Here is a 72,089-nt window from a genome sequence, read left to right on the forward strand (position 1 = left end):
CGCCATCTTGGCCGCCATCTTGGCCGCCATCTTGTCCGCCATCTTGTCCACCATGTTGTCCGCCATCTTGTCCGCCATCTTGTCCGCCATCTTGTCCGCCATCTTGTCCGCCATCTGGTCCGCCATCTTGTCCGCCATCTTGTCCGCCATCTTGTCCGCCATCTTGTCCACCATGTTGTCCGCCATCTTGTCCGCCATCTTGTCCGCCATCTTGTCCGCCATCTTGTCCGCCATCTTGTCCGCCATCTTGTCCGCCATCTTGTCCGCCATCTTGTCCGCCATCTTGTCCGCCATCTTGGCCGCCATCTTGGCCGCCATCTTGTGTCCGCCATCTTGTCCGCCATCTTGTCCGCCATCTTGTCCTCCATCTTGTCCGCCATCTTGGCCGCCATCTTGTCCGCCATCTTGTGTCCGCCATCTTGTGTCCGCCATCTTGTCCGCTATCTTGTGTCCGCCATCTTGTCCGCCATCTTGTCCGCCATCTTGGCCGCCATCTTGTCCGCCATCTTGTCCGCCATCTTGTCCGCCATCTTGTTCGCCATCTTGTCCGCCATCTTGTCCGCCATCTTGTCCGCCATCTTGTCCGCCATCTTGTCCGCCATCTTGGCCGCCATCTTGTCCGCCATCTTGTCCGCCATCTTGGCCGCCATCTTGTTTCCGCCATCTTGTCCGCCATCTTGGCCGCCATCTTGTCCGCCATCTTGGCCGCCATCTTGGCCGCCATCTTGTGTCCGCCATCTTGTCCGCCATCTTGTGTCCGCCATCTTGTCCGCCATCTTGTCCGCCATCTTGTCCGCCATCTTGTCCGCCATCTTGTCCGCCATCTTGGCCGCCATCTTGTCCGCCATCTTGTCCGCCATCTTGGCCGCCATCTTGTGTCCGCCATCTTGTCCGCCATCTTGGCCGCCATCTTGTCCGCCATCTTGGCCGCCATCTTGGCCGCCATCTTGTGTCCGCCATCTTGTGTCCGCCATCTTGTCCGCCATCTTGTCCGCCATCTTATCCGCCATCTTGGCCGCCATCTTATCCGCCATCTTGGCCGCCATCTTGTCCGCCATATTGTCCGCCATCTTGGCCGCCATCTTGTGTCCGCCATCTTGTCCGCCATCTTGGCCGCCATCTTGTCCGCCATCTTGTCCGCCATCTTGTCCACCATCTTATCCGCCATCTTGGCCGCCATCTTGTCCGCCATCTTGTCCGCCATCTTGGCCGCCATCTTGTGTCCGCCATCTTGTCCGCCATCTTGGCCGCCATCTTGGCCGCCATCTTGGCCGCCATCTTGTGTCCGCCATCTTGTGTCCGCCATCTTGGCCGCCATCTTGTGTCCGCCATCTTGTGTCCGCCATCTTGTCCGCCATCTTGTCCGCCATCTTATCCGCCATCTTGGCCGCCATCTTATCCGCCATCTTGGCCGCCATCTTGTCCGCCATCTTGTCCGCCATCTTGGCCGCCATCTTGTGTCCGCCATCTTGTCCGCCATCTTGTCCGCCATCTTGTCCGCCATCTTGTCCGCCATCTTGTCCGCCATCTGGTCCGCCATCTTGTCCGCCATCTTGTCCGCCATCTTGTCCGCCATCTTGTCCACCATGTTGTCCGCCATCTTGTCCGCCATCTTGTCCGCCATCTTGTCCGCCATCTTGTCCGCCATCTTGTCCGCCATCTTGTCCGCCATCTTGGCCGCCATCTTGTCCGCCATCTTGTCCGCCATCTTGGCCGCCATCTTGTGTCCGCCATCTTGTCCGCCATCTTGGCCGCCATCTTGTCCGCCATCTTGTCCGCCATCTTGGCCGCCATCTTGGCCGCCATCTTGTGTCCGCCATCTTGTCCGCCATCTTGTCCGCCATCTTATCCGCCATCTTGGCCGCCATCTTGTCCGCCATCTTGTCCGCCATCTTGGCCGCCATCTTGTGTCCGCCATCTTGTCCGCCATCTTGGCCGCCATCTTGTCCGCCATCTTGGCCGCCATCTTGGCCGCCATCTTGTGTCCGCCATCTTGTCCGCCATCTTGTGTCCGCCATCTTGTCCGCCATCTTGTCCGCCATCTTGTCCGCCATCTTGTCCGCCATCTTGTCCGCCATCTTGGCCGCCATCTTGTCCGCCATCTTGTCCGCCATCTTGGCCGCCATCTTGTGTCCGCCATCTTGTCCGCCATCTTGGCCGCCATCTTGTCCGCCATCTTGGCCGCCATCTTGGCCGCCATCTTGTGTCCGCCATCTTGTCCGCCATCTTGTGTCCGCCATCTTGTCCGCCATCTTGTCCGCCATCTTATCCGCCATCTTGTCCGCCATCTTGTCCGCCATCTTGGCCGCCATCTTGTCCGCCATCTTGTCCGCCATCTTGGCCGCCATCTTGTGTCCGCCATCTTGTCCACCATGTTGTCCGCCATCTTGTCCGCCATCTTGTCCGCCATCTTGTCCGCCATCTTGTCCGCCATCTTGGCCGCCATCTTGACCGCCATCTTGTCCGCCATCTTGTCCGCCATCTTGTCCGCCATCTTGTCCGCCATCTTGGCCGCCATCTTGTGTCCGCCATCTTGTCCGCCATCTTGGTCGCCATCTTGTCCGCCATCATGTCAGCAGTCTTGGCCGCCATCTTGTGTCCGCCATCTTGTCCGCCATCTTGTCCGCCATCTTGTCCGCCATCTTGTCCGCCATCTTGTCCACCATCTTGTCCGCCATCTTGTCCGCCATCTTGTCCGCCATCTTGTCCGCCATCTTGTCCGCCATCTTGTCCGCCATCTTGGCCGCCATCTTGTCCGCCATCTTGTGTCCGCCATCTTGTCCGCCATCTTGGCCACCATCTTGTGTCCGCCATCTTGTCCGCCATCTTGTCCGCCATCTTGTCCGCCATCATGTCAGCCGTCTTGGCCGCCATCTTGTGTCCGCCATCTTGTTCGCCATCTTGTCCGCCATCTTGTCCGCCATCTTGTCCGCCATCTTGTCCACCATGTTGTCCGCCATCTTGTCCGCCATCTTGTCCGCCATCTTGTGTCCGCCATCTTGTCCGCCATCTTGTCCGCCATCTTGTCCGCCATCTTGTCCGCCATCTTGGCCGCCATCTTGGCCGCCATCTTGGCCGCCATCTTGTCCGCCATCTTGTCCGCCATCTTATCCGCCATCTTGTGTCCCCCATCTTGTGTCCGCCATCTTGTCCGCTATCTTGGCCGCCATCTTGTGTCCGCCATCTTGGCCGCCATCTTGGCCGCCATCTTGTGTCCGCCATCTTGGCCGCCATCTTGTCCGCCATCTTGTGTCCCCCATCTTGTGTCCGCCATCTTGTCCGCTATCTTGTGTCCGCCATCTTGTCCGCCATCTTGTCCGCCATCTTGGCCACCATCTTGTCCGCCATCTTGGCCGCCATCTTGTCCGCCATCTTGGCCACCATCTTGTCCGCCATCTTGGCCGCCATCTTGTCTGCCATCTTGGCCGCCATCTTGTCCGCCATCTTGTCCGCCATCTTGGTCGCCATCTTGTCCGCCATCTTGGCCGCCATCTTGTCCGCCATCTTGTGTCGGCCATCTTGGCCGCCATCTTGGCCGCCATCTTGGCCGCCATCTTGTCCGCCATCTTGTCCGCCATCTTGTCCGCCATCTTGTCCGCCATCTTGTCCGCCATCTTGTGTCCGCCATCTTGTCCGCCATCTTGTCCGCCATCTTGTCCGCCATCTTGTCCGCCATCTTGTCCGCCATCTTGGCCGCCATCTTGTCCGCCATCTTGTCCGCCATCTTGTCCGCCATCTTGGCCGCCATCTTGTGTCCGCTATCTTGGCCGCCATCTTGTGTCCGCCATCTTGTCCGCCATCTTGTCCGCCATCTTGTCCGCCATCTTGTCCGCCATCTTGTCCGCCATCTTGTCCGCCATCTTGGCCGCCATCTTGGCCGCCATCTTGTGTCCGCCATCTTGTCCGCCATCTTGTGCGCCATCTTGTCCGCCATCTTGTCCGCCATCTTGTCCGCCATCTTGACCGCCATCTTGTCCGTCATCTTGGCCGCCATCTTGTCCACCATCTTGGCCGCCATTTTGGCCGCCATCTTGTCCACCATCTTGTCCGCCATCTTGTCCGCCATCTTGTCCGCCATCTTGGCCGCCATTTTGTCCGCCATCTTGTGTCCGCCATCTTGTGTTCGCCATCTTGTCCGCCATCTTGGCCGCCATCTTGTCCGCCATCTTGGCCGCCATCTTGTCCGCCATCTTGGCCGCCATCTTGTGTCCGCCATCTTGGCCGCCATCTTGGCCGCCATCTGGTGTCCGCCATCTTGGCCGCCATCTTGGCCGCCATCTTGTGTCCGCCATCTTGTTCACCATCTTGTCCGCCATCTTGGCCGCCATCTTGTCCGCCATCTTATCCGTCATCTTGTCCGCCATCTTGTCCGCCATCTTGGCCGCCATCTTGTCCGCCATTTTGGCCGCCATCTTGTGTCCGCCATCTTGTCCGCCATCTTGGCCGCCATCTTGACCGCCATCTTGTCCGTCATCTTGGCCGCCATCTTGTCCACCATCTTGGCCGCCATCTTGGCCGCCATCTTGTCCACCATCTTGTCCGCCATCTTGTCCGCCATCTTGGCCGCCATTTTGGCCGCCATCTTTGCCGCCTTGGACCGTCGGCGAGGGTAGGGGGGGGGGGGGGTGGGGAAGGAAGATGTCACCTCTTGAGAGACATGCTCTCCTGGTATCGGAAATCTGAAAACAGCTGGTTTGTATGAAAAGTTAATGGATAAACATTGCATACCTTACGGCGGAAAGCTGGTTGCAAAGTTAGTGTATAAGCATTGCATACCTTTCGGCGCATTGCATTGCAAGTTGATTGCATACCTTCCGGCGCAGTACCAGGTGCTACCTTCTCTGTGGATGCTCTCCTGGTACTATACATTCGGAAACTGGTAGTTTTCCAAGAAATTTTTAACGAACAACGGGAAAGTTAGTGTTTAAACATTGCATACCTTTCGGCGGTTTTCGAGCAAAATTGCTGCAAAATTTTGCTCGACCATCGGGAAAGTTAGTTTTTAAATATTGCATACCTTTCGGCGGTTTTCGAACAAAAATGCTGTATAAGGTGCTACCTTTTCCGTGGATACTTTCCTGGTATCGGAAATCGGAAAACAGCTGGTTTTGTATGGAATTTCGTACCAACCGACGGAAAGTTTGAACGAAATGAAGGATGCTTTCCGTTTCATTGATCTTCCTTATTAGCGATCGTTCTCACGTGTTTGATAGTATGCAATAGCAATTGTGATGGGCAAATTTGTCCCAAGTTGCAGATGCCACCTCTGGAAAAACATGCTCTCCTGGTATCGGAAAATTGTGTGCGCTGCAACGGTAAAGTGGTTTTCACAGTTGCCCAGTTTATTTGGTCATTGGACAAATTTGTCAACTCTCGTGGCCTTGCACATATTAATGTGAATTTCGATCGTTCGCTTGATTTTCGCGTATGAAGTTTGATGCTCCAAGTTTAGATCGGTTGTCCGTGCGTCAAGAAATCCATGAATTTCTGGGCCGATCTCGCCGCTCATTGTGAAGACACTTGCGATCATTTCGTCACATTTATACTTGCACATTTACATCAGTATGAAGCACACTACGTGCTCCTCAGGCACAATTTGATAGTCAGTAGCAAATTATAGGGATACAACACCACAATGCACTCACTAATTTTTCTCAAACAAACTGAGTTTTCAATGCAAAAAAAACGAAACCGCTTTCAGCACGCACGACAATGTTTTATCAAGACTACTATGATAGGTTCTTCACTGAATACATCGTTTTCATGGCAATGCATACTTGATTTTTTCAAGTATCTTTTTTCGTGTTCTTTTTTTAATTTAGATCAACGATTTCGCGGCGATGATCTTAAACCGTATGGATTTAGAATTGGTAATTTTAAAACAATTTCAGTCTAACAACGATGCAAATGTTACCGAGAATACAACAATGTAGTTTGAACAGTATTCTACACGGGGATATGATGAAGTGTTTGGACAGTTTGGGATGGGTGGACATAAGCTGGACAGAAATGGTATTCCAAGAACCATGAGGTATGAAATGGCGAATATTACGCAAGTGAAAACAAGCATGGTTTCTATTTTAGCATCTAACGGTAGGATCATTTACGAACAGATGAAAAAAATCCCGTTCAAGAAATAGAATACATGAATAGGTTGAAGTAAAAGGACATATAAGGGTTCACGGGGCGGCCAGATGGTGTATTGGTAGCGCAGCTGGTTTGAACAAGACAGGACCACGGGAAAAAATCGTTTGGACCACCAAACCTCTGTACGCAGCACTGACTATCCTACGGGTAAATAAAGTAAAAAACAAAAATAAAAATGGTAGGCTTAAACATCCTGAAAATGCCGTGCCGATAAAGAAGAAGGAGTTTGAATACACTGCATACTTCTATTGCGTAGCCGTGTAACCAGGCCGATATAGCTAATCAAATAGAAACAAATGTTTTATATAACCAAGGATATATAAAAACCAAAGATATTTTCGATCAACTTTTTACCGTTTCAATTAGATTTTGTGCTATAAATTAACTCTGCCTCTAAATTTCCAAAAATCGCACAATCGGCACAAGTTGTTTGGGGCCCCCAACACGGCGAGGCCCTAGGCGACCGCCTACTCCGCCTACCGTTTGATCCGCCGCTGGTTTTAAACCAATTCCGTTTTGAATGGAGTATATTGTAGTTTGTTGTAATAATTAATAGCTAATCCTTACACTTGTTAATATTTGAGGTGATAATTTTAAGTTACATCAAAGAAATCCAATTAAGTATACTAAATTTATTACCTAATTATTATCTCCACAGTGCACACAAAAGGCTTCAGCCTAAGTGCTTTCGAATCGATTTAAGCCGGAGCGAATTTTAACTACATTGTTTTACAACAAATAATAGTTTTTGTACTTAGATATTACCATTAATATTTAACTATTTATTTACTTCAGCTAAAACACCATCTTTAATTGTGTTGTAGAATAATTCACCATGTAACATGCAATTCAGGTTTTCAATATTCCGACCGAACATGTCACACAATAAATTGATATTTGGTATTGAAATTTATGGCAAGAAACCAATTGCCATAAAATAATATTTCTCTTGCACGCATTGTGCCCCCGTTCGAGGGCTGCGTATACCAAAAATTGTAATTCCTTTCTTCGTATCAGCCCCCCAGCCAGTCTATTCGTTCCCTCATCCCTGTGTGCTGACTGTGCTTTCGATTTCAATGACAATTTTCACATGATGATGCATGTTGAAGCCTACCGTGACAGAGCAGAAGTACGATGCTACGGGGTGGACACACCATACCCACGGTTGGTTTATTGTTTTCAACGGCATTATGGCAAACACTATTGGGTGCACATTATGCCTTAGACACATAATGCCATCATCATCACCATCATCGTCGTCCTACGCGTGTGCTTCATGTGCGCTCCCGTGCCGATGCTATTGGGAAATGAAATTTTGGTAATGTGTCAAACGCATCGGAGCCGAGTTGTGGGCAACGCAGATGGGAAGCTGTGTGGGCCAAATGGAGACTACGAACCGGGTCGATATATTGTTTGCCAGGAATCGTGACTTTTTGCCAGTTTAGGAAAAGCCAGTACGGGAAAAGCCTTTGGATGGAACGGGGGAATGCATGTGAATAAATCAGAAACAGATATTTGTGGCGTATATATATACGACGTACGGTTCGTACGCAAGGCCGAGGTTCGGCAGTGACATGACGTACGAATTTTATCTATTTCTTGTGACTTTAATGTTTCGAGCGTGGTTTATTGCTACATGGGCGAAACAAATTTTGCTGAAATTTAAATATTTTTCAGCATGGAGTGGTTGATTGAGAGGAAGTTTTATTTAAACATAAATGGTATGAATGGTGATGGTGGCGACACACTCCAAATTGCTTTGTTTTAAGATTTATTGAAGCATTATTTTTGGTAACACATTATTTTTATTTTATTTAATTTATATTATGACGGCATTATTTTTAGTAACAAATGATCACGAAATGATTTTATTATATCTTTAAAAATAGAAAATTTTTCTACAACTTGTTAAATAACTGAACAGTTCATTTGAAAGAACGTTCAGCCCCACTCGCTCCACCACGTTCACCTCTTTTTCTGTACTCTCCCTCATTAGTTGTTCTGACCACCGATACTTGCCCATAGGGGGAGGGTTTGCGCCTTCATCAGCGCTGCGCCGTAAACAAACCGGAACTAAATCCTTTTATGCCGCTACATCCGCTTAGCAGGAACGCCTTGCCAGGGACACGGTACCAGCACGCGGAACACAAACTCCAGCGCTCCAGTGGTAATTGCAACCAGTCACGTACGGCCGTACGTGGTAATCCGTTTTAAATCGGATTATTAAAATAATTTTACAAAAGTAAATTAGATACACACACACACACCAGCACACAGCACCTACATACGTGAGTACAAATTGTGTAAGTGGTTGGATGGTAGCACCGTAACGTTTGGGCGATGTTGGTGGTTAAGGGAAGCATAAAGTACACGGCTGAGAATTCATTATCGCAATTAAAATGATCAAACTATCCCAAGTGGAGACTGGCGTCAGTTCCGGTGTGCACCGCTGTTGTGGGTACTCTTTCAGCCATCCTTGCGACCCAGAAGGGAAGATTGCAGAATTACGCGTGCATTTGAACAGTTTCTAGCATTAACCAAAAGTGATTAACAAAGAAAAAATGAAGTTAGATACTTACTGTTCTTTCCCACCCTGTAGTACTATGTAAACAATTAAATAAATTAAAAAAATAAAGTGTACTGTTGTTTAAAAATAGCACCATTAAAAATTGCACAATATAACAAATTTTTATTCCAGTTCCTTATGAAAGCATCAGTCAGTAAAAATACAGCTAAACTCGTTCAAAAATTACTCCACAGTAGCAGCAGCATTTGCAGTTCGCTGCACTATCTATCTTTATTTAATATCAACCTTTTGAAGCAACTTTTTCCATACCCTACATGGGGTGGCTTCGCAATCAGAGATAATGGATGTAAAAATGGACGAAATTAAATAAACTCCACACCAGGGCGACCTGCAAGAGGCCATAGCTGAGCTGTAAAAGTGTGGTTTAGAAGGGCCACATGGAGTGGGGGACCATCGGATACGAGGATATGCTGGCCCAGGCTAATCATTGGCAACAACTTTTACAAGCGAATTCCACTCATGTCCATCATGAAGTGAGGGAAGCTTTATATGGTCGGCAAGGCAAGGCATTTTGCATTTTGTGTGGGTAACTGATGGCGCAAAAACTTTAGTTAATTGTACGCAAAGCGCTTGTTCAGTGCTTGCACTAATAACTCTTCAATAATGGTTTATGAACAATTTATGTGCTGTTAAGTTTTCATTAACTATTTTTTTTAGCTATTTTTCTTTTTGAATAACTGATAGTTTTGATAACATTTTAGCGTAGTTGCTACATTAGGTATTTGTTTGGATTACTGTGTTTAATATTATTGTACCACTTCCTAATTTTTTAAAGTTAATAAGATAATTTTCCAGTTTTTTAAGTTTAAAAACTAAAATAAATGTTTATATTTGATATTTCTAATGTTTCATTTTTCTTGATAGTAAGTTGATTCGTCGCTTAATACTTAAGTTATCGTTTTATTTTGTTTCTTTGTCAAGTTCTGTTATTTTTTGTATAATTCGTAACTACTCAATTCAAGTTTAATAATTTAAAGTAAAAACAACACAATTGTTAGCATAACTTTGATTTTTGATAAATGCGTTCGCGTAGATTGCTTAAAACAAGCAGACAAATATGCACCTACATTAGTATGAAAGTGGAAAGTGCTAAACAATTTCCTGGAATGCATTTTCGTAGTACACTATATGCAACTGTCAGGGCAGCATTGCACCACTAACTCACAAACCCTCACACACACTCACACACACAAAACTCACAACATGAGTCGGTGTCGTGTTGAGCAAATTGGCCAATAAAGTACGTTGGAAGATGAGTTGCCGAGAGCATGAGGTGCCGTGTCAGGGACAGCTAACCACTTTTCCTGTCGGATCAATGTGGATCCTGAAAGCTTGGAGGCTTAGCAATTACTTTCCTCTTTTTTTTTTCTTTGTTCCGTATCTTCTCTCTTTTCCACCTGCCTTTCTGCCGTCCTTGGTGTTGCGTGCGAGTGCATGAATAAATTATTTAGAATAATTCAAAGCACCCGCAGCGAACGGTATGGGAGGGGTTTGCAGAGTTGGAAGATGGCCTCTGGAAGTAAAAACCCAACAAAAAAAAACAGGATAACTCCGCCATAACCATAACGGAGGCAGTGGTAAGGATTCATTCTTTTCACTGGTGCGGTAGCACTCACGCGTTGACTGAATCCTGGGGTAAAAGGGCTGTCGGATGTCATGGATGCACTGTAATGGTTCACACTCTCCCGGTTCCTGGCTGTTCCAGGGCCAAATTGTATGGCCGGTTAGAGTAGCGCAACAACCGGTTAGATAGTTTTTTCCCCTTCTAGCGCGTCCACCCTTCTACCCATCCCGGAAGACGTGACCGAATGGCGACTATTCTCTCTGGCACTTGGAAGTGTGTGGCAGCGGGGCGGGAGCGCGCACTTTCCGGGTGCGATCCATTTTTGCGCAGTTCCAGGCAATTAATGAAACTACAACTTTATATGCCAAGTACATGTTCGTATGTGCATGGTCCGTGTTTTACCAGGTCCCGCAAAACGAGCCAGAGGGTGGCCGAGAAAACAAAAGGTGCATGAAGTGCTTTTAGATATTCCGGTCACTAGCCAGTTTTGAATGTCCCCGAGGGATGGTTGCCCGGATGCCCCGGCGGCTAGTACTACTCTAGCTGCCCTGCACCAGTGAATCTCTGTTTCTAGGGTTTTCACAAACACAAAAAAGGCTTAATTGATCTAACAAATGGCGTTCGAGTGTGAGTGGGGCACCGAACAGCTTTGTTCAGCCGATATTGTTTTAGCATAAACGGGACATGGGACTTGAATTGATCATCAGCACTTGATTGTTTCTGTTGTATTGTTTTGTGATAATCTTCTACAGAAACTATTGTAAGAATTTTAAATTTAGACATGGTAAAATCAATTAGAAACAGGAAGGTTGGAGGAAAATGTGTGCTTAAAAAGTAAGTTGTAATAAAAATTTTGCGGTAAATAATATCACTAACTATGCTACAAAAGCTAAACATATTAAGAAAGAAGATAAATATCGTATTAAAGGAGGTCTACACGAGGCAAACATCAATGGAGCCAAACTTATGCTAAAATCTAAAACAACTTGTATGAGTTGATTTTTGAAGTCAGAAGTCATGTGTCATAAAATATGTAATATTATCTTGAATAATCTCATCGGATGGCGATACTTTTGGGCGCATTTTGTTCGTGAATATCTCGAAGACCTGTTTAGCGATTGGGAGTCCCAAACAGTTTGTGCCGATTGTGCGATTTTTGTAAATTTAGCAGCAGAGTTAATGTATAGCACAAAATCTAATTAAAAAGGTAAAAAAGTGATCGAAGATATCCTCGGATTTTATATATCCTTAAATATATCTTATTATATCGGCCCGGTTACACGGCTACGCAAGAGAAGTATGCAGTGTATTCAAACTCCTTCTTCTTTATCGGCACGACATCTTTAGGATGTTTAAGCCTACCATTCATGTATTCTATTTCTTGAAAGCGTTTTTTTCATATGTTCGTAAATGATCCTATCGTTAGATGCTAGAATAGAAACCATGCTTGTTTTCATTTCCGCAACATTCGCCAGCTATTGCCATTGCGATACTCGTGGTATTGTTTTCTCTCACTGATTGAACCGTGAAAATGTCCAGCCTGCGTGTTTCGAAACAGTATTGTGGTGGAGTATTGTGTTTACTATTTCGATTGTCACAATTTCTGCAAGTTTGCAAACCGGTAATGATGTTATAACTGACACAATCTGTCAATGTACTACGATCATGGCTATGCTATAATTCTATAATTTGTTACTAACTATCAAAATGTGCCTGAGGAGCACATAGTGTGTTTCATACTGATGTAAATGTGACAAAATGATCGCAAGTGTCTTCACAAGACACCTCCAAGGGGATTGAGCCTCCACTGATTGTTTGCACAAATCATATCACTACCTGACCACTTATACGTGCCGTACCGTACATTTTAACACGCCGTCGTGATCAATCGAAGCAGCGCAAGCAGTTAGCAAGTGCACTTGAATACAATTCGCTTCCACAGTTATTTCACTCACCGTTCAATCGTGAAGAAACACAGCAAAGCATCACGCAAAAAATGTGAAACAAAAACGCAGCATGCTGTGGCGTGTTTTCTCACGTTCGCACATCGAATGCCGGTGGCCGCTTGCATGCCACCCATAAATCACGTTTCTCATCTGGAAAATCGAAATCGGAGCATCGTTTGGCTGGTGCGGAAGAATGCTTGCGAAAGTGGCCAACGCACTGCACTCAGGGGCAGCATTTAAATGACACGCGCCCTCTCTCCAGTGGCACATAAATTGTGCGCCTTCCTGTCGAAATCGAACTTGGTTGACCGGGTCCGCTGGCACGCACCATCCGCACACCCGCAGCGGAACTACAGTTACGACACTATGTATGTGAAGCGCTAACGCGGACAAAAATAAAAAGGAGGAATCACCATCCGAATGCGTGCATGTGAAACGATTCTATTCGTCCATTGAGTGCGCTCTCCAAACGCTGAAAGAGCCAAATAAAAAAAAACAATCGCGACAGAAGAAAAAAGGTGAAGCACATTAAACATTTCACACATTGTCTACTTGTTCCGATGAGCAAAATGTGTCTCAGGTTGCTTTTAAATCTAACGTTATTGCACTGATAACAGTCGTTTAGTCCGAAATTGGCTAAAGGGAAGCGCCCAGAATGGGATTCACATTTACTGCAAAAACAAGATGAATGTAACTAAATACGATCAGTTAGGAGCTTGATAATGGAGGGCATCGGCACTTGGGGGTTGGAACTAAGCGTGTGCTTTCGCTGTTTGACGCGATGGATGTTACGCCTAAGGATAATACACATTTATCAGTGCACTATTCGTACATGAATTACATGAGTTACTGGTATCATTATTATGTGAGTGCACTGCTCATTATTTGTTTAATACAATATTAGACAAACATTGTTTATATTTTTGTACACCTTTAAGCTATTTATTGTTAAAATAAAGGGATTTTTTATATTTATTTTAGTTTATTGTTGCTTTTTTGCATTCATCGATATCTTCTTAATTCTTAATAATTGGTTTTTCATTTCTTATTTACTTTTATTGTTATTTATTGTCATTGTCAAGTTTCTAGAACTATATATGTTCATGTTCTTTATATGTTAAACACGGGTTCATTATCAGATACTATGTATCTCGGGGCCACTACTAGCTACTATAAAACATAATTCCAACACCAATGTCTGTACTATGCATTAACAAACATTTTTATCAAAGAAGGATAACCTTACAGGAGGACCTTCTTCGTAACTTGAATCATGCCTATTGCCAACTCCATTTTTCTTCCAAGTGTGGCTTCAATGAAAACGTAATTGATATCGTTAAAAGGAACATTGTGCTAATTAAAAATGATTGCAAACATGTTTATGAAGCATTCGAAATAATTTTATGAACAGAAGAAGCAACCACATGATGGCTACAGTTTTGTTTTCAAAATAGCTTCCTTACTCCCTTTTTTGCGATTTTATGTAGTGCATTGTGCTGTGCTGTATTTTACCTTAACATCTCCAAAAACAATGAAATGTAGTCGACTACTGACAAACAAATTGTTTTATTGTGCGTGGTAACGGCCATTTAATCGGTGAACGGTACTTAAAAACAGCGTACAGACCGTTTTATCTCCCAGCCGGACAAATCCTACCAACCGCGTGACGTTCTGTCCAGCGAGTGAGGCACTCGAGGTCGTAATATTTCATTCCGATCGTTTAGATAATTTCTTTCAACTCGTTCCTGTGCCTCTTGGTCTCTAAGTGGACATGCTTTAGAACGATAATAAAGATGATAATAACAGTTACCTAATGATAATGGTAATGGCAATGTTGATGGCAACGATGGTTAACTGTTATGGGGATGATTATTCTCTAACCCGCGGTGCCCCGAGGGACACAGCTTAGCAGGAAGGTGAAATTAATAAATTTGAATTAATTCCTATCTCGACATCTCGCTTCCCACTTACGGGTGCTTAGCACTACCAGTGCCCGGTCAAGCGGTGGCGATGTGAAATTTAGATAGACCAAAATCGACGATCACAATCGGTGCCGTGTCGCTACCGAGTACGGTACCGCGCGAAGAATCGGTGCACTTTTGATGGATATCGTAAATGCAGAGGGCGTCACCATGCCGGGTGGTGTACGAGCACGGGTCATTGCGGTGCAGACTTTCGACCGTGCATAAATTAATTTATTCTCCCAAACTGGCAAATATTAAACGCCCTGCCAAATATATTTCCATATCGAAAGACCCACCCTCTCGCTTCCTCCCTTATCGTACGGGGCTTTTCCATCACAGCTACAGTGGACGATGACTGTTGGTTCACTTTCGCATCGATGGCATGGAAGAAAATCCGATCGATGTAATCATTTCATCGATGGGAGCTAGCTGCGATTGCCACCAAAACGCACCAGCTAGTCGAATTTCGATAAACGCTAAATCGAGTGATTTTGGCTTCCCGCATACCTCCTGGGACGGAATAAGCATCCTCCTGCATTGCATGCTCTCCTGGTATCAGAGTTTGAAAAATTGGTCATTTTTGGCGCGTTTTCTGACTCGATTGAAACGGAAAAAGCATCCTCCAAAATGCCTTACGCGGTTACCTGTTTCGCGGTGCCAACGCAGCTATTGCCGGAATGGATCGCAAGGGAAAAAAAAACTGACGGGAAAGCGACGGCGGTGAATGATGGGAAAATTAAATTTCGATGAAATTTAATAACGATTTTCATCACATTTATTTTCGATTTTCCAATTCGTTTCAAATGGATTGATTCACGGGGTTTTGAGTTCCGTAGGGAAATGCGGACCGTGCGTGTGGCGGAAGGATAATGCGCTCGTTATCTGGTGTGGAGCCTAGTGAGGTGAAAGGTTTCAAAATTTGAATTCCATTCACGGAATAGTTTAGGAACAAAATATTGATCGAAGTTGCATAAGCAAACATTAGGAAATTGTTTGGTTGCGCGCTTTCGATAGGAAACCATAAATAAACCATCAATAGTGCTTTAATAGGATTGCAATCGGGTCCAATTATGACGTTCTTTCCGATCTTGTATAATTTAGTGAAACATTTGAATCTTCTGCAGTCATACGGGCGAAATGTAAATAATCAATAAAATAGTTTTCTTTATTTTCATAATTGATGGGGACTTAACATACAAATAATACTATATCAATTAACTGTTAGGGTTTGCTGGTGGTACAATATTTTTAAAGTTGGAGAACCAGGATGCTTACCGGATTGTATGACAAAAATGTGAGAGGAGAACGCTCGTTAGCGGTATCAATTATACTGATACTGCTAATTTGCTGATGGATTAAGCAGCATCCTAAAGCTCTAGTAGACGGCGGCGGATCACAGTTCTCAACGTAAGAGGGGTTTTTTACCTGTAGTATTCACCAACTACTTGTAGAGTCTGTGTCAAAATATTTGATTCAATCTGTCATTTTGAACGGTTTCATGGTTTGACAGAAGAGAACGCCACTAAAGAAAACAGGAGAAATATGCATCATCTTAGTGTATTCACGGTTCTCTTTGCGGCCATAAACTTTGGATTTAAACAGTTTTAAATTTTGAAACGTTCCATGCGCTGGATTTTCATTTTTGAATAAATTTCCAGTTACCAGAATGTTTGCAGTGCAAAACAGTTCTGGCAAATGTAATCACAAATGTTCTTGGACATCAAAAACTGGTTCTGGGAAGTCAAAGATATAAGTCGATTCTGAGAAATGCGAATGATCCTCCCGTGTGCTACAGCTATGAATATATTCCCTGCGGCTACAATTTATTAACCTTAGCTGGAGTTATGGACGTTTCGAGGGAACTCTTCGCCACACATATCGCATGAGTATATATGATAAATGGAGTAAAACCCGGCGAGGAAAGTTAAAACTCGCTTCAATAAGCATCATAGTTTTACATATTTAGAGTACATTATAATTACATGATTGGCACGTCTAAGTTAACGGTATATAGTGGTTTAGAAATTGTATGCAATTCTTACAAAGGATACCAAACAATACGCTCAAACATACGCAATAATCGCTGTCCTTAGATACCTTAAAATACAGCAGAACTGTGCTACATCAGCGAAGGTTCGCTTTACAGCGCATTGCTAGCATTTGGCGTCTTCACTGGCAGAAAAACAACAATACCCGGGCCTATAATTCGAACTACAAAATGGAATTCCATCCACCAGCACCATCGGGGGTTCATCGCCATGGTGAGTGTATCTCGTCAAGAGCTCGTTAGCCTTCAGGCCCGGGTGTGTGCACCCTTTCTTACCGGAGTGCTGCTGGTATGTAGAACAACATTCCCCGTTCATGCCACACCCGATCAACGCCGTTGGAATGGTATGCCACATAATCATCTTGGATACTTTCGGCTCCTTTCAGTTCCAGCGTCGGGGTACGATCCCGGACGAAGAAACGAACGCCTTCCGGGTGGGGATATACTGTTCCCAGGGATGGATGTTGAAGCATGCACATTCTACATAACTACGCAACGTATTGTTACTTCGGTGCGCTTTTCTTTTTTTTCCACTGGTTCTACGCATATTTGTAGCAAACATCCAAACCCCTATCAGCATCGTGTCAGTTCCGTGCGTGTGCCCTACTTACGTCTATTAGCTTCCGCAGTACCACAAGCAGTTCCATCCCGAGCGCTGTTAACCTTTTCGAGATTCGAACAGTGAGGTGGAAGGGTAACGAGAGCTAACGAAATAGACATTCCCTGGGCACGGGTTGGTCCCGGTGGGACAAAGTGTTTTCCAGCAGTGTATATAAAACCCGAGGAAAACAATCACATGCAGAAACTTTTTCTTCCTTCCGTTCAATTCCCATTTAGTTCTGCTGTCGCTCTTTGTTTATCGAGTGTCATACGTTTGGAATTGGGTGTTTTTGTTTTGTTTTCCGAAAATTGTATGTTTAGATTGGGGAAATGTTTTTTTTTTCTCTCTCTCTCTCTCTCTCTCTCTCTCTCTCTCTCTCTCTCACTCTCTTTTCTCCCAAGGACAAGATGATGAAAAGGTGGATGGAGGAAAAATGGATTCCCATAACGAAAGGACGAAGTAAGTGGCAAAACAATTTTAATCTGATCCAAGTGTACATCGAAGGGTAGAGATGAAAATCGTCATCTATCTGTCATCTTTTGACACCCGCTGATGGCACTGATGGGGCAATTAAGTACATATTTCGTCTCCTTTTTTTTCTGTAAAAAGGCATAATACTTTACTTACAGGGAAGGTTGTCGAAAGCTGTTAACTGATTGAACTTTCTTTCTTCCATTTGTTACCAACCGTTCGGCAATTGTGACAAATCGACTTACGAACCCGTAGCCTACTTGGCCTCTGCTTATGTAAAGCAAATAAAAAAAAACATATTTGCCCAAAGAGCATTTGAATTTTTCTCAAATAGGATTAGCAGTAGCGGGTGCAAAATTGAATGACAGAAGCCGGCTCACAGCCTCCTTAGCATCCCGGTTCCCGGCAGGAGACCGGTAGAAGCGTAAAAAAAGCCCCCTACAATCGTTTTTTTGTAAGATAAACATTACCGAAGGAAACCAGTCAATCGATGAGTGAGAAATGGAAAGAAAACCCTCGCTCGGCTGATGGGTAAGTACACTGTTGTGCGTGTGGTTGAATGAGGAGGAAATAATCTTCCCTGCCGGGGGGTCGCACCGGGAGCACCAGAAGTGATCGGTGGGACACACCGAAGGGAACCGGAGCGAATGGCGTCTGCTCGGTACGTATTGTATTGACATTCCGGTGAAATATTGCAACGGGTGGGACGCCGGAACCCGGATGGGGATGGGCTGCTTGAGAAAAATGCTTTGTGCTGTGCAGCATTTGGCAACAAAAAGAGGAACGCATTACGTTATGGATGTACACATTCCGTAGTTCATTGTAATACAATTCTTGTGTTCCGCCTTGGATGGAGGGCGGGAGAATGGTTTGCTATTTTGTTGTGCTTGTACAGACAGAGTTTTGCTGGAAAGAAAAGCCCTCCGGTGGATATACAACGCCAAAGAGCAAAAGTTGATATTACGTCAGCAGCAATCTAACGGTGGGTAGCGAATGTACTCACGCAAATGCTTGCCCCGTACCTGCAGTATCATTTTATGATTTTAATCTTTTCAGGACAACATAAGCTGCATCGATTACATGCCAGATGATCGTTGCGAATGTCGTATCGAATGCCTTAAACCTGTACGCCCGCAACTGTAAGCTACCGGGGGTTTTCCTCAGTCCGGGATGGCAACCAGTGTCCGAAAATCCCTGGCTACAATTTATTGTTATCCTCGACTGCAGCAATAGCGAGTACTCGGTATCCAGCCCGTGTATACCGGTGATGGAATCCGCTCAAACAGTTGGCCCGGTAACGCACCGAACACAGTTGATGAAGGGCCCATAGCGTAGAAAAGCTTCCAACACACGGTCGATGCTGGTTGGTCTTACCTTCCTGTCCTTCACTCACCCGAGGTTGGCTCTGGAAGCTGTGGGCTGGCGTCGAAAGGTCGTCTTTTCGATGCAGTCGTGTTAATCGTTTGGTCAGAATCACTTGCTTCAAGTGTTTGCTGTGGTACCACGCTTGCATGGAAGCGCTTCGTGTGTAAAAGGCCTTGACCAAGGCGTACGGTACGACGAAAAACATCGGCTCAACCTGGGAAACCTGTCATGGTCAATTGTTTCATCCAATAGCGACCAATTGTGATACGCTAGTGCTGTGAATATAACCAAGAATTTGCCGTAGGAACAGGATATACGCAGTGTGCCAAACTATGGGTTTTTCTGTACGCTGATGGTGGTCAGAAAAAATCGATATTGATAATAGTAATATAGGAATATTCCGATAAGGTAGTTAATTGATCGCTACCTTACTCTGTAGCTTCTTCTATCTTTTCGTTGATTGATAAATTACAGAGCTATTCTTATTGAAACGATTCCATCGGAAGTATTTCATCCTTCAAATGCACACTGTCCAGATCGTGTCGGGTCACGCAGTACATCCGCTTGGTTGCTTGACACGGGCAACTGTGCGTATTACACTACGCTCAAAATCGATTTGCAGCTGGACGGAGACACCAGGTCAGCCTAATGCCGGTAGCTTCCCGTACGCCGTACGTGGATACAAGATCGTTTTCTGGAGCAGCACCACCGAGTGGAAGGATTCAATTTTCCGACAGCGGCACTGACGATGCGCCTTGCATGTAAACTATCATGAGCCGGAAGTAGCGTGATGTAGCAACATTTGGCCATCGCACATGAATTGAAAGATGTCCCGAAAATGTCCGTCCTGTGTGCGTGGAACTCAACAGAGTTACATCTCTTTGGTTAGACCATCGTTCTACTTTGAAGGTTGGAGTTGATGAGGTTTTGGAAATATGATATATTCCAGGGTTAGTAAATATTTTAATATTTTTGTTTGACTCAAAAGTTTTTTATTCTTTCATTTAAAGTATTTCTAAGAGGAATGCATTAAAAGCAAAGGCAGAAGTTTTATTCGTCTATATTAATATTAAGCGGGAATAGATCTATTTCGGAATTGTCTTGTACCATTTATTTGGGTTATCTGCTTTATTTGTTCAAAAAGAATTGCCCATTTATTAAACCATCCCGCTAATAGTCGATTGTTCTAAAGAATGGAATCCTGGGAGTGGCAACAGCTCATCATTTTATTGTTCTTTGTGGTTCTTGCCCGTTACATGTCAACTCCTTCGTTCTCGATTCGTCACACGCACAACATGGTTTTCGAAGAAATATTGACTCACGTGCATTCCACGCTAGCCTAGCCGCACAGAATGGAATGTGAATTGTTCCCCCCAATAAAAATGGCAAGTTTATTCCGCGCGTTCGCGCCGGATTGATTGAGCGCAAAGCCGCTGCGAATGGTCGTCCTTTTCCTAAAAAAGCCACACAATGGTGGCAAGGTGCCACCGCGTGAATATTTTGTTCCACCCGATCGATGGCCAAACTGTCGCCCGTGTCGGTGTCTGGTGTAATGGTGGTTTGGTTTCCGGTGGCGGGATGTGGGTTGTTGTTGGCGGGACCGCGGGCCTGTACCTCCAATTATATGCGATGGACGAAAAAATGGAATTCCATTCACGTTTCACCGTCAAAGATGGATGATTTTTGGATTACGAGTAAATAATCACATTTACGAGTAACGACGGTAGCGGCCAATCCCTCGATTTCTTCTTAAGAATTCCCATCTCCCATCCCGTTGGGGTGAGGCTGTGAAAAATGAACGCTTGTATTGTGGATGAGATGCTAAAGGGGGGAGGCGAAAACCCGCGGAACTGTCAGGCGGGAAAGAATGGTGATCCGGTGATCTATCAGCGAGCTGCTTCCGTGGCATGATGTATTGGAGCTGGCGAGGCAGTTGATCGAACGCCGGCGACCGGCATCATACGGTTTGATGCTGGGTCGCGCATCCTATTGGTTGGGTCAAATCTGTCAAATTGCGGCCTGGAAAGCGTTTGGAAATAGCAAAAGCTATTTATTTCGTGTGCTCCACCACCACGGTGGTGATTATTCGAGGCGGAATGAATGGATTATGGATTGAAGATGTTCGCTGCTTATTGCTTTTGCGTTTCACAGAGCGGTACCATTTAGCAAAACATGTGTTCGGGGACAGTAGTTGAGATAAGTTTTGAATGATGCGAGGGTTTTGAATAAGGAAAGAATTTCGTTACGCACAAAATATTCGCCAACGGCAGTTTATTCGCTCGTTCACTTGTTCTGTAACAATGTTTTTCGATGTTGTAGAAAAATAAGTGTAATAATTGGAATATAGCTAAAATAACTAGTTATGTAGCAAATTGGTTGCATGTAAAATATAATGCTATAAAAGCAGGCAAGAAAGTGAGTAAAAATGCTTTTCAAAATAGCAAATATGCAAACAATTTAAACATATTTCGGACATACATGAATAAAATAATCATAAACGTACATAATCACATTTGTAAAATGTTTGCCGAATACAGTTTTCTTACACAACTTTGCGGCGAATTATTTCTAAACAATCTTAAATCCCATTTTGCCCTCTTTTACCCGTGTTTTATGTCCCGTGAATGTATGATTTTACATTTTTCTCGTTAATAATATGTCCATCATTTCTATGATGCTGGCTTCATTTCCATATTTTAATATACCGTTTACATAATCCCAACCCTGAATACGCCTTTGCTATTTGAAAATATTTCGCATCCGCTTTTATATGCTAAACAAAACATCAACCGTTCCGTAATGATGTATATTAAATGGAACGTTTGTAAAAACGTATTAAAAACGCCGAAATTAACAAAACAACAAACAGCCATCCGCCAAGCACCGTTTCCGCTTTTAACCTTTCCGAATTAACTACGCCATGTTTGGCACGATTTTGTTTTGCTCCGCGTCTGTAACACAGCACCAAACAGCGTAAGCCAAACCGCCATCCCGCCCTTCTCTACAGGCGCAGAAGAAGTCATTAAAATATGTGATGCATCTGGTAACACCGTTGTGGGGTTTACGCCGGAACATTGCTGCAGGTGCTGTAACGCAATAATACCAGCACTTTGTCCCATTGTGATACGGATCGGAATTGCTTTGAAGGTCGTAAAGCATAAACATTTCACCTTCACCAGGCGTGTGCGTGTCGGGTCTGAGGGAAAACAAAAATCAGAGCCTGCTCCGATGGTAAAGGAGACGTTTTATGGACTACTTAACCGGAAATGGGCGCATTACTATACACACTGCACTCAAGGTTTCTACATGGTTTTGTGAGTTTGTGCAGGGTGTGCCCGCTGTACGGATTCATTTGTATTCAAAGTACGTCTGGTTGAAAGATTCGTGACGAAGATTTTTTGACGCTTGCCGTTACGATTTGAAGTCATTTACGGTAATGATAATGCTTTAAGCGAGACTCAGATGGCTGTACGATGGAAGGAACAGCTTCCGTTTCAAAACACAATTCAACAGAGTGCTGTCAATCTGACACAAAATTGTATTTAAACAGGTGGCTTCTGGTATTACATGTATGTTAAATATTCATCTGTATGAATTTTACATTGCTTGCGTGCTATTTTATTTTCCAATTACCTCTATTTTTTATTCCTTTAATTTAATTTTGTTCTAATTTGCTGTAAAATTTGATTATCTTTCTATTGAAATAAACGTAATTTTTCTTTGCACAGTGAAGCTATAACGGAAAGGATGAAAAGGATTTTTTGCACCACCGAGGCAAAATTTAATCCTTTGCTGAAAGCCTTTGAAAGCGAGAGGCTTCTCGAGAAAGTTCCAGCGTGAAGTTTCATCCATTCACAAACACAAGCCGAAATGGAATAGAGTCTTAAAATCAAACAAATTCCTCACTTTCGGTGCTCGGCAAAGCAGTGGTACGACAAATCAAATTTAAAGAATTGAGCCTCAGACCGTTTCGCTGAAGACAAAGGAAACCCAAAGAGGCTTAACTGTGGTACAGCGCACCGGGAAAAATTGTGTGTGTGCCGAGAATGAGTTTAACAACTTCCACACTGTCGTCGTTTGTTCTTTCCGATCCCTGGTCGGAACTTCCACTCGCTGCGTACGTACGGGATATGATCCATGAATTGAAATGGATTTGAAAAATGAAGCTACCCAAGAATGATAGGCTCCGGAGGATGTGGTTCATGTGTATCTTTTAATTTGGCCGGATTCGTTACGACGATGTACGGCTACACTTAATTCAATTTTCATTTTATACTTCGTGGCACGGTTCCGTGCATTTTATTGTGGTGGGGAGGGGCGATATATTTTCACATCGACCCATTTTGCGCCCAGCGGGAAGGCAAACGGCTGCCGACGGTTGTTCGCTTTAGTTTGGCGTAATTGTATTTGTATTCCGCCCCGCCGGCCGTGGCCGCCCGGTGGTTGGTATATTCTTTCATCGTTGTCTTTCCGACGTGCCGGAAGACAGCCGGAGACATGATGAAAAACGATGATTTGAATGCGAGTTTCGTTTCTATCAGCAAAATTGTGTGCTCTTCGTTTTTTTTTCTTGTGTGTGTGTTTTGCGTGAACGTTCCATAATGCCGCGCCAACAAATTGGCGGACGAACTGTGGACGCTGTTGCATACGGATTTTGGGGAAAATGGGATGGTGTACGTGTTGTTGGGTACTGATTTGTTGTTTGTGCTTTGTGAAGGGGTTTTGATTTGTAGGAGGGAAAACGGTTCATGCTGCCAAGCGAATGATTGTTGTTGCGAATTAATTTTGAGTCGACATTTTTAAACCTGCTTTACAAATCGCTGAGAGAATCGCTAGGTTTAGTTCTATTGCAATTAAAGATACTACAAGAAAACTATCCAACAATATAATAATAACACTTGGCATGAACAAAAGGAGCTTTAAAATTTAATTCAAAAATTTAATAATGAATTCTGTATATAGCTACAGCATAACTTTCCGCTTTTATTATTATTGAAATGTATGAAGCTAAATTATCATGTTTTGACTATGAAGTATTGGCCAAACTTTGCTCATTTGCAAGCTTAGTATAATCGATTTGTTTAAAATCAAAAATGAAATATTACTAGGATATGATTTCAGCAACCGAATTTTAAATTTGGCAGGAATTCATTCTTTCGTTGTTCATGTTTTACTTTAATTTCTAAATATCTTAACTGGGAAACAACCTTAGCATGCTTTTGCCTAGCTTAGTTTGACAATTTTATAATGTTATTTATTTCCTTGTGAGTATTTAGTTACATTTTACGTTTTCGTTTTCGTTTATTATATGTAATTATTGTTGTGAAGACTTCGATAGCTGGATAATTTCTTAAATAAATAAATGATAAATGTACTATGTATCGCAAATAATAATACGCTGCTTCTATTAAACCTCAGTTTGAGGTATGAAATTGAAGGAAAAAATTACTAGTAAACATAATAACTTCACGCTTCTGGAAAGAGTCGATGCCGATCTCCTTTCTTGAAATCAATGCACGATCTAATTTTCTTACTACAGACTTACCTTGCCAACGAGTTGGATTGCATACCTTATCTGTTTGAAGTTTGTTGTGTAAAGTCTGTCAAATCAAAAAAGCACCCAGATCTGAAAATTGTCTAAGATTTGGTTTTGAAAAAAATGTGCTTCTTACAAATAGGAAAATATAATGGAAAAATAATTAATTTTATTGATAACCAGTTTGCCTTAGATTCCGACTTAAGCTAATTTAAAACTATATTTCAAAAGGTAAACTTCAACTTATATTATATATAAGTTACGGTGTGTTTGTTGTAAATTGTTTGTTAGTTTAATACAAACCCGGCAGGATGGTTCACTTCATTCACACTCCTACATCACTTGACGTTCGCCACTGGACTGTTCAGTTTACGGTCGGAATACCATTCACAATGCGGTACGATACTGTTGATTGCAATCACTGCTACAGCTGGTTGAAGGGGACCAAATGCATTCGCAAAGGGAAAATATTGCGTCAACAATATTACGATTTGACCCGATGTCAACCAGCTATATCCGGTGATTCAAACGCTGATTCGTTCAATCGATGACCGCAGCACGGAATTGGCTCACTTCACTACGGGATCATCCCGAAAACGAGAATTGACTTCTTTGCCAACCATCCCCTACACACATACACATTGCGAAAACACACTAACTAACACAACCCCACATCACGGTTTCACATCACGGATGATCGGAGAATCCCTTGGAGCATAATTCTCTTTATGTTCATCACCATAATCACGAACCGGCAGCTGGGCCGGGAACTCGACCTCCCGGGCACGGAAGCGCAAACCATAACAATAACCGTAACATTATCGTAGATAAGACGAACCAAACCGACCCGTGGGTAGCCAACCTTCCCGTGCACCAGAAGTTGACCATCGCCGCTGTACCGAAGAGAGAAAGAGTGAGAGAGAGAGTGAGAGCTCGTTTTCGGGACGCTGGACCGGTCCATTTGCCCTTCGGGTTGATTTTGCCGGGGCAAACTTGAGCTAACTAATTTCAAACGACCTGCAAGATTGAGATGAACAAGATGGAGCTGAGATAGAATGGTGGGCGGTGTGTGTAGTAAAGAAACAATAAAAAAGAAATCCTTGAGCACTGCGGGTGGCCACGTCTAAGCGGTATAGCGTCTTGCACCCAAAGACAGGGCGTCTTTGGGTAGGTTAAAGCCACCCTAACGATTTGCTTGGGTACATAATTTTATTAATGGTAACATTGTTTTACGATGCTTTCCGATCTCGCCCATTCAATGTTTCCGCGGTCGTTCCGATCAATGGCCATCAAACGGCATTGGGAGATATCGATAAGATAGCGGAGCGGTGCATGAAAGTGGAAAGAAAAATAAAAATAAAACCAGATCCTGTCTGGCTGTCTGTTTACTACTAATTGACCTCCTCAACTACAAAAAGCTTAAGCATAAGCATGAACGTAAACACAATAACCAAAATTAAAAAAAAAAGCCGCCAACAAATTGCAAGCAAATTATGCATCTGATGCGCATCCCAAACCCCGTACCATGTGGCGAAAGCCCCCCGCTCCCGAGAAGAAGGAATAGCGCATTCTGCTGTATAAAAGTGATCGTTATTTCATTATCTTCCATAATCCCCAGCTGTGTGTTGTTGGTTTTGATGTGGTGCCATTTTGCCACGTTTACTCCAGCCGTGGCTCCAGCAGGGCTTGTTAGTTGTTGGCCATTTTTCGATCGATCGCTAATAACAGTTCATTTCGAGCGGTGGGAAGTTTAATTTTTAATTTATCCCTCGCCTCATACATCGATGTCACAGCGTCCGGGCACCGGAGCACTAGCTAGCAGGAACGACACGGTAAGTAATTTTCGGCAAATTACTATGCCAACGAAAGCACCAATCAACGGGCAAATGTAATTAACCGCCATGCCAGACTCCGGGTACGTACCGGTGGGGCAAAGTGATTGTTGGGCGAGCACTCGTAATGGGTCGAGCGATACGAAATTGATTTGCTTCTTTTTGTGTGGTTTAAATAAGCTCCAACATTGATTCGGGAGGTTTTATTTTACTACGAACTCACTTTCTTTGTTTCGTTCGTCGGATTGTTTGTTTTCTATTAACACATTGACGAGATATGAAAATTTAAAAACGTTTGCTGTTCATCATAAATTAATAATGCAGTAATACTGTTAATGAATTTAAATACTTAAAATATTATAATAAACCGAGATTTGGTTCTATACCCGTTTTGAATATTTCGAGCAATCATTTTACTCATTTCGATTTAAGCTTTATTCTAAATTACTTGAATAGGTTTTTTCGTGCATCGTGTTTCATTTGAACAACTAAAAACTATTATGTATTTTAACTAAGCAAGCGTGCAGTGGCTTGAAAGGAGTTGAATATAATGATTCAAAACTCAACAAACACAGTTGCAGATTGGTTTCATTAAATGAACCTAATTTTGCATAAGCTTTTGATCTTTTTTAACACGTTCAGCACCGCATCACCCAAATTTGGGTGTTGTCAATGGTTACCGCACGGTCGTATCACCCTAAAATGGGTAAAGTTTTATACAAAAAAAGCCAAGTAAGCTTTGACAGTGGCTTCACGGTAATGATTGCAATTTTTACTCGGCGCTTAACGTGTTACAGAAAAATATGTATTTAAATGTCGAATCAGACATTTTATGTGTCTAATTCACTGCTCGTATACAGAATTAAAACGGTGTTAGTTAATAAATAATATTTTTAGCAAGAAATACCAGTCCAGTAGTAGTGGTCACGATCCTAAAAGATAAATCCTATCCACCAAATACATTTCTGATTGAACATTAGCAAACTTGCTGCCTTAAGTACGGTTGTCAAGTATCACCAAAGTGCCAGTAGTGAGTCCTTTTTCGCTAAAATGATTTACTTTCAAATTTACTCCCCACTAATGTGAGGGAAAGCGCTTTCCCCGAGCCCTGCTCACAATTGTGTCCCAATCCATCCAACAACCACAAAAGCCAACCACAGCCCGGATGTGTATGGCTGGCAAACATTGGCTAAAACGTTTTGACTCACACAATCTCCTTGCGGTTGGGGGAGGAAGAGAGAGAGAGGGAGAATTAATTCTGCTCCACTTATCGGTTCGGCTCGCTGGTGGAGCATTAGCGCACCCAACCCAACCCAATCAAGCCGTATAATTATTGCAATTGCAGTGCCAATTGCATTGCGATTCCTTCTAGGAAGCGAATTCAATTCCAATTGGACGGTCTTTCAAAAACGGTAGCAAACAGTCATTATGCTCTTCGACTTTAGGGCACACACACACACACTCGCTTGGTTGGGGAAGATGTTTCCGTTTGCCGTTGGAAATCCGATCCCGAAATGGCAAAGAGCGATAGAGGAATCGAAGTTAATGGGAGAATGGGCTTAAAAAAGAAGCACCAACTGTTTCAATTACAACCCATCTTTTGCTCTCGAAGGTCGAAAGGTTCTTCGGATGGATACTTTCCCAATCCCATTTACTTTACTTTGGTGGCATTGCCTTGGCCAGTGCAGGGATGCAGTGCTTACGCCATTTAGATGCACGCTCAGAAATGCTCTTTATTTGTTTGTGCTGCGAGCATTTACTTTGTACTTTGTCAAGTAGGCGAAATCGCTTCTAGTGGGACTTCTGTTTGCACTCTTTTTTCTCACAACGCGCGACGAGCAGTGCAGGAAGTGTAAGCGTGAAACGTTTTGGAGGCTACTTGGATGGAAATTTTATTTAATTTTCTTTGTGTAAAGAGCAAACTGTTCATTCAGCACGTAGAAATAAATGAATATTAGGCTATAATGAGGAAACGAGCTGATGTCAGCATATTTCCCTCTACAAATCATTTACATTGTTAACTGCACCCGGAGAACGCGTCGTCAGGCCAAACAGTTGAAATGAGATTGAGCAAAATGGAAGCGATGGCAATAGCGAAAGTCCAAATTCTATCACGGCAGCGAATGCAGAATTTCAACCCCGTTCTTGGGCTGCGGAGTAGTTTTCCTAATTATGCTGTTGCATTTCCGAGCAGCCTTAATCTGTCTCATTTTCCAAATGGACCTCAAACCGTTGACTCTTTCCCAGAGCAGCTTTTTTTCTCCAAGCCTTCCACCCGACCACGTATTCGGACACCATTCGCATTCACTCACGTACGCTCCCTCGGGATCTTCGTTCATTAGAAGCAGCCCGATTTAACACAATTATCTCGTTGCGTTGGGTTCTGGGGTGGGGTTCTGACCTGAGGTAAAGATCCGGAGACTATAATCCTACTCATTTCCTCTAGAAGATTATTCCGATCTACCTGCCCAACCGTCCGCAACAGTAAGAAAAAAGCACGATTTGATTAATTCGTTTCCGGGGGACAAAAAAAAAGACACGTTGACACACACATCTTGATGTCTGATAAAATGGTATCACCATCGAAGTTACACGGCTCCCAGCCGTTTGACTAATGAGCGATGAAGTCAGCATAATGGGAAAAGCTCGTTAGTGGCGTTTGCTCTTCCGGAAGTGACAACAGCTCACATCAGCACCATTCGTTTAGCTGTTTTTCGCTGGATTCCGTTCCGTTTCTAGGAACAATTGTGGATCAAACAATCGATCCAAACTGGTGTGTTTTTCCAAGTTACCCAATACGTTTTCCGTCCAAAGAAACGGTCCGTATCGGGTAACGGAGTGTGCTTCCGAAATTGGGGTCAATCTGGACTTTGCGACTGCAGCGCTGGGGGTTGCTGACTTTACAGAAGAAAAGAGCGACGAACCGACCCCCCCTGCTATGTGCATCGTCAAAGCACAACAAACGCCAAACTCGCCAAAACTGACCCACAATCGCGCGGAGTGCGGTGTCGGCTGAAATGTCAGTATAAATGTAGGCGATCCATCAACAGCCGGTTCAGTACAGTGAGTTTATCCGTCCAGCCGACAGTACACAACGCCCCCTCATCATGAAGTTCCTCGTTGCCGTTGCAGTGTGTGCCCTGGTCGGTGTGTGTGCGGCCGATAGCTACGGCAAACCGGCCTACCCGGCGGCACCGGTAGCCCACACGTACGCTGCCCACGCCCCACACGTCAAGTGCGGTGCCAACCTGTTGGTCGGCTGTGCGCCCAACGTTGCCCACGTGCCGTGCCATCCGGCGCACGGTGGACACCACGAGTACCACCACGCTCCGGCCCCGGCTTACCATCATGCCCCGGCCCCTGCCTACCATCATGCCCCGGCCCCTGCCTACCACGCCCCGGCCAAGAAGGAGTACCACCACGCCCCGGCCCCGGCCCCGGCCTACCATCATGCTCCGGCCGCGCACCACGGTGGATACGAGGCGAAGAAGGAGTACGCCGCCCCTGCCTACCATCATGAGGCACCGAAGAAGGAGTACGGACATCATGCTGCGCCGGCCGCCCACCACGGTGGATACGAGGCGAAGAAGGAGTACGCCAAGCCGGCCGCCCACGGATACGGTGGCGGCTATGGCAAGCGATCGAGCGACTTCGAGGCTGAGATGGAGGACTAAGCTGCTGAGGGTACGCGATCACGCGTCACACACAAGCGCGATGGTGTGATGTTTTCTTCATTTTTGTTAAGAAAAGACATGAATAAATCAAGGCTTTATTAGTGGAACAATCAAACGATACTTGTGTTCTTTGACGATTTTTCCCGGGTGGTTCGTTGGTGGAAAGAAAGATTCTCTTGTTTTATATTTGTGTAATGAGGAAAAATAATTCATATGCCTCGTTAAAACGGTTGAATTTCGATGTATAGATCGTCATCGAGGATCACCACAACTGACTGATAAAACAAGACATTTGTCCAGAATAGAGGAGCGAATCCTGTTCTTTGATTCTAACAACGCTCGCTGGAGAATGTGTCGAAACTGTAACGCTTTGGGTAATTTGGAACTGAAAGGTGGTTTCTGACTAGCTTTTTCATTAGTTGTGGTACAATGCAACAGTGCGTTCTCTGAGGTTGGTAACTTCAATTGGATTTCTCCAGTGCCACTCGTGAAAAAACAAGCATATCTTGGAACACTGAATTCCTTACACTCTAAGGTCACCCAACTGCTCTCTCAACCTGACAACGCACCCGCATTTGGGTTCAACGTTAGTTCAGGAGAAGGTATTTGTTCCACTTCAACCTAGACGCATCATGTTCAACGAAGCACTTAAAAAGGATCGCCGCTTCGGAGATTCCGAGTTCACAAAAAGTCGTAGTAACACGACTCAACCCATCGCTCTTTGGTACTAATGTGTGGAGAAAAATATTCAAAGAATGAACTTGAACAAACTCCAACTTTACCGTTTGTAGTTGTTGATCAATTAAAAGCACCATTGAGAGCAGACGGTAGATGGATCGTCGAGTAGATCAAGTTGCATCTATTCCATTTCAAACCCTACTTCAACCCTACTTCATAGCCGAAATCGGCATGTCAATCAATCTGCTGCGCTTTCCTGCTCTAAAAAAAAAGGTAAAATGAGCAAAGTACATGCATGTTTTTAGAAAACATTTTGTATAAAGTGACTATCATTTCTGTGGTGTATTATAAAAAACTAAAACCATAAGGATACAAACTCAATTGAAAAATGTATACCGATTCTATTAATTCAGTAACAATCAATGGGTGTTATGGGCTAATTAGGTTGTTGTCTCACTAGCGGCATTTGCATCAAAATATATGGAACTGAACGAAGTTCTAAGAACATCACACACACTCACATACGAACAAATACAAACTCCCCTCATGTGTCCTCTAATTCGTAAACGAAAGCAAGAAATTCCGCAATTATCTTTATTACCGTCGACTTGCTGATTTTGGAAAGCCACCCCGAAAAAAGAACAACAATAAACAGCCACCGCGCCGTTGCTCATAACTGGGCAATAAAATTCAATTCATCTGGTCGTGTGCAGGGTGAGTGGTACCGTACTACCAGAAGCGTTGAAAAAACCATTCCAATTTAAATACCAAAATATCCGATGTGTTTTTTTTTTTGTGTCGGCCTTTCGGGCGAAAAACTCTACCCAGTAATGTACGAGTGTTGCTAAACGCGTAATCTCTGGTTATTATCCGACCATTTCCCTTCCAGCACCGTGGGGAACAGTTTTGCCGTGTGGAAAATGGGAAAAACCTAAGCCTTTGGGTTGGGCATTGGGCACCACACACAACCACACACATTTTAGCGGGTTTTTCATCGAACAGCTTAAAGCGAAAGTAATTCCACCCACGGTGTGGTTGGGGAGAAGGCTTCGGGCGCAGACCGTGGTGTGGAGTGTTTAACTGTGGCAGAGTTTGTTTCGAATTAATGCCTACAATTTTACTTTCAACAGAACAGGAACAGCATAACCAAACTGTGTTTAAAATCCACTCCGAGTCGGGCGCGTCGTTTGCTCGTAACTTAAAGAGTAAATGTTGCGTTACTTGGCTCGATTTCCCTTTTTTTTTTTCGTGGTTACCGGATGTAACGCGGTAAAGCGCGAGCTGAGGAGAGTTAGATGCATGCGAAGCGAGGACGTGGCTGAAGATGCAAAAGTCGATAAAACTGTACTTGTAGCGCGGGAGCTGCGAACTTCCCAAAAGGCTTTTCATTTTAAAGTCTTGTTGGTAAAGTTAAGTTGTAGTGAACCAATGCCAACACCTTCAGGGTGTACTTGATCTAATTTATGCTTATTACTTTATAAAAGTACATTTTTCCGGTAATGATTCCAGCGTGCCTTCTACACGGTTGGGCATGTATTAAACGATAAGCACGCGGTCCTAGCAGCCTGTGGAAGAATGTGAAATTTTACAAACGAATTAATTGCTTACTGCTGGCAACTTTAATGGAACTGCTGCACTTAAGTTTACATCAAAATCAGGAATGTTTGCATAGCAGGCCATGAGCTTACCGAACAGTGATCTGGATTTAATTTAGCCAAGCTCTTCAACCTGTCATCTGACAGATGGTCACTGTTAGCCGATGGGGTTTTTGCACCGAGCAAAGAATGGAATTTCAATGACTGCTTAGTTTCCAGCAAAAAGGACATCAATCGTTTGCAGTAGCAGCAAACCAAACATAATACACACAAACAGTCCACTCAGCAGGGCAAACAATGCTTTCGACTAGCGCATTTCATTACATTATGCACCGCGCTCTGGAGCATCCGTAACGCATACGAAGGCCCCACATGGTCATCGCAATGCTTTGTTTGCCCGACCAACTGGCCAACTGTTCATCCTTCACAGTACAGAGTCCGGGTCCGATCAGCTGATGTGACATTCTGTTTCAACTACCGTGTGCCGTGGGGGTGCAGGGTGTGGCATCATGCCAGCTGGAAGGGGTGACTGATGGATGGAAATAAAAGACCCGGTTGGAAAGTTGCCGGCCAGGGTACGAACGGGTTGATGGGTTTAAATGTTTGATGCCGATGTCAGCAACACAAACAGCAACAGTGCAGCGCTCTGTGGTTTGTTTTGTGCATACGGCGCATTTCTGCATGTTGCTGGTTGGGGTGGGCGTTTTTTTTTTCTTCTCCCGCTGACATGCCCCCCTCCCCATCTCCTTTTTGCCCTCCTGCAAGGGAAGTCGGCCAGTGGCCGCTAGAATGCGCCGTTGCGGATTTGTCGCACTGTGTATGTTTTGTTTGTTTCCGTTTCGCTTACGACATCTGCAGCTGCTCGGCGGGTCATCATCAACGCACTTTGGCTTGGTTTGGTAGAAACTTCCTGCTTTTGTTTCTGTTCGGTAGTAATTTAACGAAACAGCAAACATCGGATGCAACAATTTGTCGATAAAGCAATGCTTTATTTGTTTTAAAAGCTGATTGAGTTTTAAATACACGCGTTTTTAATTTACAGACAGAAGTTACATTACCTGCAATAATTGAAAGTTTAACACATGGTGGAGGAAGCTTAAACTTCTGAAGCTTTCTGAGTGGAAACCTGAAATGGGAAAGAAAAACATATTGTTAAATGTATGTTGTTTTTCAACAAACAACTTAGAATTAGAATATACTAAATTAGCTTGTAATAAATATAATTCTTTTTATATTTCATTTTAACATTTTGATGAGAATGATCGTCGTAAGCATCTTCTTGGAAAAGATTTACTTTTTAAGTTATGTAATATTCATCGTGGTTCGAGATAAGTTTTAACAAAACCATTATCATTACCCATACCATTTGATTACAGGGTTGAAGTTATTTAAAAATTGTACACAAGTTAAATTTAATTAAATTGCGGAGTAAATCAAAATTTAAATTAATGCTTTAAATTTTTTCGAAGTAAGTTATCTTTATTTTGATGAAATTTCAGCAACTATTTATGTCATATCATAAGTAATATGGAGAGGAATTTCAAACACCTGCAGGGCAAAGTTAATTTAAATTCGACAGCTCTCAGAGTACAATTTTCATGAACAGCCAACCTCTTTCATTCAACCAATAGATTTTCTTTTATTCATATGAAAAATGAATGAACTATTGAAGGTATCAACGAATTCAATGCCAACTTTTGCCTTCAACCGGTGCTGGTGAAACCTAAACCTGAATTCCCCTAAACCAAACTCCCTTTTCCCACTTTTCTTTCACAACCCAGGGTAAATTTAAATCACAAAAACGTTTTCAGCTTTAGGTTTACATAAGTCTTGTTTAATAAATCATAATACTCCATCAGTCGATAACAATACTGCCGTCAGGAACCGTCCAGGAGGCGCCCTAATCCACTGGTATGCGGCGTCCGCTTAATACTTGGCCGGTGCCGGAGCATGATGAACCGGTGCGTGGTAGGCCGGAGCCGGGGCGTGGTATGCTGGGGCCGGTGCGTGGTGGTAGGCAGGTGCTGGGGCATGGTGGTAACCTCCCTCATGGCCGTGGCCGTGGGCAGGAACGCACGGCACGTGGGCAACGTTCGGGTGGCAGCTCAACAGCAGGTTCGATCCGCACGGCACATGATGGCCTCCGTGTCCACCACCGTAGTGGGCGGCCGGTTTGCCGTAACCCTTGGCGTGGTAGTCAGCCTGCGAGGATCCGACGGCCAACAGCAGGACGGTAGCGATAGCAACGATGCACTTCATGATTCTAACTGATGCGGTTTTACTTGCACGTCGGTGGAAATTAGCTGCTTTGTGTGCGCTTGTTGGCGTTACTGATAGTGGACTAATACTTTGATCGGTTGCTCAACGACAATTTATATCGTGCGAACGATCGTTCCAATCGAACGCATGAATGCAATCAGTTTCACCAATCAGCAATTTGATTGTTTTTTTTTTCTTCCCTTACCAATCGATGGGGGGAAAAGGAAAAAAGCATACGCACGTCAATCACCAATATCAATCAGATTTGGAGAAAAACATATCTGTGCGAAATTGTTTCCACGGCTGTTCAAATTGCTAGCTGTTAATTTTTCCATTCAGGTGGCCAGCAATTGCATGAGCTTAAAAAAATGAGTTCTCTTGAGTGTTTTTTATGCACGATGTCCACAAAAAAGTTGAATTGAAATGGGTTACAACACGGTGAACTTTGATTAAAACCTTACAGAACGGTTTGGCCGTTTCTAAAACAAATTCAAGCTTTACTTCCCGGCCTGCTTTACACTTTTAATGCCGTGTCAAAATGGTGCATGACGATTTCACCGTTTTAAAAAGTGGAATTAATGAAATAGTCGTGGGAATTTGTTATGCCAATTTTTGAATGAATCTACGAGCAATTAATAATTATCTAAAATGTTTATTTAATTTTCACGAAAGTGCATTTTACTTTTCACCCTCAACGTTATGTATTTGTAGTAAGGCAAACGGACTGGTCTTTCATATGCAGTACAAACATGCTGTTTTTAAATTTGAATCACATTGTAAGGAAACAAGGCTGTATTGCTTCACTCCGATTCATTAGCATAGAGAACAAACTTGCTGAGTGAACAAACAAGCAAAAAAACAGTACACACTTTTAGCAACTACTTTGATAATATTTTTAATTTAATATATCTAATTGCTCTATCACTTACATCGTTGATGGTGCCTTAATCACCGAAACGAGTTATATGGCATAAAAGCCCAGTTGGTATGAATTTTAACCGAGTTTAGACTTAATGATATAAAACCCAATATTAAAGTTTAAAATTTGCCTGAAAATTATTATTAACTACTGAGCGTTGCACATCATTATAGTGGTAAAATTGTATCAATTCAATCAATCAATATCCTTCTTTCAAATCAGATAAAATAGACTACAAATATTTAATTTGAATGCTTACACTTGAGAATGAATTTACATTTGTACAATTCTTAATTAAAATTTATTTTAAAAAATTTACCAATATAGTATTACACATAATTTAGCATTAAGCTTATCGCTGATTTTTACTGAATTGTTGTGGTAATGTACATACAAAAAAATTTTCATTAATTGCCAATTATCGTTCCGATAAGCATTGACCGCGCTTTGGTTTGTCGTAGCATATTTCATTCAAAATTAACATTTGAACCGTTTGAACCAACCAAACAAAAACGCTACTTAGCATAATAATTCCAAACTCGATCGATTAACAGAAATGCATTTAAAAAAAATGATTCTACAAAAAATCGTTAGGCTTCCAATTTGGCTGTCGGTTTTTTGTTGCTCCACACCCGAAAATGGCCCTAGTGACGGTGCGCGAAAAATAAGGAAATGAACCACATTAACGCACAACAACAACAAAAAAACGCCACCGCGCGAACCAAAAACAACAACGCCACCCAAATTGCACGCAAGCAACAAACTCAAACCTGCTTACGGAAACTGCTGTCCCAGTGGAGAAAAACAAAGTTCCGTGGCCGTGGTTGGGTGACGAGTTTGCTGACGCCGGTGAAAAGTTTGCGCCGGTTTTTTGTGGTATTTTGGGCGTACGGGCGAGCGATTATAAATAGTGACCGCCGGCCGGTGGAACAGTATCAGTCAACGTTTTGTTCTCACTATCGAACAGTGTTCGCAAGCCAGTGTCACTTCAAGACCTCAACACCACCCACCAACAACACTAGCATCATGAACTCCATCGTTGCCGCCGTCATCCTGTCCGTCGTCGTCGTTGGTGCCATGGCCGACTACCCGGCCCCGGCCAAGTACGAGGCACCCGCCAAGGGAGGATACCACGCACCCGCCCCCAGCTATGGCCATGCTGCCCCGGCTGCCCACCACGGAGGATACGCTCACCACTCGGCCCCGGTTGTCCACGCTTACGCCGCCAAGGCCCCACATGTCAAGTGCGGCGCTAACCTGCTGGTCGGCTGCGCCCCCAACGTAGCCCATGTGCCATGCGTCCCAGCTCACCACGGTGGACACGGATACGGCCATGCCGCCCCCGCTCACCACGCTGCCCCGGCCCACCATGGCTACGCTGCCCCGGCCCACCACGGATACGCCGCACCTGCCCACCACGGATACCGCTCCTTCTCCGAGGCCGACCAGGCATCCGCCTTCGATCTCGAGGACTAAGCTGATCGATCGACACGAGCATAACCCGGAAAGTGGATGAACGAATGGACAAACGGAACGGATTCGGCTCGAAGGACCAAAACACACAAACCCGGCCGCTGTAACGGTGCAGGAGTCGCTGCGGCCACAGAACTGACCTCCGAACAGCCGCCATCCGAGCATTGGGGTGGGGTGGCTACTAGCCTAGTATCTTGTGCACTGTTTGATTTGCAATTTTGATTTGAGGAAAATAGAATTCATTACAATTACGAAAACAAAGCTATCCACTGTTTACATTTCATTCTGTTGGTGGGGGGATGAATGGTATCCGAAAAAGTGGTGCACATGGTTCGGTTGAAGAGCGGCGAAATGGAATTTGAACAGCTGGTATGGATCGTCCAGTGAATCAACACCGGTAAAAAGCGATAACGTTGCAATCTTTCTTTCCTTCCCCACGGCTTCTAGCTCAAACAGTGCTGGAATTAATTTCCCACAGAACGTGCTCTGCTTTGAAATGCCCGCTTCGAATAGCACAAATCAATGATCATATTTGATCGCGAGCGCTGATGTGCATCGGAAAGGGAGGCTAACGAAACTAGCATGATGTAACTTTACATCCCGTGCGCTGTGTTCTGATCCCAAAAAGTTCTGATGTTGAGTGGTGTAATGGAACGCATCCACCGGAGCACCGGGTACCATGGCAACGAGGAGGAATGAATTTAATTAAAATTAAATGTTTGCTTTTGATCACGATCGTGGAAGCAGCTGTGTGGGTGTGTTTTTTTTTCTGTCGGTGCATTGACAGACAGTGAGAAAATCACGGTTAAACATTTGCCATTTTCCACCTACCCGCCCCTTTTCGAACGAGGTATTGAACGTGCATTGCAGATAGGTTTAATGGAAAAACTTTCCCACAGAACGGTTCACCCAGCGTGAGCCCATCAGCAGCAGCAGTGCTATGGGTTGTTGAAATGTGTCATGTGTGAGATGTGTGTGTTTTTTTTTTGCTGTAAATTTTACGTTCCCTTTTTCGTGATTTTCATGCTGCGTTGGGTGGAAAAAAGTTTTTCCACCATCATGTTCCATCATGCCCATGGCTGCATAATGAAAACGAGCCACGAGGTTGCGTGTTGGAACGCTATGGTGGTTTTTGTGGCGGTCTCGTGGGCGATCGAAGGAGTCGGTGTTGTCGATGTGAACTTTGGTTCAAAGAGCCGATCGCAGAGCTATTCGGTTGATGTTTCCTTTTTCGTTCGATTGCCCATTCAATTAGCGAGGGTGGGTTTGAGGGGTTGGAGTAACCTGCCCGCCATTGAAAGTGCGCATATGTCAAAATTTGAAAACTTTGTATTTGACAGTAATGTCACGAGCAGTTTGTTTTATTGTGAATAAAATACTGATGTTGCTCAACTTTTACAAAGTTATCGTGAGCAGTATCGTACAAAGTGTCATTCTTAATATCATAATCACTCGTTAATTAGATTTGTTTTCAGTATCGAAACGTAAAGAATGCAAAAAATCAGGTTTTAATTGGTTGGCAACATCGATTCAGTAACAAAAAACATGTAAATAACCGCTTGAACAATGTTATACTATTTTTTTTTAAAATACTTAAATGGTAATTTCTGTAAAGTTGCTGTCAAACACTTCGCGGTGTTGTTATGTATGCTTTCAAAGATAGCTACTCATATAATTATGTGCCGATGGTGTCCTTGTTCCTGCTAGTGTTAAAGCAAGCACTGGTATAAATTAGCATGGGTTTTTCATTTATAATTCACAGTCGTTTTATAGTCTGAAAGAATAATATTTAGACAAACAATGCAATAGAAGACGAGGCAAATAAAAGAAAAGCTAATAAATGAAGAAAGTTTGCAAGTGCATAATAATGTGTCCCGGAGATAACGGCTCAATAATAGCACTTGTTTGAAACAACCCTATTTACCTCATTCATGATCATCTTCAGTGATTTGCAGCACTTTAAAGGATTCTTGCCAAACCCTTCTGGAACCAGCCGGTGAAGCAGAGCGGTACCAAATCTACTTTCAATTTAGTGCCCTTCTCCTCATCAACATTGTCCAATCGGTCGGCAAACATCATGCGCTGGCACGAGCTAAACAATGGCGAGCTGTTTTACAACGGGCAAATAAATCCACTGCCAGAGCGCTGGTGACCCAAGACTGGCCACAGGAGCTCCGTGGGCGGAAATAATTCATTTTAAAAAACAAATTTATTTAAGCGATTCCTTTCCCTGCTCTATGTTCTCTTGTGTTTGACGATGGCGACGAGATCCACCAGTCTCGCGATTCGATGGAAAAAATGGAGAAACAAATGATAGTTTGCGGGGTAGTACAAACAAACAAAAAGAAAGGTCTCCAGTCTCTCCTCTCAATCAGGCCACAACCAATCCTTGCATGCCGGCAAACAAAACAAGAAAGGAAGAAAGAAAACAAACGCTATGTTTATTTTATGCTGAGAGCTTTCGTTTTGCTTTTCCTATGCCCGTGCTCCATTCATCACGTATTTATTTTTCCAAAGTCTGCCAACGGGGACGAATCACGCAGCTCTAGAGAGGGGACAAAGGAATCCTGGCAGAGAGAAGGAGAGAGAGAAAGGGGGGTGAGATTTCTGCAGTCGGTCGGCAATGGACGTCCAACGTGTCTGTCGGATTCGTTTCGCGCTTAGCCTGCTGTGCATCACTCCAATGCACAAACAGTGAAGGGTTTGCCGTTCTCAAGCACTGCAGTTTAAACAGACTGCTTTGGAGTTTTCTTTGAGGCGTTTGTTTTATTTTGTTTTTTTTTTATGTTTTGCTTTCACTTCACCGTCTCCGCCCAGTTGTGTCGCAGTAGGCGATGAGTTGAGGTGAAGCATTAGCGTCAGCTGTGTTTTCTTAGTAGAAGATTTACCGCCAACGCCAAATGCAAGAAAATCCAGAACTGCAGCAATATGAATGTTGTTTTAATTTCTTTTTTCCTCCTCATCTGATTTTATTTTTATTCGTAGCTTTACTTTTAAGCGAATTCATTTACACAAGCACCAAGCACGATGCAAAGTGTTTGCTTAGAGAAATTCTTATCATAACATTCAGCCCACTGTTAGAACGGGTCTTGTTACGTTACTTACCCGCCACTGTTTAGCGCAAGAAGGCGATCTCTTTTGCGAATTGTAAAATGAAATAGTGCCCAGGTCTGGCAGGTGAAAGCAGCTGAAACATTCTTTGCCCCAGGTGGCTCAGCCATCCGGTGAACGTGCCAGCACGTGGTTCCTGTGGAGAAATAGCAGATGTAAAGTAACACATTAAATGCAGGTATTATTATTAGCAAGCCTTCGGTTATGGAGAATCCATTACGGGACCGTTTATACTGTGCCTTATAAATACATATAAATATATTTCATTAATTAGCATGCAGGGCTTGTTTGTGGCATGAATAAGAAACGAAACGCAACCAAACCGTACACCGATTGCCTGGCACAACGAATGCTTGGCACATTCTCCTTTAAGGGCTGGAGGGGGGATAAAAGATGGTTAGCGAACGCTTTTCCTGGAACCGCTGCCGGGTATCGCTACCAAGCGAATATAGGATGGGGGGGGGAAAAAAATCAACATGATAAAGGTGCATAAAAAATATTCCAATTATCATACCGTTGTCGACGGTCGAGCGCAAGCAAAAACGTTTGCCCTCGCCATCGCTTCGTGCCGGGCGCGATGAAGGAAAACCATGTCGTCCAAGAAAAACCATCACCTTCCAGCAAGGATCTGTTTGCAGGCTGAGCTTCACCGTTTTGCGCACACCCCAACCCCAAGAGCGCTGAAAGCAGACATGATTTAGTCATGTTTCATTTTTCATCCACTCTGGCGTCTTCTTACCCGTGCAGTGCTGCTAGAGAGCAGCGAGCTTGGGCGAGCTTTTCTTCAGTTTCGTTCCAACCGCAAAAGAATCGTTTAATTTTTCCCTTCCCTTTAACGTCAAATAAAATACTCTTCAAACCGTCTCCCTTCGTTTCGCTATCACTTTTAAACCCACCTCCGCCCACACACACACACCCACAGAAGTAATGATATGAAAATTATGATAAACTCCACCCACCCATCCATTGTGTGGACGGAGAGGGCGAGATGTTATAAGCAGCCGATCATTAAATTCACATTTCAAGGCACCGTTTATTCTTTTTCCCTACCGTTGCTTTGCTGTCGGGGTGCTTCTGCCTGTACGGGTGTCTAACCAATGGCGAAACTTAACCTCAATTATGCTACCGAGTTGTTGAAATATTAACGAAGAATACTAACGAGCCTCGCAGGTATCGCAACGGCGGTCGTGACCGTGGTGCGTGGGTGCAGAAAGGTTATAATGTGTTTAATTTTAGCACGGGAGCACTTGTTTTAAGATTTTCAATTAAACACCCGTTTCGGGGGGAGCGAAATGGCCATTATTTTGTTGATTTTTGATGAGGTTAGAAGCTTAACAGTTTGTTTGTAAATTTCAATTACATTTCAGCTGTATTTTTTCTTTGTGGTGCAGCGTGTTTCGCGTTCATATTTGAACTCCAACTAAATATATCGTGTTTTACTTCATGATGTACCAAGAACAATGAAAGACTAACTGACTATTAAATCATCCTTGTTCTTTATCACTGTCATCAATTACTTGTGTTCCTTAAGATAAGCTTAAGCTAAAAGATGTTCCCCAGAACAAAGCACAAAGGGTAGCATTGTAGCGTACAAAATTACATGCCCGACTTCAATCCTTCCCTGCAGATTCATCTCCGTACTTCAGCACCACGAAACACTTTGCGTAAGAAGCTTTCCATATGGTTATCAAAAACCAATTGCCATGGAGCGATACCGTACCGTCCCCGCTGGGCTCTGTTTTATCTACTCCGCAGCTAAGCAACCTGCAGATCCTGCCGGTAACTGTTACTCGCACCACAATGCAGCAAAACAGCATAAAGCCGTGTTTGATCAGCTTAAACCACATTCCCCGCACTCCAAGCAACAAAAAAAACCCCGCACAGCAATCTGTCGCGGTGATGAATTATTCACCCCCAGGTGACACGATCAACCATTCGGCGGCAGTCATCCACTGCTGACGAGCAGCAGTAGCAGCAGCAGCAGATGTTGCATTATCCCGCGTTTGTAGCATTCCATCTCGGTACGGTGAAATCACGTACCTAAGAGCGGCTTAGTCGATACGTTGCTGTGGAGCAATTCTTTCTTCTTCATGCTCATCGAACTCATCACCTGGACGCGGGAACGCCCCCGGATGGCGTCCAAAGCCCCAAGAAACCCCGATGCAGCCACAACGAAAACTGATTCCATGGTGCAGACAGCGCAGAAGTCAAACATCCTCCGGGTTCTGGTTGATGATCCTCGCAAATCATGTTTATTCAGCATCGAGTTCTGCCTGTTTATGATGGCGGTTTATGATGATGCTGCTGCTGGCAGCAGATTACCACCGCCCCGGAATTTTTGCTCTCGCACTCACCAACACTGCTCCGGCAAATATTCCGGCCCACAAAAAAATGGAAAATCACAGAATCGAATCCCTTCCACAAGACAAGACGCGGAGTGGAGTTCTTACCCTTGCCAGCCATGCGGTACGGTACACACCGAAAAAAAAATAAAAGGAAGAAAGGAAACCAAATTATCTTCCGATCCGGTGACTTTCATTTCTTTCTTCACGTCCCTGATGCACATACATCATGCTGGGGCCAAACAAAAAGAAAAAAAAGATCGGGAACTCCACATCCCAAATGAACCGATATTTATGCATGCGCACATCACACAACCACGTACACACACACACGCGTAAATATCCGTGCCAGGATCCATATTTTTATGAATTGTATTTACATATTTCACAGCTTTCCCTAGCATCAGAATAAAGAGAACTTTTTTTGTGCTCGAAGAAATACTCCTCCAAAATTTGATACATCTCACAGCGTGTCTCAGTGCAAACAGGGCATCCTGGAAACGGGGTCGGATTGGGGGTGGCCCCGAGGAAACAAAAAAAAAAATGGGCCCCATAAAGTTTATGAGTTCTCACAAAACCGAAGCCACCCCAAGCGAAAGTGTGTGTGTGGTTTATGTTTGCCGGTGGTTCATGGTTTTGGTGGCGGTCGTGGTGGTGGTGAAGTTTAACCCAATTTTCGGGTCCTTTTGTCCTTCTTTTTAAGGAAGCTATCGGCTGGGCGGGAGTTTCTTTTGATTCCCGTACGAACGACAAACAAGGAAGAAATGTCCTCTAGAAACTATGCTGGACCTCACTATTGTGTGCGATCCTTTTATCACGTCGTAAGACGTCCGAGTGCTGCCGAAAATGATTCACGGTCGAGGCAGCATTGGACTAAAACGCACCGGAACTGGAGTGTCCTTTTTGCCCCTCCACACCCGGCAAAAGTGGCAAGTAGTTTGCATGTATATATTTCTGCCTTGTCTTAACGTTTCGCATCGTTTAATCCTGCTCGGTAGCGTATCCGCGTCCGCTGCGCTTCCCAAATGATGAAAAATCGTCCCTTTTTTAAGCGTTTCCCTCCAGCGTGAAAGTGAACGTAAAAAAGTGGCAAATTTTCATCCATAAAAGTGGGTCCCTTCGCGTTATGAGCACGCGGGACAAAGCAGCACACTTGCAAAGGGAAAGGACAATTTTACTGCTTTTCCACAGCTATTAAATTGCTCTTTACCGATCGCTTACAACGCTCGTTTCGCTGTCAGATTCAATTTTCAACAGGGCACTCGAACACGCAGCGCGACTAGCATCGGTGGCACGGTTTTGCTCGGGACGGAGTAGAGTAACGACGATAGTTCACAGTCGGCTGCTTGATCCTGGCCACGTTTGTCCCATTTCATCCCCCCAATGTTTTTTTTTTTTTTGGCTGGCGAAACCCGTTACGAGGCCCTGAGATAGAGAGTGAAAGCGATGAAAAAGGCATAAACCAAATCAAGCGATACACAACATGAACGATGAAGAACACGCGGCTGACATGTCGCTGGGTGAAGCGAGATGTAGACGATGTTGGCCCTTTCCCTCATCCCATCCTGCCGGGGATGTGTCATAAAACTAACACCAATAAAAATTCAATCAAATTTCGATGGGTTTTCGATCGTCTCGAATGATTTCATCTCGAGCAGCTCGAGTTGATCGATGCCGGCCTGTTTTTTTTCCTACCGCCTTTCACGCGTTTTCCACGCCAGCCACAGTGGCGATGGATTGAGCGTTTATGCATGCTGTTATTTCATGGCATTGATTCGCATTTTTTTTCGTAACCATCGGCACCTAGAAATGGATTTTTTGTTTTCTACAGACATAAACCATATGAGTGAGCACAGGAAGGAAATAAAGAGAAAGAGAGAGAGAACGTGACATAATACAATGTAAATGGAAGAACGAAACTTCCACAAACTTTTTACGTGTTGTTTAAACATTCATAAAAAAGTTTCCAATTTTATATTGAATGAAAGCTCCATCAAAAGCTTAAGATGAAGCATTGTTTCATTGCCTGAGGCAAGCAGGATAGAGTTCTCTTCTTTGTTCTTTGTTTATGAATACTAGACAGAAGTGTGTTATAAAACAGGATAAAGAGGACATAAACAGCCATTAGCAATTTTATGCTTTAAACTTAATAATAATCTTTCTGAACTCTCTCTTTCTGCTGCTCTAGACTAACCTTAGTACGAATCAAGTTCGAATCAAGTTCGACATTAGTACGATAGTAGTTTCTACTTCTTGTGAGAATAGAGTGATTTAAATTCATAAATAACTTTCAGTTAAGTAAGCTGAGAAAACGTAACAACAAAATTATGTTCTTTAATCCTTAAACTAATCGTAAATGTCTATAAAACATATAACTCTTCAACAATTAATTCTGATGTTATGCAGCAATATCCAAACAGAGTAGGGTAAAGTTAAAACTAATGAAGTAGAAGCACGAATTAATGTTTCTTGATAAATAAACTTGCATCCTTACGACAATAGTAATGATTACCCAATCAACAACTGTAAGGAATTACAATTGCTTTTTCTCCTTGGTTTAAGTCGATTCGGTAGCTTATATTTAAATAAATTGTTAATTGTTATACTTTTGTGTTCCATGATTAGCGTAAGAATACTATGACCATTAAACTAATGATCACTTGAGCATGAAATTTCCTTTCAATTTGATGTTTGAAAGTCTCTCTTACATTTTAAGATGAGGCTAATACTTTAATCGGTTGTTGAATGGTACGCTTCGGTGGGATATTTTCAATTAATTAAAAGCCAATTTCGTTTGATATTTATCTCTCATCCAGTACGTACCATGGCACCAAAATGGGTGGGGGGTTCGCTTGCGCAAAAGTTACAATCAATGAAATACGAAACTTTCGCATCCATTTCCAGATGGATGAATTATCGGGTTCGATCAATTTGCTGGCAAAGCCTCAGCCATACCCATTCCGCTCGATAGGAACCAACCGTTCGGCAGCAACTTCTTAATCTTATGTGCGTAAGCAATGTGCTGACGGTGGCACGGGCACAGGCACACGGGGCAAAACGACACCGTTGAAGGGTGTGTGTTTTTGTTGGTGAAATAATTTCGAAACGAAACAAGGGGAAATGGTTTATAAAATCGCTTCATCAGAAGTTGTGTTTCCCTGGTACGCATGAGCGAAGTTAAAATGAGATGAGTCGAGGCGGGAACCACCAACAGCAACAACAACAACAACAAGTAGAAGAAAAATATAATTCAACAAGATACAGAAAACACATCAGGATAAATTAGGCTCATCTCGATCAGATCCCGGGGAACAAGTGCCCGGCCATACCCGGCAAATTGCGCTTGTCTAGCGGAAATCGAACCGGGCCTAACTTTTGCTAAGCCTTCGAAAACATGTTGGCAGAAATTAATTTCAACCCACTTCACATTTTACTGCCACCAATATGTTGCGGATTATGGGTCCCTGCCCGCCTCCCCGCTGTGGCTTCTCGCCCGGTGCGGTCCTTCGCCAACCCCAATCATCATCTTCAGGGCATGGGAAATTCGAAGAAAATTTGATGCGTATCGGAGCGCGTTCGGTCATAATGTTGGAGCACGAGAGGAAAAAAACGGGGAAGAACAACGGAAAACTTTCCCGGGACGAGCAAAAACGGAACGAGTTTGACGAGTTACCGCTCGATAGGACGAAAACTTATAACCGGGCAAACCAGGGGAACGGCGTGGAACGGCCCGAGCCAAAGCTCTCAAGTGGGTGTGCTGACAAATGAGATCCATTCCGAAGTCGGACAGCGTGTGCAGCGTGGGGTTATTTGCCCTGGCGAGTCAGTCGAGTCGTAAGACGGCCCAGCACAAACTGCGAAGCGGAGTTTTTCCCTTAACTTTGTGCCGATGGGCCGGGCAAAACAAGACGGAAACTACCCTCATTAGCTAGCAAAGGGGGGAACACGAAATTGTGAACGGTACGATTGTTAAGCGATACTATCAAACTAATGGCAACCACCGTTAACCCCCTGTCGCTTCCCATTTCCCACCTCCCCTCCCCCGTTTTTCCATCCCGTTCTGGAATCCCCGCCAAAAGCGCTCCTTCGGAAGTCCGTTTTTCCCGAGCAGCCGTTCAGCAGTGATAGATTTCTTTCGCGCCTTCCGGCTTCGATAAGGAAGCCGAAGTTGTGCAACGGAACAAAACAAAAACAGGACCAATAAAGGCAAGAAATCACAAGTGGCAATCAAACCCCGAAAACCCGATAAGAAAAGAGCCGTCGTGAGAGGATAGCAAAACGTAGGCTTGTTTTGACAGACTGCAGCCTCAGCAGGTTGGAGTGAAAACAATAAAATATGGCATAGGAGGCATAGCACTTCGTGGGGAGGGTTTACATACAGGGCTGGGCAGGATGTTAGTTTGTTTTGTTTGACAGACGTTTTGTCGCTTCCTTTTATTTTTTTGTGTTTTTCGCTTTATCTTGAATATATTTATTTGTGATTACGTTGTGTTGTGTTACCTACGAAGTTATTTATTTGTTCCAAAACGAGTTTTCTTTACTTAATGCAATACACAAATATGTAAACAAAATTCAAGAAATGCTATCAAAAATTAGCAAACCCTGCCTGAATCTAGTGTTTGTTTGTTACCAGTAGAAACAGAAGCGTTACGAAACGCATTTAGCTTCACATTAATCCACTTATGAAATGGGGCTTCCTTCCAATTTTCACGATCTATACATCAAAGCTATAATTCGATAGGAAATAACGATTCCGATTTCCAAACTTTGTGCAGTGTTTCGCATAATTCCGCATGACAAAACGAGGTTTCCCATAGAAGGTCAAATTTTTCAAATGCGAACCACAAAACAATTCAATGCGCTATTGCGTTTGATTTGCGCTATTGCCAGATCGTAACGGAAAACTTGCTGCTGTTCGATTTAGGTATTTTTACAATCTTTACCATTTTTCGGTTTTCTGCTTTACTTATCACAAATCGCTTCTTGCCGAGAATATTTTACGAAGGCGAAAGTTTCCACGGTTTGTTTTGCTTTTCTTTTTGCCACGTTTTTTTTTTCTTCGTTCGATACGATTGTTTTGACGATAATACGATTTTCTTCCCCGTAGTCTTGGTTCGATTTTCTCCCCAGTGTTTGTTTGTTTTTCTTATCGCAGAAGAAGTTTCTGTTTTTGTTTCTGCCTTTTTGTCTGCCTTCCGTTCCGGCACGCAAGAGCTGATAAGACGTGCTCGGAGATGGCGTGCTATTTACTGTCTCGTTTTCTTAGGCATCTTTTTTTTTTGGGGTTGGGTTTTACTTTTCCCAAATGCTCCACCGTCGTATGTCGAGTTTTTCATCACCTTACGTGTGTGTTTTCCTTTTGTGTCGTGAATGTCGTTTTTCTTTGCTTTAATCTTGTGCTAGGCTAGGCTAGAGCCTCAACATCAACGAGCGTCTCGATATCGCGTTTCAAGCATCGTGATATCATCTGCTGGAGCAGCAGAAGAGTGTAAAAAATGGGATAAAAACATACCGCACGAGAACGGTTCCAATCTCGTTTCGTATCAACAAAGCACACTTGAAAGAGTTCTCGGCTTGGCTTGTGTCCTGTGGGTGTGGAAATTTCCCGAAGCACACATTTATTCAATTGGTATGGCATTAATTTAAAGATAGCGCTTTCCTCGGGTAAAGATTCCCCCCAAAAGAAAAAAAAAAGCCCCGCGCTCTTCTATGATATTTGGAGGGAGCCCCCTTGTTGGCTTTTGTTCTTTTGACATGTTTTTCGATTTTTACCGCTTGATGGAAAGTTTGTTTGCACTCGCGGAGAGCTCACGATGGTGCGAGATAAAGGGCAAAAAAAACAAGGCGTCACGTGATTGCTGTCGGTACAGCATCCGGGCCAAAGCATCGTTATGTGAAAAGAAGTGAAAGTAAATCCATCGCGATGGCTCTAGCATTACCCCGTGCGATCGATTGATCTTTGCTGTCAACTGTTTGGCTGCCAGCGGACGGAAATGGGAATACGAAGGGAACAATTGAAGCTGAGTTCGTTTTTGCATGAGCGGATCGCATTAGTTGAATCCGGAAAAATGGGGTTTTTACGTCTTAGGAATGTGTGAGATAACTTTAAGAGATTGATTTAAATATGAAATGCATCCCTTATTTTCACAGCATGGCATTTGGTCTTTTTGCGAAAAAAAAAATACTGAAAGCTTTCATAGAATAATGTTTAATAAGCTCACTTTCGAAACTAACATCAAAATAACTTTAGCATTTTGCTTTAGCAATTTATTTAATTCCTTATAATATAATTTATGAGTTATTAAAGCAATTGTTATAAGACAATACTATTTTGACCTGACAAATTCAAACATTACAGCACTTGCTCAATGCAGCACATCATCCATTCGAATGGCTTTTCTTTCACATTTGCTTTATGCAATAAAAGGCTTTTGCTTGTTGTTCGTATTAAATAATAAAATAGGTTTGAAAAAAAAAAATCTTAAACCTCCCGAGTCACACAAAATTGTTTCCAATGATAGCAACAAACATAAAACACATCGACCCACCCGATCGGCCAATGCATATGGGTCCAAAGTTTATCGCCACAATTCGTTCAGGCTGTTGACTCAATTTATGGCACCCCCGCTCTTCGCCGTTGGTAACCGTCTCACAATAATAAAGAAAAACAAAAATGCGCACCACATCCGAAACAACGGGGGACATAATTTTTGCCGAGTCCGATGCTGCACTGCCTGCCTGTCCCTGCGTACGACGCACCCATTCAAATTTTGCCCACACACACGCAACGATCGCAGCAAAAAACGATTAGCACCGTTGGCAGTGTGGCCGGGGCGAATCGTGTTGATGGCCGCGATGACGATGACCACAGACATACACACAGATAGGTCATAAATATCGAATGGCGAATCAATTTACACCCGACGCAGCAGGAATCGTAGTTGGCGGCGACTGGGAAAGGTCCTGCGGGGATGGGGAGAAGTTGGAAGTTTTGTTTGGCGCAGCACGCGCCACCGAAAAAGTGCAAGTGTTTGCAGAAGACACAATCCCTTAAATGTCGCTTTCGTAAAGCGGTCAATGTACAGTGTGGCACAAAAAGGAACAAATGCATTCTGCACGCCAACCAATAAATGTTCGAATGATCGGTTAGAGTGCACAAAAACAGGCGTGATGGGCGAGTTCCTCAATACCCGAAAGTGCCTTGTTTTGAGCTTTCGAGTTCAACGGATTGCCGCCCTCGAGCAAACCTCAATATGTGGCGCGGTGCTTAATCAGTGCTTAAGTCGAAATTTTCCCAGCCTAACTTCCGAGATCGGGCCATTTTTTGTTGCCTCGGTGAATGAACCAAACGCTGGGTGCAAAAAGTTGGAAAAGAAACGTTGGAAATCACAATCAATTAAACTTGTTCGATGGAAGCAGATTTAACGTCCTGCGTAGGCGTTTTGCTGTAGGACACTTGCGGGGTGGGAAACATAGCGGCCTATAAATAGTGTCGTCACGTTTCTACTCCATCATCAGTGTTGCTCTGCCGTAGTCAGCTTGGAAAAAATCCCAACCCAATATCCCAGTCACACAGTCGTAGCGATGCAGTCGTTTACCGTGGCAATTCTTCTATCCGCGTGCGTTCTGGGCTGTATGGCCCAGTACGGTGGCTATGCACCGCACCCGAAACCCGCCACGAAACACACCCCGGCCTACCATCACGCACCAGCAGCGGCGCATCATGGAGGCTATCACGGCGGCAAGGGTGGCCATGTACCGTGTGGTGCGAACCTGCTCGTTTCCTGCTCACCTCACGTAGCGCACGTGCCGTGTGTGCCAGCCCATCACGGTGCAACACATCACGGTGGCCATCACGGAGGATACCGGGCGTTCGAACAGTTCGAAACGGAAGCTGACGAATGAGCTGCAAGTCGGCAAAGGAAAGCCGTCGGTCCGTCTGTCTGAGTTGGTGAAAGCTTTGCTGATGTTTTGATGTGTGATAATAAAATACCGAAACGTTAGACGACGCAACCGTCCGTAAGCTGGTTTAGTGCTCAGTTCTCATCCTCCGAAATGGCCGGAAACGCATTGGGAATGGTACGGTTTCGACCGAATGCCGCCTATGCCGGCAACAGCTGGCATTAGCAGATGATTTTTGCAGCATCGGTTCACGCCACGCCAATTGGGAACAGTTCTCTTTGTCCGCTAAATAGTTCCCAGCAGAAGTTCGCATCGAAAAACCTGACTGAGTGCGGCACAAAATCGTTTCCATTACGGGAATGTTCGGGATGTGGACCAATCCGGCCCGATCAATATGCCGGGCCAATAATTAATTCCTCATCCGGTGTCCGTGCGGTGAATCGACGGCCATATGGAACCTTTCAACATCCACCGGTCGGTCTAGGGCATGAATAATGCAGCAGTACACACGGCCCAACGAAAATAAAACCGAAAAAAAAGGAAGCAAAAACAGCTCACCCACTGGTAATGGGATATTGTCACTGATTTCATAATTAGTTCATACCATGCCACACGCCCACGCCCCAACAAACCCTTGCCGCGGGAGCGCGAGGTGGTCGTGTGGGTGGAATAATGCCATTATAAAGGTTTTCCGTTAATGAGAAATGAGACACGGAAATAAGACTCATAATAACTTGCAAAAACCGAGACAACCCCGGACACCGTCACCGGATTGTCCGTCACTTAATAATGCAATCGTTTGGCGCACGGCAGTGAGGATTTTATTCTTTTTTTTTTATTTGAGCTTTGCTGCACGAAAAGTTAACAAACACTGGCCGGTATGAATGATGTTGATGAAAGGCTATTATTTATACAGCATTGGGAGCTTGGGTGTACTGTGTACTTTGCGTTCTGATTAATTTGCAGGCTGGCCGAACTGGGAGGGACCATTTTATGGTCCCATCTTCTCATGATTGGAATGAGTGTTTTCTGTTTGGTTTGTCGGAAGCAGGTAAACATTTCGACGATAGTTTAATTTTCTATGGTTTGATATTAATTAACGTTCTCAGTAAACTATGGCCACCCCAGGAAACAAACGGTGCTGGATGCATGATTTGTTAAATGTCTTTGAACAGGTACCCTTTTTCTCAAGAAAATTCAATCCGTATTTTTAATTTGTTTTTTTTTTGTATCAAGAATTGTTTATACTTACATGTGTTGCAAAAGGTTCTTCGTCCTTTGGATCTGTAAAGAGATAAGTAAAGTAAAAAATGGCTGTTAATAAAAGATTTACAATTTCAATTACAGTTTCGTGTTCATATCTTTCAGCATAAACATTAATATTTCTTTCGTCTTGTGTTCAGAATAGTGATGGGAATTTCATTCCGAACCTACTAGGTTCGTTCCGTTCCATCTCAGATAGGATAGATGCAGATGTAAAGTGCAATATTTCAATTCAAAATGTATCTGCTTATCAGAAATATTTGTTTTTGTATTGAAACAATTCTCTGAAACAAAAATAATAAAAAGTAACATGTCGAACGTCAACCATTGTTTTTTTCCTTTTCTGAATTTAAATATGCATTTTTTTTTCTCTCCAGTAGCCACTTCAAATTGCAACACGTGAGGAAAGACAGAATGGAACGGTGAACTCAAATACATCAGCACATTCCACTCCGGTCAGTTACTCAACCGCTCGTTCACTTTTGCTGAACCGAGACTGATATTGGATACGAATAAAAATAAAACAACAGCCAGAGCACATATTAATGCTGATTATGACCATTGTTGAGCATCGTCAGTACGTCCACCAGCTGAGTTGGCCCCAAATCGCAATAGTTGCGTATCAAGTCTGCTCGATCGCGGAAGTGTAACGACCGTGTGCTAGAGTGCAAAGGTAGAAAAAAATGAAACAAATCAAAAAAATTAACAAACAACAAGTAGCATTAAGCGTACGCGCAGCATATTTGTGCCATAATGGATTTGTCTTGTTGTGACGTCGTTCGGGGAAGGCAACAATTTTTACCGCGATTTAATTATTCACCAAACACAAATGCATATAAAAGCACGAGAGCCAAACACAAAAAAAAAATCCAGCCTGCTGGGGTTTTGTTTCTTCTTCATGGCTACGCTGTTGGTTTTGGTAGAACTTTGAGTGCGAAAGCTGTTGAACATGGAGCAGAGTGGACATGACATCACACGTGGTGGTGTTGACCGCCCCAGAACGATCCACAACCCCTTTTGTATCCGCAGCAGGATTCGTGTTGCTTTTTTTTTATTCGCTTCTTCTTCACTGTCTTGTAGCGGCAAATTGTAGCTCCCATAGCGAGAAGCAACCAGCAACCGTTGGCCTTGCCCGGACACTGGAGCTTAAACTCCGCTCTTGCTGTGTTGGGGGTGGGTCGTTGTTTTGTGTATTTTAATGCCTTTTCCACCCTCCCAAACGCATAAACTAACGAGACAGCTGGTGAGGACAGCGTCGGAAAAGCGGAAGCTTCCGAGCAAGCAACAGCAGCACACGGCAAACATAAACCATAAACACACCAACCAACCAAAGCCGTCAACCACCCACGGGTGGAATGGGTGGCCAACAGTTTTCTCCCAGCGGGAAATCCTGATTACAGCGTGTGGATGTCGTTCGGATTTTCTCACTATTTTTTTTCCCCTGCTTCCATTTCTGCTCCCGAACCAAGCGCACTCGGACTCCCGTCGGGCCGAAATGGATGATGGCGGTAGTTTGTTGTCACAGCATTAGCATTAGGATTTCCCACGCCCTGTCGTTTCGCCCTGTTTGTATGGGAAATTTTTCATTTGCACTCACTGAACCGTGCGAGATTAGTTTCAATTAGTTTAATGAGTAAGTAAATATGCATGAGCGTTTCATCAGCAAACCAAACCGGCGAAAACGGATGGCTTCTTCCAATATCCGGCCGCGGAACGTCACGTCAGCCGTACCGAACCGGAAAGGAGAGAAAGTCCGGCGTTCGGGGTGCAACTGGTTCCGTCCTCGTTGTGTGTGTGTGTTTGTTACCGATGGTAATTTATGCCGTTGATAATTGGAGTGCATATATTAAGTGTATGTGTATGTGTGTGTGTGTGATTATTATGCTTTCCGGTCGCGGACTGCGAGTCGACGCGCGCGCGTGACACTTCATTCCCTTTGGATATGTCATCATTAGCATCCACTGTTGTTGGCGGTGCGTCTTTTGCGTCTTTTTCTGCGCCACGTTTCCTGGAGCAAACGTGACGATAGTATTCATGAGAGGGTCATGGTGAATGTTGATCGGTCTCGGTGTGGCTGTGTGCTTTTTGTCTGCGAAATGAGCTTTCTGTTGCGATTACAGCTAGTAACAACAATCGTCTATTTCCCATTGAAGCTGCTGGTTAATTACATTAATAATCATATTCAAATTAATATTCCAAAAGTCCTGCTTTATATTCCTCAATTAAACACAACCACAAACATCACAGTAAGTGTTGTTTAATTAATATAATCAACATTTAACAATACTTTTCAGTGAAACGTCATGGCAATGGCAATCGACAACATCAATCGTTTTAAAAGTGAGGAGACAACGTTTAATAAACTAATTTTAACTCAAATTTTGCAATCAATCAATTGAATATTTAAACCACTCCGAGTTAACTTTCAATCAGGAGATGAATTATTACTACGAAGATATATGTTACATAGTCCTTAAACATAAGACTTCAACTTATGCCGATACTTCAGGAACTGTTGTGGTTTTAATGAGCCCTTTTTAATGAGTAATTTCATCCCACATATTTTAGCTTTCTTTGTGATAGCTACAATAGCACCGAAGGTTAACTAGGAAACAATCTGTTTTATTGATCACAAATCAAGAGCCTTCAAGGTAAGAGAGAGTACTTCAATATATGTTTAATGAAACATCCATAAATAGAGTGTGGAGCCTAGAAATTCCCATTTTAATCAACGCGCACCATTTCTGGTCATTACCCTTCTGCCAATTAATATCATAAAAAAAGGAAGCGTTTTAAATTTCCTGCCAAGTGTAGGTACATCAATCAAAGCATAAAACCACCCAAAACGACGAACGACTTCGCTTCGTATCGGTAATTAATCTTCATACTAGCGGTCATGAATCTTTGATCAAGTATCGCTTAGGTTTTGGAGAGCGTTGTTCGTAAAAATCCGAAATCCAACACTTCCATTAAAGTGGCTACGCCATCCATCCTGCACCGGGAAGGATTGCCGGGCCCGCCAGGTTTTGCAGCGCCACCAACTAGCCTGTATCCCACTAGAAATGCCATTAAAACTCATCGCTCATCCGGTTAATCAATTATTGAAAATTAAATTAACGTCTGATGGTTCGAGAATGCGTCTCGGGTCGGGGCAAAGTTTTTCCATTCCGAACGCTGTCTGCCTCTGCTTTTGAGCTGATGTTTAAGTTATTGCTCCATTTTAATCCAAAACAAGTGCTACCGGGAGCACAACAGATTCGATACACTTTGATGCATAATTCGTATTCGTGTTGGGTTGAAAAGTGCTTTGCTTCCCTTTCGGGCAAACCAAACGTTGACGATCGAACCGAAACTGTCGTGCTGGTGTCGGTGTTGTTTTCGGGCAGGAATGTTCCACCATCGAACCCGGTTGATGTAACACAAGGTGGAAGTTTAACCATTACCGCAAACACTTGCCGATTCCGATCGGGTTGTTGAATCATTTAAAATGTATGCCCGTAACCGCAGCCTTCAAAACCTCCAGTACGATCTGGTGAGGTGAGGTGAAGTTTCTGCTTGGTTTTCGCTTTAATTTCGTTTCACACGAGGTGATGCAAGGAATGCCAGGGGAACTGTGGTGGACATAAATCCACCTATGGATTCCTCGAGGCTAAGAAGCACCTTTTTCCGATTGGGGAATGATACTTGGTTGGTATTAAATTTTAACAGCACATGACCCGAATCCTTCCTTCAAGAAAATCCGGTCTGCAAGCTCTAGCCAACGGCGCAGCGACTGCCGGGAACACGGTGGCTGATAAGCAGGAATTATGTGCTCTTCATTACCATGCATAATTAAAAGGCGAGAAAATGTCTTCTTCTATTCGGCCCCGGTCAGTGATGCGTTCTACGATGGTCTAGGTACTCTTGCATGGTTGCTGCTAGCGGACGCTTCTAACGATTCTAGACGAAAGCTCCAATTAGGGCAGTTTTTAATCATCTTCAATTATTTAAAAGCTCGGCGCTTCGATGTGCTCTAAAATAAAACTCCTTGCAGAACGGTACACACTCCGTTGGTAGCTTTTAACAATAGCGAAACCTTTAAACCCAGCCATGAAGTCCTAGTGGCGGTTAAAAGGGGAAACCTTTTGCTGGACGAACATTTCGTTTCGCCGACGATGGTTTTATCGCGTTGTTGCCGTTAAGCTTCCCTTAAGCTACTGTTTCGATCTGATCTTATAATGAATTTCAATTGTTTCTAAATACCAAGCTGCAAACAGTATCGACGCTCTTCCACTGTTCGCGGAAATAGAAATGCTTTAGATTTGTTCGTTTCTTTTGTGTTTTGTGCGCACCGGAAAGGCGCTTTCCCCCAATGGCGACCAATCGAAATTGATTCTGCTGCGGGGCTGGTTTCGGAATGTGGCGGAAGGAGCAAAAAAAATCTAAACAATTTTAATTTTCATCGAACGAAGAAAAAGCACTCGACCATTGCAGCAATTGAATATTGTTCGTTGCGGAAATTCTGCGGTGCTTCCTTCCGGCTTTCTTGCCCACCGTACGGAGAATGCCTTGCAGAAGTTTATTTTACCAGTCCCTTTTTGCTGGTCTTTGTTATTTTACTTTTTGTTTATATATTTGGTATTTTCCTTCGCTTATTTTTATTTTTGTGTGCTTCAATTGGTAACGCAAACACTGTCCACGTGCTTGGGCACCGTTTTGGGGTGAAGAATTCGGAACAAGCACAAAATCTTCGGCAGAAAGGAAAACACTTCTGCCGCCTGTGCTGGCCAAATGCCTTCCAGTTGGATTTATTTATTTATTTGTTTTTGCTTCACACTTTTCAGCTATTCACCAGCGCTGTGAGCGACGATGGGAATTTTATTTGACGCCATGGGGTTCAGTTGATCGTTCGTTCGTTCGTTCGTTCTGGGCCGTGTGTTTGTGGTTGACTGTTTTCCGCTCCCATTGTTGTGGCACACATTTTGTTTTATGTTCCGTCTCAGTGTATTTTGTCACCCCTATTTTGAACTCGGGTTTTGGCGATGGCGATGGATGGTGAGTTTAATGCCGACGTTCAAACGCGTCAAATGCGGGGTGCTTTATTTCGGCACAGTGGAATAACTCTTTAGCTTCTTCAAACAAGCAAAAAGCCCCCAGAATTCGCATTGCCAAAGTACTGCGATAGTAACGCGCCTTTCTTTGGACATTTTGATTAAAATTCTTTCCATCACACCAACACCGAGGGAAGCAATGAAAGCTTTTGGGTGATTGTTTTGAATGCTTATTTCCCCGGTGCAGTTTGTTTTATTGCAATAGAAATAAAAATATATAAAAAGACTTCATATTGATTGTTTAGCTTTGGTCATTTTGTAAATTATGCTATAAAAATGGTTACTTAAGTTTCATAGCATTGTAAAGCATAAATAAGTAACTAAAGGTAACTTAAAATTTATCAACTATTTTGTGATCTTCACTGTCAACTGTTCACTGGTTTAAAGTTACTGGAGAAGATCATCCGTTAGATAGATATGCTCCAAGAAGATCCGTTCTCCTCTTACAAAGGGTGAGGCGAACCCCTGAGAAAATTCTTACAAGGCTCCTCTGACCCACTTTTTTTGACAGCGCCATGTGGAAGCCGGATATATCCTAATATCTTCCTAATAGAGGAAATAAAATAGACAACCTCCAAGCATGCCATGGATATTTAGTTTCATTGTGGTCTCAATCTTCGTTGTTCATATTTGTTAAAACTGTTGGATGCTCAGAAATAGGTTTCTGTTTGAAGATATGGCTTTTCCTGGGAATGAATAACGTATTCTTAATGAACTTCTTGACAATATGATATTCATCTCGATAAGCGATACATATTATACCCAAGTAGAATACATCAAAGAGAAGACAGAAGAATCGTGATCATGAAAAAATATCATTTTTAATTTATTTCCACGCATTTAAACGTAACTTGATACTAGAACAGTAAATTTATATTACATAACGTAATATAAATATTTTCCTCCACGCAAAACCACTTTAACCTGCAAACCGCATTAAAGTTTGCTCTCAAAGAAGCGAACTCTCATTAAAACTTTCCTTTAATCTTTCTTAAGCATATTAGCTTCGTTCGCCTTTGCAACAAAATGTCATCTTCAGGCGAAGGCAACAAGTCTTCCTTCGTGTACGAGCAACCGTGACCAGTAAGTTAAGGTTAAAAATTACACGCAATTACTTACACCCACACAGCGTCACTCGCGTGTCGCTTGTCACATAAGCTTCACCAGATTGTGCTTATTCTTCCCAAGGCCGTGTGTTCCTTCCAACCAACCACCCAGCATAAAGGCGCTAAATTAACGTCCTTCCCGAAGGTTGACGTGTTCTACTCGTTTAAAGTTTAATTATATTCTATGCACCCGGAACCCGGGTGGAAGTTCTGGTGATGTTACTACTGGTCATAAAATGTTACAGCATGAAAAAACAAAAAACCCACGGCATCATTGGGTTGGATCGTTTGGTCGAGGTGCAAAATACAATTTCCTCCTGCGCTTCCACGCCCGCAGAAGTTTCGTTCCGGACTTTCAACCACCAAATGACTTGGCACCTTCTGGTGCTGGTGCTGGGGGTGTAAAATGCACATTGGCACCATAGAACCGCCGCCGCTGACAACACATAAAAGGGCAAATGAACAACAGAACTAGCTGCATCACTAGCCGCATCCGACACAGGATGAGCTTTTGCCGGGAAACGATGGAAGAAAGGTGCGGTTTGTTAGCGGCCGGAGGAGAAAAAATGTATCCGTTCGCTGTGCATTTGCAATTACTGTCTGCCACCGCATCGCTTTTCCGCAGGCCCACTGCTCGCTAAAGATCGTTGTTCCGATCGGTGAACCCCGGGTGGAAAGTGACCCGTAAAGGAATCGGAAGGAAAACTGGCGTAGCGAAACCAAGTGGAAAATCACTTTTCAATTAAAAAACTTTTTTATTAGTTTTTATTTGCACAACTTCTTTTACACAATTCCCGTGCTGCCACAACCCTTCACCCGTACACTGTACGGTGGGCAAAATAATGAAAGAAAGGAACCGTGCATGCAACGCGCATACGGGGGCGGCCCCAACATTGTGTGCATGACGGTTGGTTTGCAGCTTGTTTGCAAACCAAACCATTGGCAACCAAGCCCCGGTTTGCCAGGGCTTTAAATTACGCGCTTTGAAAATGGGAAAACTTTCTTCGCCCCGTTTTTCCACCCGACCGGCCACACACTTTCGTCTGTAACTTCCGCCTCCGGTTAGTCGAGCTCGTCCCAAACGGTTTACTGCTGGTGAGTGATTGCACATTGCAGCAGTTTTACTGTTTACTGAGTGTGTTCAAGCTCGCAAGGGCAGTGTGCGATTGTATGAAATACGGTGGCGTCCGTTCGATTGTTGTTCGAACAAAGATTTGTTTGACGAATATTTCTCATAAAACGTCAAAGACATTACGACACAATAACGTTTTTTTTGTTTCGCATTTTGTGAATGTTGCAGTTGCATGATGAACCCACAGTGGAGCTACTAGTTTAAAGTACGCTTTGAATAATTTAATTAATTTACTAAAACAATTCAAAACGGCTCACTTGAAAGAATGAATATTACTTTTCAATATATTCTTATTTAATTTATTTTAATGTCCAAAGCCTGATCATCTGGCATGATATTGAAAAGTATTTTTATGAATTTCCTTTGTTATCAAGTCATTTCGTTGGGTTTTATTGAATTGCGCAAAGGAAAGATAAGTGGAAATTCCTATGCATGTCCCAAAAAATAATAATTGACTTGGCCCGCATTTCATTCTACAGCTGGCATGCCGATTTCTCGTCGCACCGATGATTGTTGTCTACATTTAAATTAGCTTCAAAATCCTAAGAGCCACAAAAATGTAAACAACATCAACTAAAACCACCGTTCTTTGGGCTTCCTATCGATGGTGAATGCTGTGCATGATAAAACAGAAAAGAAACATCCCTGCCTATTAAGCCTGTGACTTCCTTCCGGCCGACCGTACCGGGGCTGGCCGGAATGGCGCAGCATCCGCAAATCCGTACGAATTCTCGCACAGCAAGCATGTGGTTTTGACGATTAGGATGATGACTGTTGCAAAGCGGAAAGCCTTGCCTTCCCTTTTCGCGCCCCTGAGACCGAACCCGATGCACAGAAAGTCAAACGTTGACGTCCCATCAACGGGAAATGATTACGTGGCGTTATTACTTTTTCTTATGCTTCCTTTCACATGGATCGAAATGTGTGTGTGTGTTTTCTCACTACAACCCCCTGAAAGCCGTACGCCGCATGACAAGAACAACGAAACCGAACCACCGAAACGTGGGAAGAAGAGTTCTATTACTTTTTTTTGTTGAGTTTTTTTTAAAGATATTTGAACACTCTAATCGTCTGGGTTTGATCGTTTCCGGGTTTGGGGTTTTCCTTTCTTTTTGTAACATCTTCATCATTTGCAAAAGATGAAAAATGGTTGACTTTTTAGCGAGGGTGCCTGCTTGACTGGCGGTGACATATGAATGGATGGAAATGAAAAGCGAGTAAACATGGTTTGCGAAAATATCGACAATATGCCATGTTCTTGAGCAAGCAGCTTGGGGGCGATGGTTTCATGTGTGCCGGTTTACTGGAGTGGAAATATTATTTCTTTTTATTGAACGCGAAATGATCGATTGAAGCCGTTGGTAGGGATTAAAAGATGTGATTTTTATCGGGTGGCAGTTCCATCCCCGAAGAAATCTTCTTTATGAAGGTCTACGAAAGGTAATTAATATATTGTATATTAAAACCATATTGCTGTTTGTACCTTCTAAAAGTTGATAAAAATATTTGTGTAATATTAACATTTGAGTGTCAATTAGAATCAATGAAACTTTAAGTATGGAGGTTTCTTCAACATATACATTTTATAATTGAAAATTTGTATTTTCCGATAATACCCAATAGACCTTTAAGTATTTTTCGAGCTTAAAGTTAACTACGATAACATCCATATTGGCAACAATCAAACACTTCTAAATATCCCCATCCTTGTTCCCCAGAGCAAAGCTCTTGTTCCATTCCACTTACTGGACATCACATTACGGAAAACTTTCTCCACCAAGTGGGGAAAAACTCATCATTTTTAAAAGGCTTGCATCCAAAAAAAACAAACAACTAACCACAAAAAAAAGGCTGAAATGTCCAGCCCTGTTCCAAGTGTTGCCAGCAAAGTGCAACTTCCCGCTTGCACAAACGATAACTACCGGTTGTGGCACACATTTGCACTGGGAGTACCGGGAACATCGTTAGCATCACCGTGTAGTCCTCCAAACACACAAGCCCAACTTAGCTGCGGTTAACAAGTAGCAGCAATGATACCGTCGGAGCTAAGAAAAATAAAAACCAGCACGAAGCTGGTGCTAACACAAACCATTGCTAAAAACGCTCCTACCTTTCACCCACCTCACCGCTGGAATCTTGGCCCCGCAGGAACTACCCACAAAACCATCCTGGTTCGTTTCGGAGCTTCGGGATATAAAACCACCTTGGTGGTTTGCGAAAACGGAAGCACTGGTCGGCAATAACCCGGGGAGCAAAAAAGTGAAAAGACCGTGGCCAAAGTGGTTGATATAAATTATTTACAGCTTTTGCGGTTAGGAAGCAAGCTTGGGACCACTTTTTTTTTGTTTGTGTTGTCTGCATTACACACCCAGCGCCAAGCACGTAGGTGACAACGGTCAGAGAGTTAGAGCCAACCTCGCCACCGTTTCCGGTCTCTCGGGAGGGATTCCTGTGCATCCTTCGGGTTTGGAACCGGATGTGGAAATAAAACAAAAGGAACTCCAAAAGTGGAAAAAAGAAAGAAAACATTAACACAGCACCGGAAAACGAATAGAGGGAGAGAGAGAGAGCGAAATAAAGTTTGTTGTAAATTACCTTTAATGTGTTCAATGTATGGAGCGACCGAGGCCGAAAGCGGAAAAGGCAGGCAGGGTCACCTGAGCACCTTAGGTATCTTCTAATTTATGGGCAAATGGTAAGGCGGATGGCAACATTTCCAGCCATTTAACAAGTACTGCTGGTGCACAAAGCACGGAATGTGACTTCTTTATGCGGTGAACTCCTCCGATGTGCTACCAGGGAACGATTCCCTCGCCATTTCTTTTTTCGCTTTGGTGCTCTCGCTCTCTCTCTCTCTCTCTTTTTGTCTGCATATTGTTATCTATGTGCAGCTTTGTGTGAGAAATATACTACCTCAAAATGATACTTAATTCCGATAATGATACTTTGTAATATCAATAAATACTACCACCCATTTATTTTGTTTCTTGCAGATTATAATACTACCAGCAGCAGCAGCAGCAGTCAAAGTATGTCAATGAAAGCGTACCGGACACAGGGGATTGTAATCACTGTCACCAAGTGGATGAAGTGTGTATTTAAAGAGCAGTTAACAACGTATGCATAAAACAACATCCAGCATTAAACCCTACTCAACCAGCTAGGTTAGGTTGAAATCGTTTGCATGTGATTCAATTTAGCATGGAATAATATATCTCATAATGTCCAGATCGATGATAGCCCGTTGACCCAAATGGGGATCCACCGCACGCTGTGTCACCGATCCGGCAGATCCCCACTTAAGGGTGTCGGAAATTAGTTTAAACATGAAACAATTACCCTCCGATTGCAGCAGGCGTTGATGGGAATACGCTCGAAGATCCCTCCCTTTTAAGTCCACACCGACACCAGGCCCGGGGAATACTAATGCAACACACGTTGCGTTCTTTGCACAGGCAACGAAGACGAACGAACCCAAACCCCTTGAAGGGTTCGTTTTTGTGTCCCGACAAGAAGCAGAATGGCTAATCGGAATCAGTGTCATATCATCTGATCTAATCACGTTTGCAGCGGACCGGACGGGCACTTGTGGGAGCGTTGGACATTGCAAAATTAAACACGTTAGAGGCGCTGGTGAAGCCTTAAACCGGAAGAAGATCGATGCATTACGGGCAATGGCAACCGGTTATGCGCAGCCAGGGACACAGGTGCGAGAATTGCATGTTCTCGCAGCTGGTAGCAGTAGAAGCAGCAGCAGCAACACGGTTTCATCTTGAGGAAGAAGCATCCGTACAGTGCTAATGGTGTCTAAAATAACACTCTGCTTCTTTCGTTCCCGGTAACAGGGTAGGTAGGGCAGCGGTACAACCTGAAGCATGTGGAAGAAATTTAATTTGATTTGTTATCGTTCCAGGAGGAAGCAGCATGCAGCTGCACCGAAGCCCGTGAAGTGGAAGATGCAGGACACCGTGATTGAGTTGCTGTGATGGTGAAGCTATCGTCGGTTAGCTTTCGGGCATCCGACAAGAAGACCGGGAACGCATCACCTCAGTCCCCCAGACCCAGACAGGTGGTGCAATTTGTGGATTATAATGAGACAAGCGCAACCATTGCTTCCGCCCGGTGCATGGGAAAGTGAGTGGCAGACGTTGAGCAGTAGCACATCCTGTCTAACTCACGGGGAACCCATTGGGGAATGATGGAAGCAGATTCGTTGAAGTTTGTCTGTCGATAGGGATCGACAGCTACACCCGTACCTGTCAAGAGAGACAGGGCGTATCCATTTCCGAGCAAAACTCGTGTCTTGCCTCTTTTGGCGCGTGTGTGTGTGTGTGTGCTTGCTTTCAAACAATGAAAAGAGCACCGAGCCCTTAAGGCTGTTGGATGGTAAAATGTTGGTTTGAAGCACAGAAGCGGCTGCTTCTATTCAGCTTCAGGTGCGTGCTGCTCATTCGCCCAAGTGTCTGCATCTTCAGGGATCATAGAAATACCACAAGTACGCTCGGTATCTATCCGCGCGATCTTGAAGCCACTTGTTCCCAACCAGGGCGAGCTACCAGGAGAGAAACAATTGAATTTCATAATAAAACAATTGAATTAACGAAACAAAACAGACATGCTGCTGCTTCGCAGCCATCCATCTCAAACTCGGCCTTCCGGGGGCCTTCGTCACGTGGCACTTGATCGCGTAACAACAGCGTAACAAAGCCGGGGGTTGGTGTGTTGAAACTATCAAGACAACACAGCGAACCGTATGCCGTACAGACCATTACCACCACAAATATGCTCCGTAGGGGAAAAACGAAAGATTAAGACTTAAGGCTCGTGTCGTAGCTGACAGAGTGGAGGCGCACGGTGAAGCATTTCCAGAGCAAAAAGGGTACTGTGGCAAAGGGTGAGAACAACTCGCACGAAAACTTCTCTGGGACACCGGGTTTGGGAATGAAATTTAAATATTTTTTCATACATCCACCGTGCTCCATCATACTGTAGCGGAGATCGGTGTAGCGGTGATGAAGGAGCGACTGTTTATCTTTCACACAATACCACACCCCCGAACGCGGCTCCAGGCAAACCCCGACCCAACCAGAATGCCTTTCGTGAACAAAAGTTTTCGGTGGAGAGAACGAACGAAAGCGTGGACGAAACGGTGGGGGGAAAAGCTCACCCGTACATTCTCATATTCTTATATCCGCAGGCAGTTTCCCTTTAAGCTACCGTTTGCACAAATCCGATTGTGGCAGCTCGTTTACCTACTTCGCTGGCAGTACCATCCCGGCTGGCTTGGGCCGGCGCAACCAAACGAGACGAGCAGTATCAATTCCCCACGGAGAGCAGAACTTCCGAGTTCGGGGCGATTTTTGTAGCTCATTTTTCAACAAACCCTTGAGCCTCCTCCTGCCAACCGTGCGGGGAATTGTCCCACCCCGGGAAGACATGCATATTTATTAGTTTTATTCCTTGGTGCTTTTTTTCTCACACTCTTCAGACCTCCGTACGTGTGCTCCATTCGCAATGGGTTGGTTGGTTGGTGGTCCTGTTGGGCAGGGTGTTGGTGCCGACTGACTATACATATATATGTATTTATGGCTTCAAGCAGACAAAAGACAATGTTAGCGAACGAACGAACAAAAAAAAAACCGGAAGCGATTATCGCTCGGTACGGCACCATCAGCAGTGGGAAATTGGCCTTAAAAGAAAGTTTGCAGTTCCTTTGCAGAGGACACCTTTCCTCTTTTACTTTGGTGCCCAATAAGTGTGTTTGGTGCAAAGAAAAAAAAAAGCTCGCTGTTTCTCACCATTCCGTAAGACTGTTCTTTCGTCTTCCCTTTTGTGTCACACAGATCTTGAGCAGCTCCCGGGTGAGAAATGAATAATCAAACTGACGTTTCCGCAAGCGGACGTGTAAATATTTGCACCCTGGCCCTCACCGGATGGCGATGGCAACTGGGCGTTTTTCGGGGATGATGAACTCTCAACCCCCCTGAATGGTTCCTGCCTGAAGTTTGGGACCTGCTGTACAGTCCCGGGTGTGCTCTATGTCAACGGTACGTCTACGATCTAGGTGCGAAATGTGTGCCGCACGAAAGGGAAGCTGCAATAAATCATGTCTATAAATTTTGCACGGATGTCACCTTTGGCGACTGTGTACGCCAAGCTGTAGTGCAAAGATTGAAGTAATTATTTTTTATAAAATACTTTTCAACACTTGCTGCTTAAAATATTGTATAAAAACCTAAAAATCGCTAATGCTTAACTACAGTAAACCTTTCATTATTTTCGTTAAGAGCTTAAGGTTCTTTAAGGTTGTATCAGAATTATCTAATTCTTGTACAACATAGCAGGATTAATATCCATTCTTTTTAGGAGCTTAAAGTTGGAGCAATTCGATCACGTAAATTAAAAAGATGAAATGTTAATAATTAAGTAATTATATTGAATATTTAGTCTACAAGCACGTGTTGTGGTGTTAAAGATCTTGCAACAAAGTTCGTACTTTTATATCAGACCATAAAAGCTCTGGTGCAACATTCCCTGTATATCCTCATTCAAAATATCTTCACTTTGCATGTTAGAGGAAATTTTGCTTTGCGAAATATAAGCACCGCATTCTAATGAATGTTTATCAAGTGTTTGCTCCACATTGCTTCCATAATTGCTCAAATGAAGTTTAAAGCTATCTAGTCATTACACGAGCAAACTTTTAATGAGAGCCACAATTTATGGTGCATTGTTTGCCCTCGAAACCCCAATTATGTATGGCTATGCACAGTACGTCCCACTATCTCGTACCCGTGCCAAACTACCTACCGGGTAGTCACTGTGAATGTCATTAAAATCTTCACCTGTGAGCTGCACACAACCGAACGTCCCGGTTCTTCCCCGACACGGTATGATGGAAAACTTTTCCCTTACCTTCGCTTGTCGGATGCGTTCGCTTAGCCGAAGAAAGGACGCAGTGGGTTCCGATCTGTAAAGAAAGCACATACATAAACATATTACTATTCATTGTTTTACTTACTTAAGAGGCACTTAATACTACACCAAAAACACACACACATACACACGAACCGTCTGGTGCGCATTTCGCACCATGGGCAACTATCACGATGAAACACCGACACGTTCAGCGTTGTCAGCACGGAGACGCCTTTCGAACGCAGACGGAAGATCATTGTTGGTTTGTCGTTTTGTAAGCGTTTCAAAAAGCATGCAAGACGGAAAGTCGGTGTGTGTTGCATCTACGCAAACATAGAAAGTGTTTCTTAATGGTGGCTCTAGCAAAGGGCTCAATTAACTCAGCGCTCCTGGCTGCGTCACACGCCAAGCGTTGCTTCTTTCTGTGGATTCTGGTGCAACCTGTGACACCTAATGTGCACTACGCTGGTGCGTCATCTATCACCATCGATCGTAGTATGGTTTAGACGAAGACAACATTACCAAGCAAGGGTTTTTTTAAGGAAAATTGGGGTCGCTATAAACCGACAAATTCAACAGTCCAATTCCCATACCTTTACACCAGCTTATTGAAGCATTTTTAGCTTTCAAAGATTTTTTTGGCTAGTACCTAAGTATCTAGCCTAGTACCTAGTACATTAGCCACAATGTATTTTAATCATGCAATTCGAATCATTCCCATGTCCAAATCTCAACGTATACAGCACGACGTAAACTCTGCAACAATGTTATGAATTGATTAAAAAAAAAAACTTCAAACCCAACAAAACAAACCAAATACACGAATGCAACGATTTTGGACTCCTGTACATATGCTAACATAAGGACTTTGTGCAAGTTGCTCTAAACGACTAAGTGGCAAATTGCGTGTGGTGCCAAACAAACATTTGTTTCTTCGAACTTTATCGACAAACACCACACGAACGTGTTCGTAGTTTGGCTGCTTCCGAAGCGATACAATACTTTTACTTCATACCTTTACAGGAACAGGAAAACATTACTGGGGAAATATGTTGAAAGTAAACTTCACCAATGCTGAAACAAGCACATAGACAAAGGCAAAACTTCAAAGTTCCCCGTACCGTACACATTCTACCCAAAAACTCCAAACGAAACTCGAAAGTGCGCTCGACCACCTGGCTCCTGTCTGGTGTGAAATAGTAACGATTTTTTATGCTTCTTTCGACATTCCGAGCTACAAGCTGGTAATAAAAAAAAAAACAAGAAACGCCGGTAGTGTTATTTTATGGACGGGTTAAAACGAGCTGCAATGAAACATTCACGAGAAATAAGCTGCTCTATTACTACGCTGCACTGTTTTTACACCTTCCCACGCGGTACATCTTTGACTCGAGAAAGCGCTCGTAAGTGTGGTGGGTTGCACACGAAAAAAAGCTCATATCGAGCTGTACACTGCGCTCGTTGCACTCTCGGTGGTCGCTATGGTACGTGTGCAGCAATGGGCGAGTTTGCACCATGCAGTGCAGTTCCCTGTACTCCGGGCCACATCTGTGAGCTGATGTTCGGCCCGGTCGGGTCTGAAACATATTTATGCTGATGCATTGCCGTTCCCGGTTGCAGTGTGGTGCAGCTGCAAGTAGTAAAACCTCAAGCACAAAAAAAACCCCTGTGACATGAAGTGGCGTAAAACGTGGACCACCACCACCAGGAAGGAATTATGCACCGGTTTGAGGGGGAGCGAGGGGCTATTGTTTCATTTTCAAAATAAGACAACTCCACACCGGTGTTTTGGAGTTATGTATTAGTGGAAGCTGCTCGGACGTTTGAGCAGCGGCTTACATTTGCATACATACTTCGGTTGACGTGCCGTTTTCAGGAGCATTTTATTCTGCATCCGCTGCGCAACACTTGCACAAACCATCCAAGCATGCCGGGAGCTTTTCTTTTTTTTGGGCTACCGGGCTGCCAAGAAACGATAAAAACCTGTCCACAGATGTTGATCACTGCTGCGGACGTCTGGATGGTTGGTCTGGGCGGTTATATATTTTTTTGGCCAACTTAATTGAATTTTCTCCGAGTGAGTACGTTGCCGTGGAAACCTTTTTTGCCATGGTGTGCTGCAGGAAAATTTATTTCCTAAACGCTTCATTAGCGCAAGGTATGTTTACCATGCAGAACAGCAAAGTGCTACGTACTTTTGATCCAAAAAAGTTCTAATAGACGAACCTTTTATACAAAAAGTATAAAATTTGTATCGAAAAAACGCTATAATTCATTTTTAACCCGTAATCAAGCAGTCCTTTTAGGATGTTAAAGTCTGCCTATATTTAAAAAAAATATAATTTAAATCTTTAAAGCTTTTCAAACTCAAAGAAAATAACGAACCATGTAAGCATGACCAAATGTACAAATCGGAAACGAGTTTTGAAAAAAAAAAACCTTAACAACATAAACGACGGCATCATTGCTTACCGAGAGGACACATGGAACGCTGAGCCCGTTTACGACAGTTGATTTTTTATTGAGCTTTCGATATTGGACAGAAACGTGTCATTTCATTGCGTGCTGTTCCACTTCCAGCTTTTCCAAACATCTCACAAACTAGCTTTAGATTGCTTTCTCGGTTATGGCAGTGTCCGTATGAGGGGAGGGTGGGATAGCGTGGGATGTTTTGTTATCCACCGGTTCACATGTACAGATTTGAATTTTTGGGCAGCCCGGTTACAGAAGTTCGACCGAACAGCGAAAGGAAAAAAAAAACAGAGCTTTATCAATGACGCAAAACATCCGGTTACGTTTAGCAAAACGGTAGCGCAATGATCGTGTAACATGCCCAGAAAGGAGGATTTTCAATGTGAAGAATATTTAGCAGAATGGGAGGGGTGGGCACAACAGCAAAAACCAGAAGGAAAACGATGTGAAAACTCGTTACGAACTGTTTTTTTGTTAGCATCGCTTTCATTTTTATGCGCTTCCTATAACAGTGTCCTGTGAACACATGCTGCGCCGAATTTTGGTGATGAAGTTTTGCTGAACTTTGGTACGTAGGCGGACCAAAACCAAAAAAAAAGAGGACTTCATAACGTGACGGAAAGCAAAATGACACCAGCCGGCCGCCGGGGTTGGGGTGTTTGAATTTGCACCAAACTTCCGACAGGGAGCGGGTGCAAAAAAAAGAATCCCCATTCACCTACGTCGCATGACACTTAACACAGCGCACCCTTTACCGCCATATGTGAAGTTTATCGTTGAAACGCTTGTGTCAGTTCCGATGAGTCCGGTGGTGGATCTTCGGCAGACCGTACGAGGCGAGAGGTGGATAAATCCGAAACAAATCTAATTTTACCACCAATAACCCAACGTGAGGGTTCGTTTGCCCCCCCCCCTGGCCAAAACAGACCCTAAGGAAACGAAGGGATGCTGCCCCGGTACCCAAAAACATCGAAGCTTATCCCTTTCCTTTTTTTTTTTGGCCCACACCACCCAACAAAGCGACTGCATGATGAACCCGAAATTTGTTCCGATTGTCCAACCGGCCCGGCAGATGTTGTTTTAGGATGTTGGACCGTCCGCCGGGAGTATTCGGATAAGCACAGGTTAACAAACCCTCCCCCCCTTCCCTTCCCTTCCCCCAATAACCATATAGCAAACCTCATTCAGGTTCAGCCTACCAAATGGATGATACTGGGCGTGATATAGGCCCCAGAAACTGGCCCCACCCGGGCTTGGTGCGATGGTGAATAAAAATATGAAAATTATCCTAATCTCCATAATCTTCCACAATTTGACGGTTTGATGGGTTCGGCTTTTTGGGATTTCGGGGATGCTTCGAATGTTAGATGATGTGGGCTTAAACGGAGAGCACCTTTCTGTACGGGAACTGATTTTGGTAACGCATCATAAAGTTGAACGTCGATGTACCTTTTCCTGCCTTTGTTTCTCTCTTTTTTTTTTTTGGTTGGCAAACGAGCAACTGATGAGGTTTTTTTTTGCTGTGGATAATGACATCTGACATCAACACTCACCAATGGCAGGCAGAAGGGATACTTTCTGCTCTAAAAAATAAACAAAAAGGACCGTTTGATGATACAGCAAAAATCAACTTTTTATTGAGAAATGTTCCCATTCCCGAAATAGTCATAACGAATCCAATCCTCAAGTCAAAGTTTATCAACAATCTCATGAGAAGCTAAACCTTAAAACCAACCCAACCAGATCAGAGCAGTAACGTTACGGTAAAATTCAATATGCTTTATCTACAGTCGTGGGCTTTAAAATGTGGAAAATCAAAACAAAATCCCGGATCAAATATCTGCAGTATACAGTCACCGTCCTCTAGCAGATTCGTTTTGAATGGCAACATAACGAAAGAGTGGGAGGGAAAAAACCTGAATTACAAACAATTCCATACAGCACGCTCACGCTTGTCCCTTTCATTTCCCGACCGTATGACGTTCGGAAAAGCTGCAATTGCTGCCGTACGATTTGGCCGTACCGCTTCATGCCGTATAATCCACCGCTGGGTGGTTTCCATTTGATCCGATTCACATTGATTGGGAGTGATCCTTAACGTAAAGGCTTAAGCGGTTATGCGGGAATGCAAAAGTGGGTGGGTAGTTGGATGGTTGGGGAGAGGCCACCCTTTTTTGAAACAAAAGACCTAACAGTCGCTTTTGTAGTTCGCTTTCATTCCCTGTGCACTTCCCCTTGTTAAACAAACCGCTCCCGTTGTATTGTTTTTCCGAAAGAAGCTGGAAAGGACCCGGACTCGGTACGACCATAGACCCATGGGTGTTGGAAATGAAAGAAGAGCAAAGAAAAAAAAAACAAATGGTACCCAAGAAAGCCCAAACCCGAGTTAGTCTTTTGAGTCCGGATGGGGCTTTCTCGGGGAAACCCGTAAGCCGCTTTCTGCTCGCCTCCTGGGCAGCACCCTACCTCGGGCAGCACCCGAAGCGAACAAATCTTATTTACACATTTTATTTACGCTTCCGAGACAACAGCTCTCACACACGTGCCGCACTTATTTGCTGGGCCTTTTGCTTGCTTTGCTCCCATCGTCGTCTGCCCCGGGTGCTAAAGACTTTATGAACTCGTCTCCTCGGTGTTTCGGTCGGAAAGGAGGGCGCGTTTGTGCAATAAAGAGAGACCCCGGACACCGTTTGACTAAAGACTAGCCTAAAGAGCGAACAACAGTACCACCCCATTTGTACGGGGTACGGGTGGAGATGGTTATTGCGCCATGAACAAAAAAAAAGCATAACCACACGAAAGGCAGTTACTAAATAAACGCTTCGCGAAAGAGAAAAAGGCGGAAAAGCCCACGTCCCGTAGCACCCAAAACCCTTGCCTGCAGCCAGAACCGGATTAAGCCTAAATGAAAATAAAGAATAATGTGACGTGCATGCGGGTGGTACTTGGGTAGCTAGTGCAGAGCCAAAACGTGGCTTCCACTAAGTCTCGCTCGGCTTGCAAAGAAACGGAACCCAGTCGAGGCGGTTGTGGTGCGCAACCCCACGCCCGGTGGGTCGTTAGGATTTCTTTTCCTTACCAGCCCCACTAAAGTACACGATTCATCTGCACGATAAACCCACCCACCCACCCACCCATCGGATCGGTAAGCCGCTTTTGCTCAACACGACGACGACGCCGGGCTGTTCGTTCATCGCATCTCAATTCCGATCACTCGAACGTTTATCCCTTATCAATTTCCTTCAAGGATTTTCTCAAACGTCGCCGCAGCGGCGTGAAGGCGAGAAGCAATAGCGTGTGTGGTGAGGATTACCTCTCGTTGGGATTTACCTGTGCTGCTTGTGGCACGGTTGCGTTGTAAGAACAGTCATCCGAAAGAGCTGCCAGGAAGTTGTTAAGAAATTGCAAAGCTTCCCTCATTCCCGACCGGGCAAAACCGGGTCTAAATGGCAGGTATGGATAATTGCGTACGTATTTCTGTGACTCGGAACACTGAAAGCTAACGTTAGGAACCGGACGCCCGTTCAGGACGCCAAATATCTATCGCAAATAGGTTTCAGATTTTTCTTTCCTGCGGGGCTTTTTGTTGCGTGAGCTAGAAGAAACTGAGGAACCCCTGATGTAGCGGGGGCCGGGGTTTTTTATGGGTGACATGTACGCATTCCTGGTCGTTTGGTACACAAGGAACAGCACGGCAGTGACATGGTAACATTGGGTAGTGTTGCAAGTGACAAGCGTTTACACAACTCACCTTAACGAACGTCTGCTACAAGCAGGTGCCATGTACCGCTTCATCCGAGCCAAAGAATCTCTCTGCGAGGCGAGAGATTAAACGACACTGTAGCCGGGTTTCGGTTCCTTACGGGTTTGAAGTGACGTGTCCTGTTATGTCGTTTCATGCAACGCTGTTGCGGGCCAACATTGTGTAGCGATAACGAGAGAATGTGTTGTAAGGTGTTTTTTCCATCCCTTCTTGTAGTTTGTAATTTGAACGAATCGTTTGATCGTATCGAATTTTGATCATGTTCGACATGGTTACGATGAGAGGGTTACTAGTGAAATAAAGAGCTTATTTACCAGAGAGCCAGAGTTCAG

General features: G+C 44.0%; 3 protein-coding genes and 1 pseudogene across 3 annotated transcripts; 3 read left to right on the forward strand and 1 right to left on the reverse strand.

Moving 5' to 3' along the window:
* Positions 1 to 29,167: 29,167 nt before the first annotated feature.
* LOC128303930 (histidine-rich protein PFHRP-II-like) lies at positions 29,168 to 29,734 on the forward strand. The gene has a single exon (XM_053041032.1). It carries the CDS (start codon positions 29,168 to 29,170, stop codon positions 29,732 to 29,734), a length of 567 nt encoding a protein of 188 aa, XP_052896992.1.
* A 4,199-nt stretch (positions 29,735 to 33,933) lies between these two features.
* Positions 33,934 to 34,266, reverse strand: LOC128300516 (vitelline membrane protein 15a-1-like). Its single transcript, XM_053036599.1, has one exon. It carries the CDS (start codon positions 34,264 to 34,266, stop codon positions 33,934 to 33,936), a length of 333 nt encoding a protein of 110 aa, XP_052892559.1.
* Positions 34,267 to 36,211: 1,945 nt separating this feature from the next.
* On the forward strand, positions 36,212 to 36,661 carry LOC128303931 (vitelline membrane protein 15a-2-like). The gene has a single exon (XM_053041033.1). The coding sequence runs from the start codon at positions 36,212 to 36,214 to the stop codon at positions 36,659 to 36,661; it is 450 nt and encodes a 149-aa protein (XP_052896993.1).
* Positions 36,662 to 49,450: 12,789 nt separating this feature from the next.
* LOC128300519 (vitelline membrane protein 15a-1-like) lies at positions 49,451 to 50,016 on the forward strand (annotated as a pseudogene).
* Positions 50,017 to 72,089: the final 22,073 nt, after the last annotated feature.

The sequence above is a fragment of the Anopheles moucheti genome, chromosome 3, assembly GCF_943734755.1.
Source record: "Anopheles moucheti chromosome 3, idAnoMoucSN_F20_07, whole genome shotgun sequence".
NCBI lineage: Eukaryota > Metazoa > Arthropoda > Insecta > Diptera > Culicidae > Anopheles > Anopheles moucheti.

Excerpts from the sequence above, each read along its gene's own strand:
- LOC128300516 (XM_053036599.1), bottom strand. The coding sequence starts at position 34,266 with ATGAAGTGCATCGTTGCTATCGCTACCGTCCTGCTGTTGGCCGTCGGA.
- LOC128303930 (XM_053041032.1), top strand. The coding sequence starts at position 29,168 with ATGAAGTTCCTCGTTGCCGTTGCAGTGTGTGCCCTGGTCGGTGTGTGT.
- LOC128303931 (XM_053041033.1), top strand. The coding sequence starts at position 36,212 with ATGAACTCCATCGTTGCCGCCGTCATCCTGTCCGTCGTCGTCGTTGGT.